Source organism: Salmo salar, chromosome ssa23 (genome assembly GCF_905237065.1).
Source record: "Salmo salar chromosome ssa23, Ssal_v3.1, whole genome shotgun sequence".
Classification (NCBI taxonomy): domain Eukaryota; kingdom Metazoa; phylum Chordata; class Actinopteri; order Salmoniformes; family Salmonidae; genus Salmo; species Salmo salar.
In genome coordinates, this window is record NC_059464.1 from 37,195,763 (window position 1) to 37,266,990 (window position 71,228).

At 43.5% G+C, this 71,228-nt stretch overlaps 5 protein-coding genes across 9 annotated transcripts in view; 3 read left to right on the forward strand and 2 right to left on the reverse strand.

Moving 5' to 3' along the window:
- Nucleotides 1–5,790: 5,790 nt before the first annotated feature.
- Nucleotides 5,791–32,642, reverse strand: deaf1 (DEAF1 transcription factor). Of its 4 annotated transcripts, none has more exons than XM_014169956.2 (13): nucleotides 32,039–32,642; nucleotides 31,036–31,124; nucleotides 28,583–28,709; nucleotides 27,782–27,928; nucleotides 27,237–27,376; nucleotides 27,013–27,078; nucleotides 26,724–26,768; nucleotides 24,873–25,002; nucleotides 23,710–23,841; nucleotides 7,962–8,236; nucleotides 7,653–7,751; nucleotides 6,908–6,997; nucleotides 5,791–6,556 (listed from the first exon to the last, which is right to left on the reverse strand). In XM_014169956.2, the coding sequence occupies exons 1-13, from the start codon at nucleotides 32,244–32,246 to the stop codon at nucleotides 6,452–6,454; spliced, it is 1,653 nt and encodes a 550-aa protein (XP_014025431.1). In that variant the 5' UTR covers nucleotides 32,247–32,642; the 3' UTR covers nucleotides 5,791–6,451. The 4 variants fall into 4 exon arrangements, with proteins under 4 accessions (XP_014025431.1, XP_014025433.1, XP_014025430.1 ...); XM_014169958.2 differs by having other exon boundaries at nucleotides 23,719–23,841; nucleotides 32,039–32,639; XM_014169955.2 differs by having other exon boundaries at nucleotides 23,710–23,847; nucleotides 32,039–32,639.
- A 6,585-nt stretch (nucleotides 32,643–39,227) lies between these two features.
- On the reverse strand, nucleotides 39,228–42,023 carry bet1l (Bet1 golgi vesicular membrane trafficking protein-like). Its single transcript, XM_014169962.2, has 4 exons — nucleotides 41,616–42,023; nucleotides 41,259–41,344; nucleotides 41,045–41,101; nucleotides 39,228–40,911 (listed from the first exon to the last, which is right to left on the reverse strand). The coding sequence occupies exons 1-4, from the start codon at nucleotides 41,740–41,742 to the stop codon at nucleotides 40,744–40,746; spliced, it is 438 nt and encodes a 145-aa protein (XP_014025437.1). The 5' UTR covers nucleotides 41,743–42,023; the 3' UTR covers nucleotides 39,228–40,743.
- ticam1 (TIR domain containing adaptor molecule 1) lies at nucleotides 41,647–46,088 on the forward strand. Of its 2 annotated transcripts, none has more exons than XM_014169961.2 (2): nucleotides 41,647–41,736; nucleotides 43,498–46,088. In XM_014169961.2, exon 2 carries the CDS (start codon nucleotides 43,644–43,646, stop codon nucleotides 45,615–45,617), a length of 1,974 nt encoding a protein of 657 aa, XP_014025436.2. In that variant the 5' UTR covers nucleotides 41,647–41,736; nucleotides 43,498–43,643; the 3' UTR covers nucleotides 45,618–46,088. The 2 variants fall into 2 exon arrangements, with proteins under 2 accessions (XP_014025436.2, XP_014025434.2); XM_014169959.2 differs by lacking the exon at nucleotides 41,647–41,736 and adding an exon at nucleotides 42,568–43,008.
- A 3,351-nt stretch (nucleotides 46,089–49,439) lies between these two features.
- Nucleotides 49,440–58,375, forward strand: LOC106584546 (uncharacterized). The gene is made up of 4 exons (XM_014169964.2): nucleotides 49,440–50,278; nucleotides 50,606–50,658; nucleotides 50,793–50,881; nucleotides 53,586–58,375. Exons 1-4 carry the CDS (start codon nucleotides 49,491–49,493, stop codon nucleotides 56,544–56,546), a joined length of 3,891 nt encoding a protein of 1,296 aa, XP_014025439.2. The 5' UTR covers nucleotides 49,440–49,490; the 3' UTR covers nucleotides 56,547–58,375.
- Nucleotides 58,376–66,888: 8,513 nt separating this feature from the next.
- Nucleotides 66,889–71,228, forward strand: part of LOC106584547 (gastrula zinc finger protein XlCGF57.1-like) — an 8,705-nt gene continuing 4,365 nt past the window's right edge. The window contains exon 1 of the mRNA XM_014169965.2: nucleotides 66,889–67,271. Coding sequence (XP_014025440.2) covers nucleotides 67,082–67,271 — 190 coding nt within the window. The 5' untranslated portion in view covers nucleotides 66,889–67,081. The remainder of the gene's footprint in view (nucleotides 67,272–71,228) is intronic.

The window sequence follows — 71,228 nt, forward strand, 5'->3', positions numbered from 1 at the left end:
CTCCCGACCTCCCCATGATCCAAAGTAACTACTGGAGTGGGGTGAGTGTTTATGTCAGCAATAACGAGAAATGTGGAGGCGAAGCTACTCTTGAAATAAAGGATAACATCAAATGACAGCTGGGATACTCAACCCTGCTTAGCAAGCACAGACAAGTTGATGTCCAGGTCCAAAGCGCATCTTCACAACCCTGGGCTCTCAAAGACCAAACTTCAGAGGGAAGTTTCTGTCTCTCTTTGTTCATTTTTCAATGTCATTGTGTGGCTTGTATGAGAGACTGAGGTGTCTCAGATGTTTTTTTTCTTCATATTGGCCTTTCCAGCTGGGTTTATCCAGACTACAGGCACTAATAACTGGGATAAATGCTCAAAGTCACTCTATATGGTGACAAATTCTTTAAAAAACATCCTGAGGCACTTTTCCTGAAAGGGTTACAAATTCACACAGGGTCCAAACCCAAACAAACAAGTCTAGACAAAGGAGTTAGAAGTGAGCCACCTAACTATAATGAGATAAATGAATAGTGCATCCTCCTACACATAGACTCCCTCCACTGAAACCTCTTTTCATGGAACTCGGTCACAGAATGACAAAGGAAACTGTAGCATCAGCAGCAGCACATTTTGGACCGCCTCACCCTGGTAGAAGTGTCCCTGTTCTCCTGGGCTTAAATCTTTCCTCAGGTGCCCCTGGCCTGGACCACAAATAGACCACAAATCTCACAACAGGTGCTAGCCTACAGGGTGCACACTGATTTGAAAGCAGTCAGTACCACAGGGATTCATAGCATACACACATAGTAATATGAAATGTCATGTCTCAACAGGTTCTATCAGTCAAAAGCAGTGCTTTGGGGGAATAGGGTACCATTTGGGATGCAGGCCTTGTCATCCACTGAGGTAGCAAGGTGCCTACTCCCCACTGACACTTCCCCAGCTCCCCTACTGGCAACCCAAATAGAAAAGCTCAAATTGCAGCAGTAAAGATGAACACATTGGGAGAATACGTGAGTGACTCACTGCAATGTTGTTGCTTATAACCTGGGGTACAGGATAGGTGTACATCATATGGGAGCTTGGCTCCAATTTCATTAATGATTAACATACTACATAAAAATCCCTCAGCCATAGTAATAAAAGGCACTACCTGCTCTGTTCCGTTAAGAATAACTACAAGTAGCAGGCAAAGTGATCCCATGTTTTCTCCCTCCTATTTTTATTGTCTATGGCGCTCCTGGCCCAGGCAATTCGATAGAATTGAGAGATATTGGTGTAATTTCTACAGATTACATCATTTTACTATACACTGACGGTATCTTACATTGTCTAGATAAAGTATCTCAATTCCTCCCAAAAGCTTTGAAGATCATAGACAAATGCAGCGCCATCTCAAGTTCTGAAATAGATCTAACCAAAGATGCCCTACTGCCTCTCAGGCCCCCGATGGAGGTTCTCTCTTCTTATGGAATCCCAATCGTTTCCCATTTGAAATATTCGGGAATAGATATATTTCCTTCTTTAGATAAAACCATTGCCAAAAACTTTAACAGAACGCTCAACTCAGTTCCATACGACCTCAGCAGAGCCGGAAGAATATCTATTGTCAAAATGAATATACTGCCACGGCTGAATTTCTGTAGTTCAACGCTTCCCTTGTCTCCCCCTTCTGGCTATTGGGATAAAATCCATAGCGTGGTTTCAAAATGTACACCAAGTGTTCAAAACATTAGGAACACCTTCCTAATATTGAGTTGCACCCCCTTTTGCCCTCAGAACAGTCTCAATTTGTCAGGGCATGGACTCCACAAGGTGTCGAAATGCTTTCCACAGTTGCGTCAAGTTGGCTGGATGTCCTTTGGGTGGTGGACCATTCTTGATACACACAGAAACTGTTGAGTGTGAAAAACACAGCAACGTTGCAGTTCTTGACACATTCAAACCGGTACGCCTGGCACCTACTACCAAAGGCACTTAAATATTTTGTCTCCTCCTCTTCATCTACACTGATTGCAGTTTATTTAACAGGTGACATCAATAAGGGATCATGGCTTTCACCCGGTCAGTCTTATGGAAAGAGCAGGTATTCCTACTGTTTCGTACACTCAGTGTATATGGCAAGGTAAGCGAGTCCAGATAAAACGAACAAACTTGCAAAGAGGGAAAGATAGGTAGGAGCACCAAACTTTATATTGTATTTCTGGGAATCAAAACGGCATGCCCATACTCCAATATTTCACAATAATGCCTTGCGATACATATGTAGAGTGGACTTTTGTATCCCCCCATGGCTCAAATGTGGAATCCATACCCTTGCCGATGTCATGGACAGTCATTGTTTGAGAACATTCCAAGATCTGAAAAACACATAACCAGGCAACTCCTTTTTTTAAAATATTTACTTAGGTCAGCTATACTGGCTTAGGGAGTGCCTTGGAAAACCCAACTACTGAACCATCCAATGATGGGATTTATAACTCAATGATCTGGGCTCCCACCAGGACTGATCTCTATAATATGTAAACAACTTTTGGAAAGCTCATATTCTGAGCTAGCCATTAAAAAAAAAGTATGGTCCACAGATCTGAACAACCCTTTAACTGGAACAGAATATGGAAAAATATGACCTTGGCATCCCGTAATAGACCCCTTTCGGTGTTTGCAAACATTGCCGCACGAGGGTGATGCGCGCAAGTTGGTGGCAGAACAAGGGGGAGTTCTTAGTGCGCCAGCCTATATTTACATATGGCTTATGAGTGCATTTCACACTACTTTTGGATTAAGGCTCATATGAATGTCCTGTTTAATATAAATGTTTGTCATCACAAATCAACTGCATCATACAAAAAAAAAGAAAAACACTAGTAAAATGTCTCTTTGGCTAGCTTTTGCTACAGCCTATGTCAATGAGCGTTTAGCATTCTAGCTAACAACTGCTGCATCCAAAATAGTTATTTTGCAAAGATCACAACCAAATATAAATCTTAGCAACTGTTCAAGCAAGAATCAGAATATCATTGTAAGTGTATGAGAACCCCCAAAAAAGTGATTTTGTTTAGAAGTAATAAAAATGTAAATCTAGGCTGTTGAATGGGCGCAGATGGCGATGACTTTCTTACTGCCGCCAAGAGTCGCGCGCATCTGTAAAAATCGTTGAGCGTGGACGTTCCAACATTAGCACAAGAACTGTTTGTTGGGAGCTTCATGAAATGGGTTTCCATGGCCGAGCAGCCACATACAAGCCTAAGATCACCATGCGCAATGACAAGCATCGACAGGAGTAGTGTAATGCTTGCTGCCATTGGCCTCTGGAGCAGTGGAAACTTGTTCTCTGGAGTGATTAATCACGCTTCACCATCAGCCAGTCCAATAGACAAATATTGGCCTTTTTTCCATGGTTTGGGCTAGGCCCCTTAATTCTAGTGAAGGGAAATCTTATCACTACAGCATACAATGACATTCTAGACGATTCTGTGCTTCTAACTTTGTGGCAACAGTTTGGGGAAGGCCCTTTCCTGTTTCGGCATGACAATGTTCCCGTGCACAAAGTGAGGTCCATACAGAAATGGTTTGTCAAGATCGGTGTGGAAGAACTCGACAGGCCTGTACAGAGCCCTGACCTCTACTCCATCGAACACCTTTGGGATGAATTGGAACGCTGACTGCGTTCCAACCCTAAACGTCCAACATCAGTGTCCAACCTCACTAATGCTCTTGTGGCTGAATGGATGCATGTCCCCGCAGCAATGTTCCAACATCTAGAGGACAGCCTTCCCAGAAGAGTGGAGGCTGTTATAGCAGCAAAGGGGGACCAACTCCATATTAATGATTTCGATGAGCAGTTGTCCACATAGTTTATACACTACATCACACAAAGTAAGTGTGTAAATTGACATTAATATTTTACCTGTAACCCCCACCCACCCACCCACACACCCAACCCAAAATATTTTTTTTTCTTTTAAGGATAGGTGTTGATCAGAGGCATACAAGAGAATCATTACATGACAGAGGGAATTCATAGGAGCTCCCAGACCTACAAAATTGACAAATAACCCCAAACCAGAGCCTCATCTTGAAAGACTAATACAAGGCTCCAAATAACAATGCCAAACGACCCAATAGTAGTAGTGTCTTTCAGGGTTATTTCCTCTGGTCAGGTTTCTCATAAGCCATTTTGATTTATAGTCCTAGCTTGGGTGCTTGAGGTGTGCAACACTCCACGAAAAAAATGTAAATCTACCTTGAGAAAAGCATTAGGGGTTAGAGGGGAGGGACAGAAGGGAAACATTGTAGAGGGCTTACACATCCTCCATGGAGGTGGAGAGGGATAGAGGTGGAGTAGAGGGTATTTGTCTCACCACATCCATATGGGCCCATCTGCAATTTCCTCCCCCTTTCTCCTCCACCTCTCCCTTCACCCTCTCCCCTTCCTTGCAGCGGAAGTCCTTACCAAATGGGACAAACGCAACAGAGTGGCTCTCAGTCCAAGGCATCAGATTAGAACCACTGTTCATTTCCTTCCACTCTCCCTCCCTGTGCCTTGGACTCAGGCTCAGCACAGCGGTGGTTGGGCAGCCACGGTGCGGTACAGTACAGCAGCAGTAATTTCATGCCTGATACGGAGAGTGACGCGCGAGTTTGACAGATGCAGGGGATTACAATACCAGACAAGACAAGGCTGTCTGCTCAGTGTTGGAGAGCTGAGGCTGAGGTCATTGTGCAGTGCTCCATTGCATAAGGAACATTTTTCTTCCATTAGTCATTCTATTTGGTTAGTTCTCTAATCTAACTAAACGAGGAACAGAAGGGGAGAGTGAGAGAACTCATTGGTGACAACAGCATGTGTCGAGGTGACCTCACAAGAGAACATGACTGATCTCTGTATCTGAAACAGATGTACCTGTCAAAGTAATATACTGGATAACATTAACCTTTCATTCCCAAAAACCTGGTTGTTGGGCTTACTGTGATTACTGCCTCCAGAGGCCACAGGAAGTCAGGAGGACTCCAGAAAGTTGGGCCGGCCATTTGTGGGTCTCAAAAGTCTTCCAATACCCGAACAGCAGTCTCAAGTCATCAATGTAATGGACCCTCTTTTGGACGGGTAGCTGTTGCTCAAATTGACCCTCATTTTTCATACCAGTTCTCCGGTGAGTAGTGATGTTGCTGGTCTTCACAGAAAGATAGCGGGTCGTACTGTATGCAGCACAGCACACACATCCTCCCCTCCTCGTCACCTGACAGCTTTAATCCATTGGATTAATCCACATCAGTGCAGCTGTGTGGCAGTTGACAGCTATCACTGAGAAAAGCTCAGATAATCTCACTAATGTCCACCATCCATTAAATAATAACCATGGCAGTAACACACTTAAAGATGATGTCCACAGAGACAGTGGGTCGGTGGATGCCAGTTGCCTATGTGTCAGACAACTCTTGCCCTGCATGACCTCCTGACTCAGGGCAAAGTTCATTCACTATCTCAAGCCAATATCCTTGTGGAAATGTAAAAATGAAAAATGTGTTGAAAATGCATTGACTGTATTGCAATGTAATCAAAACATATTTTCACCCAGTCAAACCCAAAGCAAGCTGGTTTGAAATGCATTTTCAGTTTGCAGGTTTGTTGCAAGTTACATAGAAAATCTGTTAAAATGACAAGCCGTGTGAAATTCTCAGTAGAGTCATTACATATCAATGTGACTTTGCAGAATTATTTAGTTCATTACATCCCGTATCTCTCCCAGCAGGCAGTCACTGGGAACAAGCAAGAGGACAATCGACAAGGTCATTGATTTGTCATTGTGTATTTTATATAAAACCTACTGTTGTTTACCAGCCTGTCCTGCTCCATTCAACGTAGGACAGAGCCAATGTAATACATAAAACATGTTAAATAAAATAAATGTATTGTTAGAGCAAGTCTTTTTTCGGCAACAGGCATTCTGTGTTTTTAAACCCTGGTAGTGGACTACATTTGAAAAGTACAGTCATTCAATAATCGTCTGGTTTCCAGGATACATCTACAAATCTAACTAGACACCAGTGTCTGTTGAGGGAAGCAAACACTACTCTTCAAATACTTGATCATCTGAAGCACACAGGCCTCTGAGCTGCATTTGTTAGAGGAAACACAATGACAGAGTTCCCGGGGTGTAATGTAGTGTTTTCAGGAGTCAAAATCTTCACATTTATTTCTTCAGACAGGAGACAATGTAATAGCATACTGCAAAACCTCTGTTTGGTGTAAAAGAAATCCAAGCTATCATCAAATGCATGCTCTAGGGACATGACAAAGTCTAGCAACTATCTTTGATGTATTCAAAAGAGCAGCACCAGCACTTAAGTTCCAGCTGGCTGAGTTCTGAATGAGAGGCCATGCTCAAGTCTCCAAGGTATTGAAAGGAGGACTTTGCTGTTTTTACAGAATCTGTTTTCAGTGTTTATACCTGCTAGACCTTGACTTTGTCCATGTCTATGGTTGACATGGGCACCTCCTCCTGGACAGCCACAGCCCCACTGGTCTGGCAGCAGTTGTGCTGGTGCTCCTTCCAGTCCTGCAATAAGAATAAGGCAGACTAAAGGAGTGAGACAAGTGGTCAGTGGTGGGTGAGTTGAAGGGGCGATTCAATCTCGACACAATTTCAGGAAGTAATGTTTTGCCCTCATTGTGCCCGTCTTTGGTTCCTAAGAGTAGGCTGTTTGATTGAATCACACCCCCACCACTGACAAGGGATCAGTAGTGGGGAGGGTGGTGGGCTGTGATCCAATCAACAGACTTGATGACATGTTCATAGGTCCTAAGAGACCTTTTATGCCCTGCAGAACGCTTAGTGAAATGAAGCCGAGCGGACACGACCCCTGACAACTTAGTTCAGTGACACGGTCTGTAGAGGGTTAAGTCTTACCTTTCTCTGACAGAAGGTGGAACAGTAGTTGACCTTGTGGCATCCCGTGCATTGGCTCATGGCCTCCCGTCCACAGTTCACGCACATTTGCTGTGGGAGAGAAAGTCACAGAATGGAATTACAATCTAAAAAAGGGATAGAATTGATTTGAAAATGAACTGGAAATCAGATAACGCAGGTCATACTTAGCATGATAGAAGAGGTTTGATTTGTTGTTACTCAGCCACATAGTGCGCTACCACACCACGCACATACACAAGTTCCCCTGAGACATTCCCTCTGACATATAACCTGCATAGCCCACTTGTGATTCCTTACAACCAAACCCCGACAAACACCACAACAACCCACAAATTGCTTCTCCAGGGGAACCAAGAGGCACAAAATGTCACCACTGGCTTTTTTGTTGATATGATACCAGGGTTCCATTTCCCCCATTCTATCTAACAAACGCTCTCATGTGGGAGAAGTCATGTGGCTTCAAGGTTGTTTGTTTCTCTCGTATCTATATTGTTTATGTGTGTGAAGTAGCAGGCGTGATATTTCATCCAGCTCTGACAGTTTTATCCTCCAGGGGGAGACCCGGATAAAAAAAAGAGGCTTTTTCTCTTTAATGGACTGAATGGAACACAGCCAAGAGAAAAAGAAAGAGAGAGAGAGTGTGAGAGATAGAGATAGAGGGGGAGAGAGAAAAGAGAGAGAGGGAAAATGAGAGAGAAAGAGAGCGAGGGGTCTCTCCATGTACCTTGATGATGATCTCAGTGATTTCTGAGCCTCTCTTCCCCTCTGGGTCGTCTGGGTGCTGGAATGATATCTGACTCTGGAAGGGCTGGGTGAGAGTACACTGCAGGAGGGAAGACCGCAAATAGAAGTCAAACTAAAATGCATTAAAAAAAAAACCAACAACACCTCAAGACACCCAGCATTGCCTCTTGGTCATGTTCAATAGGCACAAAACAGAAGAAAATGCTACAGTGCGAAAACTTTTCACTACATTGTGCCCTAATGACCATGACCCTGGACTAACCACTAGGGTCTCCTCCTGTCCCCTCACCTCCTTCCTGCTGCCGTGGATCTTGTCCTGGCTGAACGCATCCTGGCCTGCCTGGCAGTGGCAGGCCTGCTTGGCCTGGTCGATCAGTGCCTTGAGCTGCTGCACCGTGCTCAGCAGGCTGTTGGCCGTCTCCTCCAGGTAAAGCCATGTCCTCTGGCCCTCCCTGACCCCAGACACCTCCAGCCCCCCGTTCACCAGCCCCGGGGAGGGGGATGAGGATGGAGACTCCACCTTGGCCTGGGGGGCCATGGCCAGTGCCGGGAGCGCTGTCAACACTGTAGGGAGGGAGGGAGGGGTTAGAGTGTACGTTTGGAATGGAAAAGTTTAATGAGAGTATTCATTAATCATTTCTTAATTATTTGAGGCAAGGAATGTAGAATATGGATTATGAACCAATATACTTTCAATAAGGGCATTGGTATGCATACAATGTTTGATGGAAAAACAATCAATACATTGTTTGACAGAAAACAAATATATGCATTTCAATACAGTGGGGGAAAAAAGTATTTGATCCCCTGCTGATTTTGTATGTTTGCCCACTGACAAAGAAATGATCAGTCTATAATTTTAATGGAAGGTTTATTTGAACAGTGAGAGACAGAATAACAACAACAAAAAATCCAGAAAAACGCATGTCAGAAATGTTATAAATTGATTTGCATTTTAATGAGGGAAATAAGTATTTGACCCCCTCTCAATCAGAAAGATTTCTGGCTCCCAGGTGTCTTTTATACAGGTAACAAGCTGAGATTAGGAGCACACTCTTAAAGGGAGTGCTCCTAATCTCAGCTTGTTACCTGTATAAAAGACACCTGTCCACAGAAGCAATCAATCAATCAGATTCCAAACTCTCCACCATGGCCAAGACCAAAGAGCTCTCCAAGGATGTCAGGGACAAGATTGTAGACCTAAACAAGGCTGGAATGGGCTACAAGACCATCGCCAAGCAGCTTGGTGAGAAGGTGACAACATTTGGTGCGATTATTCGCAAATGGAAGAAACACAAAAGAACTATCAATCTCCCTCGGCCTGGGGCTCCATGCAAGATCTCACCTCGTGGAGTTGCAATGATCATGAGAACGGTGAGAAATCAGCCCAGAACTACACGGAAGGATCTTGTCAATGATCTCAAGGCAGCTGGGACCATAAACACCAAGAAAACAATTGGTAACACACTACGCCGTGAAGGACTGAAATCCTACAGCGCCCCGAAAGGTCCCCCTGCTCAAGAATACATATACATACCCGTCTGAAGTTTGCCAATGAACATCTGAATGATCCAGAGGACAACTGGGTGAAAGTGTTGTCGTCAGATGAGACCAAAATGGAGCTCTTTGGCCTCAACTCAACTTGCCGTGTTTGGAAGCGGAGGAATGCTGCCTATGACCCCAAGAACACCATCTCCACCGTCAAACATGGAGGTGGAAGCATTATGCTTTGGGGGTGTTTTTCTGCTAAGGGGACAGGACAACTTCACCGCATCATTTGACGGGGCCATGTACTGTCAAATCTTGAGTGAGAACCTCCTTCCCTCAGCCAGGGCATTGAAAATGGGTCGTGGATGGGTATTCCAGCATGACAATGACCCAAAACACATGGCCAAGGCAACAAAGGAGTGGCTCAAGAAGAAGCACATTAGGGTCCTGGAGTGGCCTAGCCAGCCTCCAGACCTTAATCCCATAGAAAATCTGTGGAGGGAGCTGAAGGTTCGAGTTGCCAAACGTCAGCCTTAAAACCTTAATGACTTGGAGAAGATCTGCATAGAGGAGTGGGACAAAATCCCTCCTGAGATGTGTGCAAACCTGGTGGCCAACTACAGGAAACGTCTGACCTCTGTGATTGCCAACAAGGGTTTTGCCACCAAGTACTAAGTCATGTTTTGCAGAGGGGTCAAATATTTATTTCCCTCATTAAAATGCAAATCATTTTATAACATTTGATCGGTTTTTCTGGATTTTTTTGTTGTTATTCTGCCTCTCACTGTTCATATAAACCTACCATTAAAATTAGACTGATCATTTCTTTGTAAGTGGGCAAACGTACAAAATTAGCAGGGGATCAAATACTTTTTTCCCCCACTGTATGTGTATTTATTGATAATAGCGATTGATAAGAACGTTAGGCCCGTCCAATTAATATGTAAGCCAGATATAAATCAGGGCAAAAACTACTTTCTGAAATCATGTCAACCCCAACAATAGCTGCCCTTCCTCAAACCTTGATCGCCCCACACCTAGTAACTCCTGATGTGACTCCTTATTTTATGCTTCCAAAATAAGACTGGAAAAGGGGGGGAAACGTGGGTGGAACGAGGGAGAAAATTAGGCCAGATAAGCCTGCCTGCCCCACCCATTGTCCAAGCATCATGGAGGAGGAGAGATACGTCTGTGGCAGTGGCGGTCAGTGTCTTTTAAGATGAGGACAAAAAAAATATTCATGAGCATGTCCTTATTTCTATTAAATCATATTGGATGACTGTCATTCATATTCCATTCACCCAGTTCAATGTAACAGCGACAGGTTTAGACTACTTCATGATACTCAAATTTTCCCTATACTCATCATGAGGTTGCTACAACCTAGCATATGAATGAACATTTACAACGTAGGTGCAGACAGGTCGAGAGACAAGTACAACAGTTGCAAAGTTTCTATTGGATAAATTCAGGTATGTTTATCCCCGTTTTGTTCCCTTTGCTTCCATTTAAGAAAAGTTTTTCAACAGAATTGGCAGAATGAATACACCCCTGTTCACACTAAAACACAGTTCACTTTCATAGCAGCCACGTTGTATTCCTTCTCGCGTCTATGCGCTTTCCTCCTCTCACCACTTCCCTTCGCTTTTGGACTTAAGTACACAACACATCAGCTGTATGTGACCTGGCAAAAAAAACCTTTCCAAGAAAACCGCTAACAACAACCTACATCGTTCTCACCATATTAGCTAAAGTAACATCATAGTTAGCATAGCTAATAGAACTAACGCTGTGCAACTCGGGGCTACCAAGTACTTGAGGCATCACTACAGACATCCTGGTTTGAATCCAGGCTGTTTCACATCCAGACGTGATTGGGAGTCCCATAGGGCAGCGCACAATTGGCCCAGCATCATCCGGGTTTGGCCGGTGTAGGCCGTCAATGTAAATAAGAATTTGTTCTTAACTGACTTACCTAATTAAATAAAGGTTCAATAAAAAAACGTGTTAGTAAACCCAATAGAATCAGGCAGTAACATTACAGTGTACAGTAAGAGTTACACCGGCGGCAATACATTTGTAAAACCAAAAGCTTACCTTGACTGTTCCAGTGTTGTGTTGGAAAAATATAGCCAGCTAGCTAACATAGCATCCCTCTCTTTGAGCAGGATGTTTCAGTAGGCTAAACAAGCTAGCTGCATTTACTAGCTAAGTAAGTGACCCTGAAAAAAAAAGACACTCTCTCTTGTGTCTCTTTCATTTTGGAATAAATGTACCTGTTAACTTAAACTATTGTCTCTCTCTTTGAGTCAACTACTGACCACATTTTATGCACTGCAGTGCTATCTAGCTGTAGCTTATGCTTTTAGTACTAGATTAATTATCTGATCTTTTGATTGGGTGGACAACATGTCAGTTCATGCTGCAAGAGCTCTGATAGGTTGGAGGTCGTCCTCCAGAAGTTGTCATAATTTCTGTGTAAGTCTATGGAAGGTGGTGAGAACCATGAGCCTCCTAGGTTTTGAATTGAAGTCAATGTACCCAGTCAATGTACCCAGCTACCCTACAGAGTGCTGTTGAGGCTACTGTAGACCTTCTTTGCAAAATAACATGTTTAATCAAGTATTGGTGACACATGATTATATTTAGTTTAATCTTAAAAGGATAACTTTGTTTTACTATTTTTATGAAATTCACTGAGGATAGTCCTCCCCTTCCTCCTCTGAGGAGCCTCCACTAATCTGTGGCTGTGGCAGAAGGGAAAGGTTTAATAATCATAGGGCTCCACCAAGCAGCACACCGTCTGATAAATAAAATCACTAGTGGGCTTTCATCTTCCTCCAAAATGTACCAGAGAGCACAGCAGAACAGACAAAGAGCAACAGTCTAAAGAAAGAAGCCCCATCTACTCCGGAGGGAGATGGAAGGAGAGAGAGCGACAAGCGTCACAACATACATCACAGGAGCCCTAACACACACACACACACACACACACAGCATGAGGCTCAAGACACACAAACCCTGCATGCAGTTATACGCTCCCCATCCAACCTGAAAGAACGAGAGGATCTGCAGAGAGGAATGAGAGAAACTCCCTAAATACAGGTGTGCCAAGCTTGTAGCGTCATACCCAAGAAGATTCAAGGCTGTAATCCCTGTCAAAGGTGCTTCAACAAAGTACTGAGTAAAGGGTCTGAATACTTATGTAAATGTGATATCAGTTATATATATATATACATACATACACACACACACATTTGCAAAATTTCTAAAACCCTGTTGTTGCTTTGTCATTTTGGAGTATTGTGTGTAGATTGATGGGGGGAAACAACTATTTAATCCATTTTACAATAAGGCTGTGGAAAAAGTCAAGGGGTCTGAATTCTTTCCGAATGTACTTTATGTGTCACTATGCAGTGTAGTCTCCCAGGCCCTGCCGCTGAAAAACATCCCCACAGCATGATGCTGCCACTACCATGCTTCACCGTAGGAATGGTGCCAGGTTTCCGCCAGACGTGACGCTTGGCATTCAGGCCAAAGAGTTCAATCTTGGTTTCATCAGACACGATAATCTTGTTTCTCATGGTCCGAGAGTCTTTCAGGTGCCTTTTTCCAAACTCCAAGCGGGCAGTCATGTGCCTTTTACTGAGGAGTGGCTTCCATTTGGCCACTCTACATTAAAGGCCTGATTGGTGGAGTGCTGCAGAGATGGTTGACCTTCTGGAAGGTTCTCCCATCTCCACAGAGGAACTCTGGAGCTCTGTCAGAGTGACCTTCAGGTTCTAGGTCACCTCCCTGACCAAGGCCCTTCTCCTCTGATTGCTCAGTTTGGCCTGGCGGCCAGCTCAAGGAAGAGTCTTGGTGGTTCCAAACTTCATCCATTTAAGAACAACTGTGTTCTTGGAGATCGTCAATGCTGCTGACATTTTTTGGTACCCTTCCCCAGATCTGTGCCTCAACACAATCCTGTCTCTGAGATCTACGGACAATTCCTTCAACCTCATGGCTTGGTTTTTGCTCTGACATGCACTGTCAACTGTTGGACCTTATATAGACAGGTGTGTGCCTTTCCAAATTATGTCCAATCAATTGAATTTATTACAGGTGGACTCCAAGTTGTAGAAACATCTCAAGGATGATCAATGGAAACAGGATGCACCGGAGCTCAATTTCGAGTCTCATAGCAAAGGGTCTGAATACTTCTGTAAATAAGGTATCCGTTTTTCCTTTTTATAAACGTGCAAACATTAAAAAAAAACAGTTTTCGCTTTGTCATGAGGTATTGTGTTGATTGATGAGGAAAACATTTAATTTAAACCATTTTAGAATAAGGCTTTAATGTAAAAAAATGTGGAAAAAGTCAAAGGGTCTGAATACTTGCCAAATGCACTCTATATACAATGCATGGGGTGGAAAAGAGGACATTCATTTGAGCAAGGAAATATAATCAACAATGACCAGTCCCATCATGTCACATCACTCAGGTGTGATGCAAGCTTGTGATTGTTCATTCAAAACAAAGTTTTCCCCCCTTCAGACAGCTAACATCTTCCACCTATCAAACAAGGTGTGTGTGTGTGTGTGTGTGTGTGTGTGTGTGTGTGTGTGTGTGTGTGTGTGTGTGTGTGTGTGAGAGTGGAGGCTCCTCAGAGGAGGAAGGGGAGGACCATCCTCCTCAGTGAATTTCATTTATTTTTCAAATCGAAACATTTAAAAAGTTATCATTTTTAGATAAAAAAACTCTACTATATTCACATCAACAAATAATTAAAACAAATTGTTTAGCCATGAAGGTCTACAGTAGACTCAGCAGCACTCTGTTGAGTAGCACCATGTTGTTGCTGGAGGACAGCTAGCTTCTGTTCTCCTCTGACTACATTGACTTCAATACAAAACCTAGGAGGCTCAGTTTTCAACCCTTTCCATAGACTTACACAGTAATTATGACTACTTCCAGAGGACATCCTCCAATCTATCAGAGCTCATGCAGCATGAACTGACATGTACCTAGTACTGAAAGCATATGCTACAGCTAACAAATTAATTTCTTCAAAAATGAAGGTAGAGCAAGAGAGAGCGAGATATTTTGTAATTTTTTCTCTTCTCACTAAGGTAGCAAATGCAGCTAGTTAATTTAGCCTACTCAAACACCCGGCTCAAACAGAGAGATGCTATGTTAGCTAGCTGGCTATGAATATCAAAACACTGGAACGTATTCAAGTCAAGGTAAGCTTTTGGTTTAACTAAATTATTGCCACCGGGGCCGGTGTAACTGTTAAACTGCTTACTGACTGTACTGCATGAGTGTAACAGGTTTACTAACGTGTTAGTTCTATTATCTATGTTGACTATGACGTTACTTTAGCTAATATGGTGACAACGATGTAGGCTGTGTGTAGCAGTTATGATATGAAGGTATGGATTGGAAAGATTTTTTGGCTTGGTCACAAAAAGCTGATGTGTTGTGCAGGAAAAGGTGAGAGGAGGAGAGCGCGTAGATGCGAGAAGGAATACAACGAGCTGTTTGTATGTTTCTATGAAAGTGAACTGCTTGCGTATGTTTAGGGGTGTTTTCATTCCACCGACTCTGTTGAAAAACGTTTCTTATTAAGGGGAAGCGAACGGAACAAAACGGGTATAAACATACCTGAATTTGTTCAATAGAAACTCTTGCAACTGTTGGACTAATGATTACACCCTAGATCAGCTAGATGCAGGCAAGAGTGTGCAAGGTGGTATTGAATGTGTCACTGTCTGTCCATGTGTCACTGTCACATCAAATTTTTATCTTGACCTGTGTGCACCTACTGTTTTCATTTATAGGCTAGGTTGTAGCAACCTCATGATGAGTATAGGGAAAATTCAAGTAGCCTTAACATGTCACTGTTACATTGAACTGGGTGAATGGAAAATGAATGACAGTAATCCAATATGTTGTAATAGAAATAACACCATGCTCATATTACATTTTTTTAAATGTATATAAAAATAAATAAATCGACCTCATCTTAAAAGGCACCGAAAGCCACTGTTGTGTGTGGACGTGCATGCGTGTGTGCATGTGTGTGTACGCTTGAGTAAAAGAGATCTGCAGGGAGTACATCAATGCACTCGCACACAGCATGACTACAGAAAAAAGGCTATATTTGCAAACAGACTGATTGTATGCAGTTTCCAGAGCACTGAGACAATGACTCCGGCTGTGTTGATGGACAGCCTGTTTGTGTTGTGGCATCGTAATACAGAATTATATAAGGATGCTGAGAGAAAGAGCGAGAGAGAGAGCGCAAACAAGAGAGCGAGAGCTTGAGAGCAAGTGAGATAAATATAGGAAATTGAGTTATAAAAAGATGGGGATGAGATGAGAGAAATAAATATATGGAAGAGAAAGAAAGTGAAGGAAACAGAGAGAGAAATATGTGGAAGTCAGAGAAAAAGATACAGAATGAGAGCAAAGAGAAAGCGAGACAGACCGAGAGAGTGAGAGGAAGAGAAGGAGAGAGAAAGTGTGAGAGGAAGAGGAGAGAGAAAGTGTGAGAGAGTGAGTGTGCGAGAATTCAAGAGCTAAAGAGGGACTGCTAGAGAGAGACTCCTGAGAAGAGTGACACCTGTGATCTCCACCTGTAAAGCCTTGATTAGAGGATCAATGTCCTGGAGGTGAACAACGCCGCATAGCCTCCACTGCCGAGGGAATAAAAGTCCAAAACACTCCTCTCTCCTAGGAGAGGAGAGAAATAACTCCCTCAAATAGTTCCTCATTGTTCACTTGAAAAGACAGTGAGCTGCATCAGGGGTTGAGAAGAGGACTCTAGAACAGAGAGTACAGTGCCATCCTAACTAGGTGGCCAGAGAGAACAACAAAGAAAACAAAAAGACAGCATGCCAGGCAGACAGAGAGCACGTCAGTCTATACCAGGGTTCTCCAACCCTGTTCCTGGAGAGCTACCTGTAGGTTTTCATTCCAACCCTAATCTAGTGCACCTGATTCTAATAATTAGCAGGTTAGTCAGGTTAGTTACAGCTGGGGTTGGCTTGAAAACCTACTGGAGGGTATCTCTTCAGGAACAGAGTTGGAGAGCCCTAGTATATCCACTAAACAAAGACAGCAGGCAGGCAGAGAGAGTGCTTCGGTCTATACACTTTTGGCTTCTCACAGTACTGAACGAAGGTGTACTATTGCTGAGCTTTTTGAGGTCGGTTCGGTTTCGCTTATTAAAAAATAATATGTTTTCAATTTCGATATTTTCTTTTTTTACATTAAATGCATAATGAAATTACAATTATTTTAGAGCTTTTTAATTGAAATTGCCAAAACATAATATTCCATCATCTCCGTCAGGTCCACATTGGGTAGACAAAGGAAAAATAGTAAATTACGATGAAATAATAATATTTCCGTCCTGTACTTTTATTTTATTTGAGGACTTTATTATTTTTCATTCCTTAAAGTCATCTTCTCATCCAGGCAGTAACAGTCAGCCAGCCAGACCATCTAACGTTATCTGTCTTTAGTCATCCTATTCAGCGAGGCTAGCCTGCTGCAGAGCTGCCTGACGTGTTGTGTACATTCCTCTCTCATGCGATCTGTGTAAGTGTATAAAATAACAGATGCAATGGATTATGGTCATTGTAGTTAAATATCATGTTTCTGTGCTGAACTAGGTTGAATATTTGCTTAATGGAAACTATAACTCCCTTCAGCCCAGTGTCCCACATAGTTCCTGACTTGATTTCTGTCTTGAATTATTTAAAATTCTTTCTACAGAAACAGTGCGTTGGGCTCAAAAACAAAAAAAGTAAAATGAAATTCAAGTAATTGAAGCGACAGGCAATTAGTTCAAATCAAACCTTATTAGTCACATGTGACGAATACAACAGGTGTAGACCTTACAGTGAAATGCTTACTTACGAGCACCTAACCAACAATGCAGTTTCCAAAAAAAGATGGATAAGAATAAGAGATAAAACAAGTAATTAAAGAGCAGCAGTAAAATAACAATAGCGAGACTATATACAGGGGGGGTACTGATACAGAGTCAATGTGTGGGGGCACCGATTAGTTGAGGTAGTATGTACATGTAGGTAGAGTTACTAAAGTGACTATGCACAGATGGCAACAGAGTAGCAGTGGTGTAAAGAGGGGGGGGGCAATGAAAATAGTCTGTGTAGCCATTTGACGAGATGTTCAGGAATCTTATGGCTTGGGGGTAAAAGCTGTTGAGAAGCCTCTTGGACCTAGACTTGGCGCTCTGGTACCGCTTGCTGTGCGGTAGCAGAGGGAACAGTCTGACTAGGGTGGCTGGAGTCTGACAATTTTTAGGGCCTTCCTCTGACACCGCCTGGTATAGAGGTCCTGGATGGCAGGAAGCTTGGCCCCAGTGATGTACTGGGCCGTTCGCACTACCCTCTGTAGTGCCTTGCGGTCGGAAGCCGAGCAGTTGCGATACCAGGCAGTGATGCAACCAGTCAGGATGCTCTCGATGGTGCAGCTGTAGAACCTTCTGAGGACCCATGCCAAATCTTTTCAGTCCTCTGAGGGGGAATAGGTTTTGTCGTACCCTCTTCACGACTGTCTTGGTGTGCTTGGACCATGTTAGTTTATTGGTGATGATGGTGTTGATTTGAGCAATGACCAGCCTTTTAAAGCACTTCATGGCTACAGACGTGAGTTCTACGGGTCGGTAGTCATTTAGGCCAGTTACCTTAGTGTTGGGCACAGGCACTATGGTGGTCTGTTTGAAACATAGTTGGTATTACAGACTCGGACAGGGAAAGGTTGAAACTGTCAGTGAAGACACTTGCCAGTTGGTCAGCGCATGCTCGCAGTACATGTCCTGGTAATCCGTCTGGCCCTGCGGCCTTGTGAATGTTGACCTGTTTTTAAGGTCTTACATTGACTGTGGAGAGCGTGATCACACAGTCTTCCGGAACAGCTTGTGCTCTCATGCATGTTTCAGTGTTATTTGCCTCGAAGCGAGCATAGAAGTAGTTTAGCTCGTCTGGTAGGCTCGTGTCACTAGGCAGCTCTCGGCTGTGCTTCCCTTTCTAGTCTGTAATGGTTTTCAAGCCCTGCCACATCCGACGAGCGTCAGAGCCGGTGTAGTACGATTCGATCTTAGACCTGTATTGACGGTTTGCCTGTTTGATGGTTCGCCGGAGGGCATAGCAGGATTTCTTATAAGCTTCCGGGTTAGAGTCGCGCTCCTTGAAAGCGGCAGCTCTAGCCTTTAGCTCAGTGTAGATGTTGCCTGCAATCCATGGCTTCTGGTTGTACGGTCACTGTGGGGACGACGTCATTGATGCACTTTTTGATGAAGCCAATGACTGATATGGTGTACTCCTCAATGCTATTGGAGGAATCCCGGAACATATCCCAGTCGGTGCTTGCAAAACAGTCCTGTAGCTTAGCATCTGACCACTTTTTATTGATCTCGTCACTGGTGATTCCGGTTTTAATTTTTGCTTGTAAGCAGGAATCAGGAGGATAGAATTATGGTGAGATGTGCCAAATGGAGGACGAGGGAGAGCTTTGTATGCATCTCTGTGTGTGAAGTAAAGGTGGTCCAGAGTTTTTTTTTCCTTCTGGTTGAACATTTAACATGCTGATAGAAATTTGGTCAAACGGATTTAAGTTTCCCTGCATTAAAGTCCCTGGCTCCGAGGAGCGCCGCCTCTGGGTGAGCGTTTTCTTGTTTGCTTATGGCGGAATACAGCTCATTAAATGCTGTCTTAAAACTACAGACGAAGGCTGGCACTATGTAAATTGCTACGAAAAATACAGATGAAAACTCTAAGTAGATAGTGTGATCTACAGCTTATCATGAGATACTCTTCCTCGGGCGAGCAATAGCTCGAGGCTTCCTTAGATATCGTGCACCAGATGTTATTTACAAAAATGCATAGTCCGCCGCCCCTTGTCTTACCAGACGCCGCTGTTCTATCCTGCCGGTACAGCGTATAACCAGCCAGCTGTATGTTGATAGTGTCGTCGTTCAGCCACGACTCCTTTGAAGCATAAGATATTACAGTTTTGAATGTCCTGTTGGTAGTTTAATCTTCCGCGTAGGTATTTTATTCTCCAAAGATTGCACGTTTGCTAGCAGAATGGAAGGAAGTGGAGGTTTATTCGATCACCTACGAATTCTCAGAAGGCAGCCCGCCCTCTGGCCCCTTTTTCTCTGCCTCTTCACGCAAATCCCAGGGATCTGGGCCTGTTCCCTAGAAAGCAGAAAATCATTCGCACGGGCTCGTTAAAGGAAAAAAAGGATTCTGCCAGTCCATGATGAGTACTTGTTTAATAACCGGGGGGAAAACACAAACACTAAATCCCAGAAACAGCCTGGTGCATGAGGTAGACTATCACTCTCAGCCTCCACGCCACTCCACCAACCATGGTGAGGGGCTACCTTTCACTTCACTAGGCGGCTCCTAAAATAACCAGGCATCCATCTTTGCCGGGGGCTTAATTGTGTGAAGGTTTCCAGGTGAGCCAGGGAGAGCGAGCGAGCGATGGGAACAGCGAGAGCGCGAGCGAGCGAATGGAACAGAGAGCGAGCGAGCGAGCGATGGGAACAGAGCGAGCGAGCGAGCGATGGGAACAGAGCGAGCGAGCGAGCGATGGGAACAGAGAGCGAGCGAAAAGCGAGCGGCGGCGATAGGGAACAGAGAGCGAGCGGCGAACAGAGAGCGAGCGGCGAGCGATGGGAACAGAGAGCGAGCGAGCGAGCGATGGGAACAGAAAGCGGCGTGCGGCGATAAGAGACGAAAGCGGCGTGCGGCGATGGGAACAGAGAGCGGCGTGCGGCGATAGAGCTGAAAGCGGCGTGCGGCGATGGGAACAGAGAGCGAGCGGCGAGCGATGGGAACAGAGAGCGAGCGTGCGAGCGATGGGAACAGAGAGCGAGCGAGCGAGCGATGGGAACAGAGAGCGAGCGAGCGAGCGATGGGAACAGAGAGCGAGCGAGCGAGCGATGGGAACAGAGAGCGAGCGATGGGAACAGAGAGCGAGCGAGCGAGCGATGGGAACAGAGAGCGAGCGATGAGGTGTGTGTGTGTATGCATTTGTCTTTGTAGAGAGAAAGGGGATCATGACAGTACGTCAGAGCAACACTCTAAATTAGGATGGGGCGTCGGTCAGAGGCAGCTTCTGCTGACAACCGTCATCCTCGGGCGACCAGGATCTGCACGATGCAGGGAGGAAGAAATGCTTCTGGAGGACGTGTGAGCAGGTAGGAGAGGGAGAAGAGTGTTAAGAAACTGGGACTACAACTAAAGGCTACACCAAAGTACTTTTAAATATCTTTCCATACAGGTCTCCTCTCCTTCTGGCCAATGATCTCATTCTGAAAGTACAGCATAGGGGGTAGCGATATGACCTATTTAGGACATTTCCCTACTGTATAAGTACCCTACCAAAGAAGGAACAAAGGACAGGAGGGATGTTTGAGAGACTTGGGACATGGACTCAACACAGCACAGCAGGATCACCATCAAAAATCTGTACAATAATATCAAAACAGAGAAACGTCATCTTCCACCATCCTCATAGAGCAGCATGTAGTTTAGTGGCTGCCAGGCAGCTATCAAGGACATAACAGCATTACCATTCAAGGCTTCGCACTAGTCGCTTTACAAGAGGGCCTACTCTCTCTCTGCCATCCTGAAGAACCACCACCGACACAGAGTTCATTACTAAATAACTAGAGAAGTTCATTACTGGCCAGGAAAGTGAATTAATGGCTAGCCAACCAACCCACGCTAGTCAGGTCCGTGCTTTGCTCTGCCCGCCAACCAGATGGCTAATTAAGCCCAGAGATCGGCATTAACCTTAACATTAGCAGCAGTCACACAGAGGATGCGGCTCACACCATTACGGCTGGCTGAGTAGGGGTATTCTGCTGGATACCTGTGTGGCTCACAGGGGGGGTGGTTGAGTGGGTGGGTCAGTCCCTCTTCTTACTGATACCTGTCTGGCTCACAGGGAGGGTGGATGAGTGGGTGGGTCAGTCCCTCTTCTTACTGATACCTGTCTGGCTCACAGGGAGGGTGGATGAGTGGGTGGGTCAGTCCCTCTTCTTACTGATACCTGTCTGGCTCACAGGGAGGGTGGATGAGTGGGTGGGTCAGTCCCTCTTCTTACTGATACCTGTCTGGCTCACAGGGAGGGTGTTTGAGTGGGTGGGTCAGTCCCTCTTCTTACTGATACCTGTCTGGCTCACAGGGAGGGTGGTTGAGTGGGTGGGTCAGTCCCTCTTCTTACTGATACCTGTCTGGCTCACAGGGAGGGTGGTTGAGTGGGTGGGTCAGTCCCTCTTCTTAATGTAGAGCGACTGAGCAGCAAACGCCAGTCATTCTGGACAAAATTGGTTAAAATCCAGTATAGACCATGGAGAGCAAACTGCAATTCTTTGAGAGGAAAGAACAATGCAAGCTAGAAAGAAACAAAGGGATGCAAATAAATAGGAGAATATCAATGGGGGAGAGGAAATAAGGGGGGAGCGAAATAGTTAAACGTTAAAATGGTAATTGTGGCCATTTTTCACAAGGGGAGCAGAGCGTGTCGGTCGGACGGGTATCCCTGACAGAGACGCTTAGTTAATAAGGAGGCGTCCCCCGGTCGGACGGGTATCCCTGACAGAGACGCTTAGTTAATAAGGAGACGTCCCCCGGTCGGACGGGTATCCCTGACAGAGACGCTTAGTTAATAAGGAGACGTCCCCCGGTCGGACGGGTATCCCTGACAGAGACGCTTAGTTAATAAGGAGACGTCCCCCGGTCGGACGGGTATCCCTGACAGAGACGCTTAGTTAATAAGGAGGCGTCCCCGGTCGGACGGGTATCCCTGACAGAGACGCTTAGTTAATAAGGAGGCGTCCCCGGTCGGACGGGTATCCCTGACAGAGACGCTTAGTTAATAAGGAGACGTCCCCGGTCGGACGGGTATCCCTGACAGAGACGCTTAGTTAATAAGGAGACGTCCCCCGGTCGGACGGGTATCCCTGACAGAGACGCTTAGTTAATAAGGAGGCGTCCCCCGGTCGGACGGGTATCCCTGACAGAGACGCTTAGTTAATAAGGAGACGTCCCCCGGTCGGACGGGTATCCCTGACAGAGACGCTTAGTTAATAAGGAGACGTCCCCCGGTCGGACGGGTATCCCTGACAGAGACGCTTAGTTAATAAGGAGGCGTCCCCCGGGAGCTCGTTAGCTAGACAGAGGAACGGAGCGCATGTCACACACACTCAAACCAATCAGGACACAGACACGGCCCGGGCATCCCTGGGTTCTGATAGGATGATTAATAGGGGGTGCATCCAGACTGCTGTCTGCCGGGCACAGACAGGCAGCAGGTAATTGGGGCAGCCAGAGCCCAGTCTAGTAAGGATTCCACCACTCACTACCAACCACAGGTCACATGACCCTGTCCCCCCTCACTCTGTCAGACACACAGAGCAGAGGACTCAAGGACAATTGTCCAGTTTTCTTAGGGCAATATGTTAAATGTGCACGCTGGAAACCAGGTAAATACATCTATAGAGTCCACTTTGCTTGTGGAAATAGCTAGCTATGCATTTTGGATCCAGCTGTTAATTCAAAACCACTTTGTTTAATCCGAGTGACTCTGTGATATATCCTCTCAACTGAAGACCTTCAAGAAATGGATGCCTGACTATGGTTGAGGGCTAACCTACTGTAGGTACCTTCTGTGTGACGGTGGTGTGGTAACCTACTGTAGGTACCTTCTGTGTGACGGTGGTGTGGTAACCTACTGTAGGTACCTTCTGTGTGACGGTGGTGTGGTAACCTACTGTAGGTACCTTCTGTGTGACGGTGGTGTGGTAACCTACTGTAGGTACCTTCTGTGTGACGGTGGTGTGGTAACCTACTGTAGGTACCTTCTGTGTGACGGTGGTGTGGTAACCTACTGTAGGTACCTTCTGTGTGACGGTGGTGTGGTAACCTACTGTAGGTACCTTCTGTGTGACGGTGGTGTGGTAACCTACTGTAGGTACCTTCTGTGTGACGGTGGTGTGGTAACCTACTGTAGGTACCTTCTGTGTGACGGTGGTGTGGTAACCTACTGTAGGTACCTTCTGTGTGACGGTGGTGTGGTAACCTACTGTAGGTACCTTCTGTGTGACGGTGGTGTGGTAACCTACTGTAGGTACCTTCTGTGTGACGGTGGTGTGGTAACCTACTGTAGGTACCTTCTGTGTGACGGTGGTGTGGTAACCTACTGTAGGTACCTTCTGTGTGACGGTGGTGTGGTAACCTACTGTAGGTACCTTCTGTGTGACGGTGGTGTGGTAACCTACTGTAGGTACCTTCTGTGTGACGGTGGTGTGGTAACCTACTGTAGGTACCTTCTGTGTGACGGTGGTGTGGTAACCTACTGTAGGTACCTTCTGTGTGACGGTGGTGTGGTAACCTACTGTAGGTACCTTCTGTGTGACGGTGGTGTGGTAACCTACTGTAGGTACCTTCTGTGTGACGGTGGTGTGGTAACCTACTGTAGGTACCTTCTGTGTGATGGTGTTGTGGTAACCTACTGTAGGTACCTTCTGTGCTGGTGAAGACCTCGCCATGTGCCGTGCCCTCGGAGAGAAGGGCTGTGGCGTCCCCGGGAGACGTCCGGTCGAAGGTCAGGGTCCCTGACGTGGTGATCTGGCCTGATGGAGACACTGTGACTGGATTACAGAAAGACAAAGACAACACACTGATTGATTTCAGAATAAAAACATTTGAGTGCTTTATCAATGCTTTATATTGTCCCCAACTACATGGTCAGTGGGACTTGGAAACAACTTTTTATAAGACAAGATACTTCGTGTTAATATATATATATATATATATATATTAGTCCAACTTTTTCAGGGGGTACCCCATTTTTTCGCAAGACCTAGTTTTTGGCCAGAAATTCTGGAAACCCCACCCCAAATCTAATGCCAGCCTTAAAGTCTATAGATTTTGATTTTTACGTCAACAAATAACATTCCATTCATTGCATTTCAACCAATAAATGCATATACTCAATAGAAATCTATTTTCCAAATGATCTTTCTCAAAAATGTTTGTATATTGTCTTCTAAAATAATCTGCACTCTCAATTCCCCCACCACCCCGACTTTGAATACTACTTTGCTAGCTACTAGCAGAGAACCTCTATGGGGGGGTTTACAAAACGGTGCCAACAGCTACCCTGTGGTCCCATTTTGACAACGGAATCACAGATGATGACTGAGCAAGATTTACTTTGTCTTCTGTCCTGTGCTTTGACTTGTCTGTAACACATATTTAAAGACTTCCCTCTGAATGACGGGATCCATGTATGTCATTCAAGAGGTTAAGGGGAGGACGTCGGAACGTCTGTCTGTGGTATCTGAAGAGTATGTGCGTTTAAAGTTGTATTAGTCATATGTACAGGTTAAACATGGTATACACCAATGAAATGCTTACTTATTCCTTCTCGACAATGCAACAATAAGAAATAGTAAAATGCAAGAAAACAAACAAAGTAAATGGCTCAGTGGAATATAATTGACATTTTAACATAAGTACAATACACAATATTTACACATGTTTTGGGGCAGGGCGGGTGGGTAAGTTTTTAAATTGTGCAGTATTTCCCCTCATCTTTCTCCCTCTGTCCTATTAGACTCATTTAGCTGAGTATTTGTGTGTGTGTGTGTGTGTGTGTGTGTGTGTAACTCACATGTTGCCCCCGGTGCCAGTGTGATGTTCTTGGGCGGTGGGAGGGGGAGGTCCTTCTTCTCTGGAGTGGTCGGCTGCTCGTTCTCCTTCTTGCGTCTCTTGTAAGGAACAAACAGTCTGACCGGGCCAGTCTAGACCAGAAGGAAAGGGGGAAGTATAGTCACAGACAACAGGGGAAACCAAAGTCTGAAGCATCCGTTTAGAACTTCCACTCACCACCAAGTATGGCGATGAGAGGAAGTCTAGTGGCGGAAAGTAGGAGAAGATGGAGCCAGATGAAACCTTGCCGACATTCTGCTAATTTTCTCATCGATTAAACATTCAATCTCAATACAGTTTTCTGTTACCAAAATTAGAATCTGTTACAAACAGAGTGAACTAACTTTTATAGACTTCACCCTTTGCCAATAGTTTCAAGAAATTGCGTAGTTTAGGAGTGCAAGGGCGAATTGAGTTATAGAGTACCACAGTATGTGTCATAATATCCATAAAACCTAGCGGTCAAACAAGGAAATGGTTCCAATCGTTTTTCAACAATTACATTTATCCCATAGGGGATTTTAGATACACTTAAAATAAGGTCTGTGTTTCATGTAGGCTTACCCTGGAGTTTCATTTTGATAATCGTGTACATCTCTCTGAACAAGGTGACTTAAATCAATATATTCACCTGTATTTACCCCCCCAAAATGAAAAGCTATTTAGCTGCTAATGTGGCTATCATAAAGAACTACAAATGCCATGAGCTGGATGAGACTGCTGAATCGAGGCAAAGGTAAGAATCTCTGGATTAACCATCGAATGTTAGCTAAATGTAGTAATAAATACATTTAAATAAATGTACAATTCTGTGAACTGTCTTGTGCAACTTTTAAATTGACACAATACCTGTTAGCAAAGGTGTCAGCTAGAGATGATGTGCAGGAACTTGCAGGGATTTGTAGTCTTACATGATGTCTACTTTGACGCTAATTAGCATTTTCGGATCTGAGCATCAAAAGAGATTAATATATTGATAAAAGTCAACTTGTCCGAGAGAGATTTAAATGGTTATCAAAACGTCATGCCAGGGTAAGCCTACACAAAACACAGCCCATATTTTCAGTGTTTCTAAAATTCCCTATGGGAAAAATGAATGGTGGACAAACGATTGGAACCACTTCCCCGTTTCACTGCTAGGTTTTATGGGTATTATGATACTTCCACTGTAGGGCTCTATTGCACACGAGCACTTCAGAGTGGGCGTTCCCTAACAGAAATATGCAAATACATGCTAAAACACACCAATAGAATCTTGCTAGCTCGTGCTTGGCTCTGCCCACCTCCTTGCTTGTTCTGCCCACTGCTTAATTTGCTCCCATTGGAAAAGACACCAATGACAAATGTTGGGTTAGTTGCCAGTATCTTTGGTATAGTGATTGGTCAGCAATAGTCGTGGTGGAAATAATATGTGATCAGTTTTTCCCACACCTTCGTGAACTGTTGGTCAGCTTGATTAGTTTCAGTAAAAATAACTAAAAAACAGTTAACAGTTCTATAACAGTAACGCTTACAGGCAGCTGAATGTTCTGTTTCATGTGATCAACAAAGTTATGAAAGATTGCCTTTGATGCAGATGGCAAAAGCAGCTATGAAACAAAATATATGTTGTGCTGTAGGAAACAATTTCTCCCCTTATCTTGCAAACAATAAAGCAGTCCCCCGGAGTCTATCCTTTATGTCTGCCAGCCCAGGGACCCGCTATAGTCAGGATCAGAGGAAGAACTATCAAACACTTAGCAGAGACACAAGATTGGCTCATTGTTGTTTACATTATGGCTGGAAATGCATGTCATAAATAAATGGTACATACCATATTAATGTTCTCCCCTGCGTAAGATGGACTATCCTTGGTACACTAGGGGAAAATATAAGACAAAGAGAATGTGATTGGACAAAACGGAATATGAGAATTTCACAACCAGGCCTTTAGAAGTGATGACCAATATCTACATGTCATGCAAACCGCACAGAGAGCCTGTACTGCGCAGTTCTGTTTGTTACACCTATACCCTTGTGGCGTCCTATCCCTTGAGCTACCGGCTTGTTCAAAAGACATTCATTCACCGACATCTTTGTCTCTGTAAAGTCAATTAACTCACCAACGAGAGGTCGTCACAGCAGGCCGCACAAGTACAGGACGCGGCATGGGGGTTGAGGATGCGCTCCTGAGAAACCATTCATATGGCTGGTTACTAAACAATTATATATAAAATTCCTTCATATATATATATATATATAATTGTATTCCGACCGCAGGTGGCACAGTTCCATCAGAGCCTGTCACGGCTGACAGACTGTGGGCTGAGTGGACTGGCTCGCTCACCTGGATTAGGCACTGCAGGGGACGGCCTGCATAGCGGATGCTTCTCTTCCAGTCCTTGCTGCTCGCCCGGCCAGACATGCCCTCAAACTCAGTGGGCGTGTACCAGTGGTTGCTGTGCTTGATGCAGCGTCCCTTTCCGCCTGGTTGCCAGTCGATTGGACAGGCAGCAGAGACAAGACAACATGGCCGCAATTATTTACATGGAGATGGACATGTATAGTTAATTATTAAGACTATCCTAGCCCCTTCATTCACCATAACCCATGTATTCTCAAGTTGAGGGAAGAAAATCTGTCATCTGTAAAAATATGACTTCTTTCAGAGAACTTTTAGCAGCTGGATTTGTTAAAACAATCAACTCCAGAGAACCACCCCTGTTCCCTATACCACTCCTCAACTTTATCAACACCGTCACACATGTATTTCTCCAGTCTTGATACTTCCATTACAGGTCATCAGGGTGGCTGCGGTTTCCAGCCAGGGCTGAGGAAAGCTGTCCTCATCTTCAAACCAAGAGCTCCACCTTGTGGCCCAACTAGCCCTACCTGAGCCCAGTCTGTTCTTGTACAACATGCCGCTGGTGTTCCTGCAGCGCACTGGCAGCTCGTTGTTGTACACAGACGGATCCCAGTTGTACTTGGAGCCATCTTTCTCCTGCCCTGGATTCATTGGGGTGGAGGGAGTCTGGGGGGCTGGGGACAACACACAACACTGAAGTTACAGAGACACCCGAAATGTATTTCAGATAGCCTGACGACTCACTAAATTCTTCCGCTGCTCTGTCGTTCACTACATACTTTAGTCTGAGACTGCCATCATTGAAGTCGTTTGTAGTGACGGGGGGCAGGAGGGGCGTTGTACAAAACAAAGTCAACAGCAATCGGATCGTCTCTAACCAATCAGAGTACTAAAGCCAATGACACATTTTCAAACCGGCATTTTACCAACGTGTTTTATGACTCTGGCCCAACCCATTCGTTTCTGGACCAATCAGACGGCCCTGAATGTGTTTGCATTCAGTGAAGGGTTGGGAAGGTACTCAGACTCATTGGGGAGAAGAAAGTAACGTCCTTGAGCGTGGCGTAGCATTTGGCCAGGACAAGGAGTATTTCAGAGGCCATATACAGATTTAGACATAATTTCATTTATCCTGTCTTGGCTAGGCATCTCCGGAATAAAAGCACACAGGTCAAAGCAGATGCTGCTATCTATTGGCTACAAGTCCATTACAAAAACTTTCCAGCACAGTAATGATTGATGAAGGTAGGAATTTTATACAATACTTTCTATGAAAAGTATCGTACAAAATACAGGTCAAGAGCGCATTGAGATTCCCTGGTGCATACCAGAGGACATGGCGGCTGCAGCGTTCTTCAATCCTGTTGCGTCCACTATTCCTTCAGTGTGAACCACTATCAGAGTGGCCTTCTGGGGATTGAGACCGTCGCCAATCTGTAGGGTGGTCCTGCCAGTCTGTCATGTGATGGAGGAGCAGAGAGAAACATTACATTGCACAGTCTGTGCTGCTGGGTAGGTGATGTGACATATGGGTCTAGTTTTCCATGGTCTGTTTCTTTTCAGATTAGTTGTTGGAAAATCGAATACAAATGTGGTCCTATAGTCTAGACGATATACGCCTAGTGAGTGGTCCTAGAGTCTAGACTACGTACGCCTATTGAGTGGTCCTATAGTCTAGACTATGTACGCCTAGTGAGTGGTCCTAGAGTCTAGACGATATACGCCTAGTGAGTGGTCCTAGAGTCTAGACTACGTACGCCTAGTGAGTGGTCCTAGATTCTAGACGATATACCCCTAGTGAGTGGTCCTAAGGTCTAGACGATATACGCCTAGTGAGTGGTCCTATAGTCTAGACGATATACGCCTAGTGAGTGGTCCTAGAGTCTAGACGATATACGCCTAGTGAGTGGTCCTGGAGTCTAGACTACGTACGCCTAGTGAGTGGTCCTATAGTCTAGACGATATACGCCTAGTGAGTGGTCCTGGAGTCTAGACGATAGACGCCTAGTGAGTGGTCCTAGAGTCTAGACGATATACGCCTAGTGAGTGGTCCTATAGTCTAGACTACGTACGCCTAGTGAGTGGTCCTATAGTCTAGACGATGTACGCCTAGTGAGTGGTCCTAGAGTCTAGACGATATACGCCTAGTGAGTGGTCCTAGAGTCTAGACGATATACGCCTAGTGAGCGGTCCTAGAGTCTAGACGATATACGCCTAGTGAGTGGTCCTAGAGTCTAGACTACGTACGCCTAGTGAGTGGTCCTAGAGTCTAGACGATATACGCCTAGTGAGTGGTCCTAGAGTCTAGACGATATACGCCTAGTGAGTGGTCCTATAGTCTAGACTACGTACGCCTAGTGAGTGGTCCTAGAGTCTAGACGATGTACGCCTAGTGAGTGGTCCTAGAGTCTAGACGATATACGCCTAGTGAGTGGTCCTATAGTCTAGACGATACGTACGCCTAGTGAGTGGTCCATAGTCTAGACGATGTACGCCTAGTGAGTGGTCCTAGAGTCTAGACGATAGTACGCCTAGTGAGCGGTCCTATAGTCTAGACTACGTACGCCTAGTGAGTGGTCCTAGAGTCTAGACTACGTACGCCTAGTGAGTGGTCCTATAGTCTAGACGATATACGCCTAGTGAGTGGTCCTAGAGTCTAGACGATATACGCCTAGTGAGTGGTCCTATAGTCTAGACTACGTACGCCTAGTGAGTGGTCCTAGAGTCTAGACGATGTACGCCTAGTGAGTGGTCCTATAGTCTAGACGATATACGCCTAGTGAGTGGTCCTATAGTCTAGACGATATACGCCTAGTGAGTGGTCCTAGTCTAGACGATATACGCCTAGTGAGTGGTCCTAGAGTCTAGACTACGTACGCCTAGTGAGTGGTCCTATAGTCTAGACTACGTACGCCTAGTGAGTGGTCCTATAGTCTACACGATATACGCCTAGTGAGTGGTCCTATAGTCTAGACGATATACGCCTAGTGAGTGGTCCTATAGTCTAGACTACGTACGCCTAGTGAGTGGTCCTAGAGTCTAGACGATATACGCCTAGTGAGTGGTCCTATAGTCTAGACGATATACGCCTAGTGAGTGGTCCTACAGTCTAGACGATATACGCCTAGTGAGTGGTCCTAGAGTCTAGACGATATACGCCTAGTGAGTGGTCCTAGAGTCTAGACGATATACGCCTAGTGAGTGGTCCTATAGTCTAGACTACGTACGCCTAGTGAGTGGTCCTATAGTCTAGACTACGTACGCCTAGTGAGTGGTCCTATAGTCTACACGATATACGCCTAGTGAGTGGTCCTATAGTCTAGACGATATACGCCTAGTGAGTGGTCCTATAGTCTAGACTACGTACGCCTAGTGAGTGGTCCTATAGTCTAGACGATATACGCCTAGTGAGTGGTCCTAGAGTCTAGACGATATACGCCTAGTGAGTGGTCCTAGAGTCTAGACGATATACGCCTAGTGAGTGGTGAAGACGAATTAAAGGAATGGAACTGTTAAATACTCATGTTGGGCTCTAGTGTGGCAGCTGTCAACATCAACATTTTAGTCATTTAGAAAACGCTCTTATCCAGAGTGACTTACTGGTCCCCCGTAGTGAATGCACACATTTTTGTACTGGTCCCCCGTGGGAATCGAACCCAAAACCTTTGCGTTGCAAGTGTCATGCTCTACCAACTGAGCTACGCAGAAACAATACAAATCCACTAGTAGGCCTAGACCACAAGATATTCAGATCCAAAATGACCACCATGCGAGAACTTACAAGAACATGCTCTGGTATGGAGGCTGAGGTGGCAGTGAACACATTGTCCTCGGCTGCTTGGACATCCCCCACAGTGACTGTTGTGACTTCTGTTGTGAGAGATCACAGGTTGAAATAGTCAAGTGCACTCTACCTACATGACTGGCTTGTCTCTATTTGTAGTAGATCTCACTATATGAATCAAATTAGTTTTGATGTATTTATTTAAGGTGGCCATGATGGTATGAGGGCCAGATTGGGAATTTAGCCAGGACCCCAGGGTTAACACCCCTATTCTCACGATAAGTGCCATCGGATCTTTAGTGACCACAGAGTCAGGACACCCATTTAACATCCCACCCGAAAGACTGCACCTTATAAAGGGCAATCACTGCCCTGCAGCATTGGGATATTTCTTTTTAGGGACCAAAGGAAAGTGTCTCCTACTGGCCCTCCAAAACCACTTCCAGCAGTATCTGGTCTCCCATCCAGGGCTACCAGGACCCTCCCTACTTAGCTTCAGAGGTAAGCCAGCAGTGGGATGCAGGGTGGTGTGCTGATAGTTGATTTGATAGGGAAACAAAAACAAGGACTGTGCCCAAATATTTGAATACCAAATATTATGTATAAAACTGGCAACATGGGCGTCTTGCAATATTACCTGTATTTTACCTAACGTTAAATACAAATATCTCCGGAAAATAACATGTTTGGAGGTACATGTAAGGGGCTATGATGATAATCAAATGTATAAGTTAGCTAGTTCATGCGTTTCAAAATGGGTAACAGTACTATAGCTAATGCAGCTGAATTAGGTTAGGCTGGTTGATTTAGCTAGCTAGCTAACCTGTTTGTGTTTGCCTATGAGTCTAGTATTGTAACTAGCAGTACTAGCACAGATGAAAGGAAGTTAGGTAGGAAACATAATATGTGGTACTTGCTAACGAGCTAAAACAGGTGTAGTTGGCATTTAGCTAGCTTGACGAGTATCAGTAACGTTAGCTGGCTGCATCCTCAAACTTGCCTGCAAAAGCTGTCTCGGCATCGTCAGAGTTCGGCAAAGACTCGGTTCCAATCTCGATGTTCCCCGGTTCTCCCATTACTGTCATCGTGGTGACTTCGGCCTCCGACTCAGTATCCGAATCCACCCCCTCCTCCACCGGCTCTCCGGCAGCGTCTATGGACTCCTCGTCCAACGCTAGTCCCTTCGTTGCCGAGTCCGTCTCGTCCATTTTCCTATGTCTAACGATTTACGCCGAATTTGACCGAGAAATAATCGGAGAATATGGCACCGACCCGATTATATTGTGCTGTGCATAAACCGCTCATGCACTGGAATAAAAAATAATTTGTGGCGTCGATTAAATTATTATTTCAAACCGAATGTATTAAAACCGTGAGAAATGGCGTCTTACGTTCGTTCTCTTTACGCTTTTCGATGAAGTCTCACAGGAAGGAGATGCAGCGGAAATTACCGAAACAAAACGACGTCACACGAATCGACGCTCAAGCCTCGTTTCATTTTTGCACCACTAGGTGGCAATATACACATGAGAATAAAAAATAAAAAACGTTTATTTAACCTTTATTTAACCAGGTAGGCTAGTTGAGAACAAGTTCTCATTTGCAACGGCGACCTGGCCAAGATAAAGCATAGCAGTTCGACATATACAACAACACAGAGTTACACATGGAATAAACAAACATACAGTCAATAATGCAGTAGAAAAAAGGAAAACAAAAGGTCTATATACAGTGAGTGCAAATGAGGTAAGATAAGGGAGTTAAGGCAATAAATAGGCCATGGTGGCGAAGTAATTACAATATAGCAATTACACACTGGAATGGTAGATGTGCAGAAGATGAATGTGCAAGTAGAGATACTGGGGTGCAAAGGAGCAAGATAAATAAATACAGTATGGGGATGAGGTAGTTGGATGGGCTGTTTTCAGATTGGCTATGTACAGGTGCAGTGATCTGTGAGCTGCTCTGACAGCTGGTGCTTAAAGCTAGTGAGGGAGATATGAGTCTCCAGCTTCAGTGATTTTTACAGTTCGTTCCAGTCATTGGCAGCAGAGAACTGGAAGGAAAGGCGGCCAAAGGATGAATTGGCTTTGGGGGGGACCAGTAAGATATACCTGCTGGAGTGCGTGCTACGAGTGGGTGCTGCTATGGTGACCAGTGAGCTGAGATAAGGCGGGGCTTTACCTAGCAGAGACTTGTAGATGACCTGGAGCCAGTGGGTTTGGCTACGAGAGTGAAGCGAGGGCCAGCCAACGAAAGCGTACAGGTCGCAGTGGTGGGTAGTATATGGGGCTTTGGTGACAAAACGGATGGCACTGTGATAGACTGCATCCAATTTGTTGATTGGCACAGCATCGTCCGGGTTAGGGGAGGGTTTGGCCAGGGTAGGCCGTCATTGTTGAATCAAAATTTGTTCTTAACTGGCTTGCCTAATTAAATAAAGGTGAAATAAATAAAATATTTAAAAAATTATTGTGCGCCGCCCTATGTTATGTCTAATAATGAACAATTGTTCATCATTAGACCAACAGTAGATTAAGTCCATGAGCCAGGCGCAGGGTTTCCCAAACTAAGTCCCGGTGCCCACCCTGAGTGCATGTTTTGTTTTTTGCCCTAGCGCTACACAGCTGATTCAAATAACCAACTCATCATCAAGCTTAGATTATTTTAATCAACTGTTTAGTGCTAGGGCAAAAACCAAAACATGCACTCAGGGTGGGGCCCCAGGACCGAGTTTGGGAAACCCTGAGCCAGGGGGGTGGTCGGTCAGCTTCACTTGGGCCAACGATGTCTCATAGTGACTTTTTTCAAGGTCTATGACGTCCTTAGAGTTGTAAAATGTGTGATAGCAGTGCATCAATACTAGCTTTCTGTGTTTTATCACTCACTCTTTCATCCCTCCATCCCATTAATTTATACTGAACAAAAATATAAACGCAACAATTTCAACATTTTTTAAATTCTTTTTTTTAACCCTTTTTTGTGGTATCCAATTGGTAGTTACAGTCCTATCCCATTACTGCAACTCCAGTACGGACTCGGGAGAGGTGAAGGTCGAGAGCCGTGCGTCCTCCGAAACACAACACAGCCAAGCCGCACTGCTTCTTGACAATGCCCGCTTAACCCGGAAGCCAGCCCCACCAATGTGTCAGAGGAAGCACCATACACCTGGCGACTGTGTCAGCATGCACTGCACCCAGGCCCAGCCATAGGAGTCGCTAGTGCGCGATGGGACAGGAGCATCCCTGCCGGCCAAACCCTCCCCTAACATGGACGATGCTGGGCCAATTGTGTGCCGCCCCATGGGTCTCCCATCCGCGGCAGAGCCTGGAATCGAACCAGGTTCTCTAGTGGCACAGCTAGCATTGCGATGCAGTGCCTTAGACCACTGTGCCACAATTTCAAAGTTACAGTTCATATCAGGAAATCAGTCAATTGGATTAAATAAATTAAACCCTAATCTATGAATTTCACATGACAGGGAATACAGATATGCCTCTGTTGGTCACAGATACCTTAAAAAGGTATAGGCGTGGATCAGAAAAGCAGTCAGTATCTGGTGTGACCACCATTTGCCTCATGCAGCGCAACATCTCCTTCGCATAGAGTTGATCAAGCTGTTGATTGTGACCTCTGGAATGTTGTCCCACTCCTCTTCAATTGTTGTGCGAAGTTTCTGGATATTGGCGGAACTGGAACACGCTGTCGTACAGGTCAATCCAGAGCATCCCAAACGTGCTCAAAGGGTGACATATCTGGTGAGTTTGCAGGCCATGGAAGAACTGGGACATTTTCAGCTTCCAGGAATTGTGTACAGATCCTTGTGACATGGGGCCGTGCGTTATTATGCTGAAACATGATGAATGGCACAACAATGAGCATCGGGATCTCGTCATGGTATCTCTGTGCATTCAAATTGCCATCAATAAAGTGCAATTGTGTTCATTGTCCATAGCTTATGCCTGCCCATATCATAACCCCACCGCCACCATGAGGCACTGTGTTTACAATGTTAACATCAGCAAACCGCTCGCCCACATGATGCCACACACGTAGTCTGCGGTTGCGAGGCCGGTTGGACATAGTGCCAAATTCTCGAAAACGACGTTGGAAGCGGCTTATGGTAGAGAAATGAACATAAAATACTCTGGCAACAGATCTGGTGGAGAACTCCGCAGTCAGCATTCCAATTGCACGCTCCCTAAAAACGTGAGACATCTGTGGCATTGTGTTGTGTGACAAAACTGCACATTTTAGTGGCCTTTTATTGTCCCCAGCACAAGGTGCACCTGTGTAATGATTATGCTGTTTAATCAACTTCTTAATATGCCACACCTGTCAGGTGGATGGATTATCTTGGCAAAGGATAAATGCTCACTAACAGGGATGTAAACACATTTGTGCACCAATTTTGAGATAAATAAGCTTTCTGTGCATATGGAACATTTCTGGGAATTTTTATTTCAGCTCATGAAAAAATGGACCCAACATTGTACACTTACACCCTTTAATCATATTTGAAAGCTTAGATTCACAAGGTGGTGACGGTAGGTAGCAACACATCTACCACGCTGATCCTCAACACTGGAGCTCCCCAGGGGTGCGTACTCAGTCCCCTCCTGTACTCCCTGTTCACCCACGACTGCATGGCCAGACATGACTCCAACACCATCATTAAGTTTGCAGACGACACAACAGTGGTAGGCCTGATCACCGACAACAACGAGACAGCCTATAGGGAGGAGGTCAGAGATCTGACCGAGTGGTGCCAGAATAACAACCTATCATTCAAAGTAACCAAGACTAAGGAGATGATTGTGGACTACAGGAAAAGGAGGACCGAGCACGCCCCCATTCACATCGACGGGGCTGTAGTGGAGCAGGTTGAGAGCTTCAAGTTCCTTGGTGTCCACATCAACAATAAACTAGAATGGTCCAAACACACCAAGACAGTCGTGAAGAGGGCACGACAAAGCCTATTCCCCCTCAGGAAACTAAAAAGATTTGGCATGGGTCCTGAGATCCTCAAAAGGTTCTACAGCTGCAACATCGAGAGTATCCTGACTGGTTGCATCACTGCCTGGTACGGCAATTGCTCGGCCTCTGACCGCAAGGCACTACCTGGGGTAGTGCGTACAGCCCAGTACATCACTGGGGTTAAGCTGCCTGCCATCCAGGACCTCTACACCAGGTGGTGTTAGAGGAAGGCCCTAAAAATTGTCAGACCCCAGCCACCCCAGTCATAGACTGTTCTCTCTACTACCGCATGGCAAGAGTACCGGAGTGCCAAGTCTAGGACAAAAAGGCTTCTCAACAGTTTTTACCCCCAAGCCATAAGACTCTTGAACAGGTAATCAAATGGCTACCCGGACTATTTGCATTGTGTGCCCCCCCCCCCCCAACCCCTCTTTTTACGCCGCTGCTACTCTCTGTTTATAATATATGCATAGTCACTTTAACTATTCATTCATGTACATACTACCTCAATTGGGCCGACCAGCCAGTGCTCCCGCACATTGGCTAACCGGGCTATCTGCATTGTGTCCCGCCACCCACCACCCGCCAACCCCTCTTTTACACTACTGCTACTCTCTGTTCATCATATATGCATAGTCACTTTAACCATATCTACTTGTACATACTACCTCAATCAGCCTGACTAACCGGTGTATGTATGTAGCCTCGCTACTTTTATAGCCTCGCTACTGTATATAGCCTGTCTTTTTACTGTTGTTTTATTTCTTTACTTACCTATTGTTCACCTAATACCTTTTTTGCAATATTGGTTAAAGCCTGTAAGTAAGCATTTCAGTGTAGAGGTCTAGAACGGCTGTATTCGGCGCACGTGACAAATAAACTTTGATTTGAATTATCCATCAGACACATTTTGGAATTTTCAGATCAGCAGAACCTCTGTTACATATCAGAATTACCTGTAGGCCTATAAATGGCTTTAAAAAGGAAATCATGGCACATTTTAAACTTTGTTAGACAAGTGGTTCTGAAAGGCAATGTAATTACTTTTCAAATGGTTTAAAAATAGCCCATAAGTGCCAATGAATGTTGGAAGCTTAGCCATAGAATTCCATGTAATGGGACAGCTATGTTTTGAAATTCTAACTTTAATAAGTGGCAACAAATTGCACACACACAGCTAAGCATGGGTATTAAAAAAGATTTGCAGATACAGGGCCATCAGAGAATCCCCACATTAACCCCACAAAGGCTTTTTCCAATATTTTGCCACCAAACAACTCAATGGGCTCTTATTGGACAATTCCGCATGGCCATACCTGTATAAAATATAATTGTAGTATGCCCAAAAATATCTTTCAAATGTTCACAGTGATGTAGAATATAAAACCACATGAGCCAGGAGTGCCAGATTATTTATTTTCATAAACTGGTTGGTTCGAGCCCTCAATGCTGATTGGCTGACAGAAATGGTATATCAGATCGTATACAATGGGTATGACCAAACATTTATTTTTACTGCTCTAATCCCGTTGGTAACCTGTTTATAATAGTAATAAGGCATCTCAGGGGTTTGTAGTATATGGCCAATATACCACGGCTAAGGGCTTTGCTGGTGACACTGTCAGTGATTTATTTAGAATTCAAGGCACACTTAACCAGCATGACTACTACAGCATTCTGCAGCGATACGCCATCCAATCTGGTTTGCGCTTAGTGGGACTATAATTTGTTTTTCAACAGGACAATGACCCAACACACCTCCAGGCTATGTAAGAGCTATTTGACCAAGGAGAGTGCTGTAGCAAATGACATGGCCTCCACAATCACCCAAACTCAACCCAATTGAGATGGTTTGGGATGAGTTGGACCGCAGCGTGAAGAAAAAGCAGCCAACAAGTGCTCAGCATATGTAGGAACTCCTTCAAGACTGTTAGAAAAGCATGCCACGTGAAGCTGGTTGAGAGAATGCCAAGAGTGTGCAAAGCTGTCAAAGGGTGGCTACTTTGAAGAATATAAAATATATATAAAACACTTTTTGGGTTACTACATGATTCCATGTGTTATTTCATAGTTTTGAGGACTTATAGTAAAAATAAAGAAAAACCCTTGAATGAGTAGGTGTTTCCAAACTTTTGACTGGTACTGTATAGTATGTAAAATTATTGATAGAAATGTGGTAAAAATCTTCCAAAAACGCTGATTTCTGAAGACGTTATGATCAATAATTGCAGTATTTTTAATATTCAATCATGTTAAATGGATATGTACAGTACATGTGAATAGTCCGGATGTGAGCTCATTAAAATGAAATACGACGTTATCCTAGTAGCTGTTTTCATTATGAGGACTTTAGGCTGTTCCGTACATTCCATTACAGTAGGTTTCCATCCAATTTGCAACAGATTTTCATGCAAATATTCAAAAATCTGCATAAAACAATATGCTCATTTTACCACCAGAGATGTTTGGCGCAGCGGTCGAAGGCACTACATCTCAGTGCAAGAGGCGTCACTACAGTCCCTAGATCGAATCAAGGCTGAATCACATCAGTGATTGGGAGTCCCATAGGGCGGCGCAGAATTGGCCCAGCGTTGGCCAGGGTAGGCCGTTATTAACTGACTTGCCTAGTTAAATAAAAATAAATGTTTCTATCAAACTGACTTTTTGGGGGAAAAAAGTTAGAATCTATAAATATAGCTGCCCTATTACATGGACTTCTATGGCTAAGCTTCCAACATGGGCGATTTTTAAACAATAGTTGGAGCTGGTGCTTTCAAAGTTAGTTATATATCATTTGAAAGGTACTTTTATGACTTTTCTGAACCACTTGTCAAACAAATGTTAAAATGTATCAGTGTTTCCTTATTCAAGCCATTAACACAGGTAATTCTGATATGTACCCTGGAGGACAAAGTTTGTGTGTCCGGATCATTTCCAAAAATGTGTGTCTGATGGATAGTTGTGAATCTAAGCGTTCCAATGATACATAATTAAAACCAACACCTCTGTATATTTAACCAGTGTGAAATGGCAAGCTAGTTAGCAATGTGTGCTAGTAGCGTTTCAATCGGTGACGTTACTCGCTCTGAAACCTAGTTATTTCCCTTGCTCTGCAACGGTTGTGGCTTTTGTGGAGCGATAGGTAACGATGATTTGAGGGTCCCTGGTTCAAGCACAGGTTGAGGGCGAGGAGAGGGACGGAAGCAAAACTGTTACATATACTGAGTGTTTATTGTAGGGTAAAATCCCTAAGGGAAAAAATAATGGGACGGAGGGATGAGAGTGATACACAGAAACCTACCATTGCTGCACTGGTATCACACATTTCCCACCTCTAGGGACATAAATCACTAAAGACGTCGACGGCCCAAATTTGGTGGTCTGGCTCATGGACTAATTGGATCACTCAGATCTGGATAGTGCTAGATTGAGCAAATTATTACTTACAGATTTTCACAAAATCTCATTTAATATCCTTAAAATCTAAATTAAAATGTCTTGCTATCGCTGTAAAATCAACCATCTACCATCTGTAAACTAGTTGACTCCTGATAAGTGAAATGGTTCCATTGGTTCAGGACTGCATTAACTACACAAACCAATGGAACAGATATTCAGAGCAAGAAAAATTGAATTGGGACCTGTGGAGTTTTCACTTATCCGGAGTCGACTGTAGTATCAAAATGTTTATTACACATCCATTACAAGGATTTATACAACTCACTGGAAAAAAAGGATCATGTTATGTAGTTGTTTTGGAAATGCAAGAACGGTTAATTACATGCCAGGTGCTGAAAATATGTATATTATTACTCACACGGTTGTAGAAATTGGTCCAATGCTAAAGCACTAAATCTGAAACCCAGAACAGTTACTTGGTTTGTAAATTAGATAAGTCTGTTCTTGTTTTTCTGAAGCATAATTGAAAGTCATTGGGTATTGACAACTGAATATCACAGAATAAGAGATTGTTCAAGTTTAGGCAATGTCTTAGAGATTCTACAGTACTTTTGTATACTTTTTAGCCCGTAGTTCTGAAAGTAGCGCTCACGGAAAATTGCGTACTACGTCACAGTTTCCAGAAAAAAGTTGCTTTCAAACTAGGGATTTCATGGCTAATTGAGGTAAGACAGAAATTCTGCTCATAGATTATGCATGTGTGAACTACACATTGACACATCCAGCCCAAAGTCGGGAGGTCTTAAATACTTACTAATTCGCCAAAGTACCGGAGCATGTCTTCAAACTACTATTACAAAACACAAGAATAAGCCAAAACCGAGGACAATCTCTTATTGTACCTATGGTCAGTACTGCCTGTCTTGGCTCAGTAATGTGAAAAGGGCACTGGGGCATTCTTTGACATACTGCCAATAATCTCTAGGGCTATTTATCAATGTAAATAAAGGACTATCCTGCTTTCAACTGCATCCTGGTAAGGATGAGTTGGGTTTTTTTTGGGGGGGGGATTAACATTCAGTTTTACATGACTGTGGTCTTAATGTATATACAATGACAGTTCTCATATAACTGAGAAATTATATACACATCTGCACATACTGTATTTCTCATTTCAAGCAGAAGACATTATTATATGGAGAGGAGGAGATGGGTGAGTGATTTTCTATCCAAAACCTTCACAATAAAAGTTTATATTTTGTCTTTCTTGGTATAACTGAGAGGAAAGTAGCCAGCCACACTATAAAGTTCCATTCTTGTTAAAGCTCTTCAGTTCTGGACCCTGTAGATGAGATAGTAGAGCAGGAAGAAGACAAAGACCAGTCCTACTGAGACATAGCAGAGGATTTTGCGATTGTCTCTTCCAGATCGCACCATGCCAGAGAACCTCTTCACACTGCCAGTCAACAGTCCTGTAGCACTCAGAAAATTGGAATCCTAAAAACAGAAAAGGAAGAGAGTGGATTGATGAATTTGCTACATACGTCAGGAAACTAATTTGATGCAGAACTAGACAGCCACTTGCTACAAACAGCTACATTCATATTACCCTGCCCCACTCAAGACTTACCATACCATCCAAATATGAATTTTGGTCTTCAGCTTCTTTGTCAATGTCGTAGGCAAGCTTTAAAAATAACAGGAAATTATTTTATTTACTTTTTTAATTAAGTTAATATTAGCAGCTAACTTTTACAATAATACTTGCTATGCCTGCTACTTTATTTGCAAGCTGTTGGTGGCATACCGCCGGTAAATTAGATGTAACTTGTGGTCATACATACCGATTTCAATCTGGAAACTTTGGACGCCAAATTGTCAGCCAGAAGCTTGTTTTCCGCGTCCAACATATCGTCAACAGCACCTTGTCCTATCATGACAAGCACAGAGAGTGAATAATATGATATATACATACGTGCAAGATATCATGTTAAAAAAATAACGTACTGCTTACAAACTTAATAGATAACTACGACCAGTGACAGCTAACGTTAGCTCGACAATCTACACTTCACACTGGGTTAGACACATAAAAAGCAATCTACATACAATTCTTTCAAAACGATTAGTCCGTAAAAATGTTAGATTAAGAACATAGGTCAACAATGTTCATTATGAAGACGTGTCACTTATCAAATTACCTCGATTCCAGTCCGCCATCTTGGCTGTTGACGTACCAGCAAATTTACGGAAGCCGGTTGAAACCACTGCGCTGTTAGGATGCAATGACTGTGGGGGAAAGATTATGGATGTACTGACAAGGTACATGTCTTTTCGCTCTAACAATGGAAATATTTGTCCACAAGGTAGCCCAGCTATCTAGTTCCCGCCTTTCTTTGGATTGGTGGATACATTTCATTCTTGTAGTCTCTTTTTGAATATTTGATTAGGGTTTTGGACGACAACCGCATGCATTCAATGAAGCGAGATGCTATGCTAATAGCCTCATGGTATGAATATACATAGCCATCTCGAGACAACTCCGATATGAAGTGTTTTTTCTCGAAGTTGCTGGGATGTCACGTGTCCTATATTTTTATTTAACTAGGCAAGTCAGTTAGGAATAAATTATTATTTACAATGACAGCCTATCCCGGCCAAACCCTAATGACACTGGGCCAATTGTGCGCTGCCCTATGGGACTCCCAATCACGGCCGGTTGTGATACAGCCTGGAATCGAACCAGGGTCTGTAGAGACGCCTCTAGCACGGAGATGCAGTGCCTAAAACCGCTGAGCCCCAAAATATCAATATTATATCAGTACACTCGTAACAACTTAAGTATTACGAAACATATATTTGTTGACCAAATATCTCACGGCCGGTGTAGGCCGTCATTGTAATTAATAATTTGTTCTTAACTGACTTGCCTAGTTAGTCAAATAAAATTACAAAAACTCCTTGCTTGGTGGGCGAAAAAACGCAATTTGCTGGAGGGGGGCAGATTTTCCGCAGAGTTGGGCCTCTCTTTTCCTCTTCCTGCTGTAGGTTGGTTGAGACCAGGGGTGTATTCATTACGGAAACCGTTTACCGTTCAAGAACCAAACGGAAGCAAACGAAGACAACTGAACAAAACGGGGAGGGACCTACCTGCATTTGTCCAATATAAATTGTCCGTTTGCGTTTTCCGCTTGGAGTAAACCGTTTCTGTAGCAAAAATTGCAACAGACGAAACGTTTTGCAAAGGAATCAGCCTAACGAATAGCAAGCTACGCCCCAGAAATAAAAATCGTTTATTTGGTTCGCGGCGTGTAGAGACAGAATGTGATCTCGATACTTCGAACGAGGCTAAATTCTGAATGCTGTCGTGCAAAGATGGGATGCAAATTTTGTCAAATTGACGTCTAAAGTAATTTTTTGTTTTGCATTTTAGTTCACCCTAACCATAACCTAATTTGATAAGTCAATTTTGACAAAAGCTGTATATTTTCTAGACAAAACCACAGAACGTAATACAATTCCGGGAATGTAAACGCGATTTATATGTCATAATATGTGACCTGGTGGATTTGTTGTTAACTCTTTTCCTTATCGGTAAGTGATGTTTACACACTTTACCGTCAGTTTTACCCGTTTTAATGAATGACTAGTCGCAAGGTTTACTACTACTTCAGCATGGATTATATGATGGTGGTGTAGGCCTATAATTAGGCCACTTTCGTGATTTTTCGATCGCTGACATTGCAATTTCTTACAGGACTAAATTGATGTACCCAGGTATGCGGCCTAGTAGTAGTAGGCCTACCTTTACAGCACCACCTAGGATTAGGCAAAATTCAAATAATAAGCAGTGTTGCTGCTTTGTCTTATTTAGTGTGAGTAGAATGAATATTGATGCTCTTGGGGACTTTCATAATATATACATTCTAAATAAACCTATTCTAAATAAACCTATTGCAAAAGCATTGCAGAAGTATCTAGTTACAATGCACAATGTTTTTGTCATTTGATTTATCAGTATTTGTATGATGTATTTTGAAATGTTTCCAGTTTACTCACAATGATTGTCTCTCTACATTTCAGTTTACCTGTCAGTGCTTATGTGGAATAAAGTTGATGAATCAAAGATATGATGCCTTCTACACACCATAAGGGATGAAGTAACTGGCAAAACAATGTTGATCTGATTTCAAATACATTAGTTAAGGATATCATATCATCAGAAAGAGATGTTAGAGATGGACAGGGAAGCTCATGCAGAAGATGAGCCCAGACGAGGGACTGGGTTAGTGGATGCCTTTAAGATCCTCTCTAAGGTCCCATACGAGAGACAGCTAAGCCTGACTTTCAAGTTGGGTGATAGCCTGGCCGAGGAGCTGGTACATGCCATGTCTCTCATCTGCCTGGGGAAGAGGTCAGAGGCACTGAACAAGCTCCAGGCTTTGGGGGACAACAACATCATTGCTAAACATCTGGCTGAAAAGATGAGAATGTGTGGAGTCAAGTTGGAGGCCTTAACAGTGAGTATTGGTCCTTTCCAAGAGTGTACCGTGGGCACCTTAGCAGACCTAGCGAGGATTTTCAAGGTGTTGGCTGAGGAGAGGTTGTGTGACTCATCTCTGAGGGATTTGGCTTACCAGACAGTTCTAGCCACATACAAGAACAGTAGTGAAGAGAGTTCCGAATCAGAATACATACAGATGCAGCTGAGAGAAGAAGCCAACAGGGTCTGTGGGCCTCAGATTGAGGACACAGTTGGTGGGATGTGTTTCCCTAAGGACTCCTCATCAGGTCTTTGCTCCATCCCGCCACTGGACCAAGGGAGCACAGCTTTACGAAAATCAGGCTTTCCCAATCAGACAGGAAGTGGTCACAGTCCGCCGTCCTCCCTACGGGACGACACCTCCATATGTTCCTACCCTTCTCACTTGGAGATCAGTGTATCCGAAACAGTTGGCTTTAAAACGAGCAACATCCCATCGCAGCCTCCTCCAATGAATTTGGAGCCTGTACAATCACCTGTTCCACATTATGGTACAAATACAGGAGAGGAAGGTGCATTTAAATACTTTTCCAGGGTTACGTCTCGGGATATACCACCCACACAAAATGTGCCTAAGCCTGTTAAAGGAAAAATGGACAGAGTTACAAGTGTTGCAGTGTCTTGTGAACACAGAACGGGGTCAGAGGAGGTGAGAGTTTCACCCCTTTCTCCTGTCAATTTCACTCCAGCTCACACTAAGTTCAATAACCCTGAGAGTCCAAACGCACATTCCAAACCATGTCCAAAAAATAACCTTGTGCCTCCCTCAAACACCAATAGGCCAACTTTTCATCCAACTACCACTGAACCAGTGTCAGCAAGTTTTCCATTGAAAACCCCAAATCAGAAGATGGAGGAGGAGGAAGTGTTTTTCTCCTTTGTCATCCTGCACGCAGCAGAGGATGTGGATATGGCTGAGAAGTTAAAAGAGGAACTAGAGTCTATAGTTGGTGGTGAAGGAGCAACCTTCTCTCAGAACTTTGCCATCCCAGGCAGGAACACCCTCATGTGTGTGGAGGATGCCATCAACAATTCCGCCTTCACTATCCTGATGCTTACTCGCAACTTCAACACCCGTCTGCTGGAGGTAGAAACCAGTTCTGTGCTCATGAATGCCATTGAGAATCTGCACAAGTACAACACTGTCATCCCTTTTCTGCCACAGGAGAACCGTATGCCCCGAGAGAACATGCCCAAAGTTCTGAGGATCTTTATTCCGTTAGAGGAAGGTAATGCCTTTGAGAAAAAGGCAAAAAGGGCCATGGCTCCAGCAAATATTGCTAAACAGAGGAGATTGTGGTTGAGCGAGCAGGCAGTGAGGGCGCAGGTTAGGAGACAGGAGAGACTACGACAAGAGGAAAGGTTTCAAATGGATTTAATTCGTGGTCAGGAGACAGAAAGAATGCAGAGATATTTGTTGCAACAACAACGTTCCAATCAACCCTCGACTCCCGCAATGCCTCACTTTACTGCTCCATTTTTAGGAAGTACACCTATAAATGTGTCCAATATGTCAGTGACACCACCGCAACATGAGTGGAGTCACCCAGCAGGAAACATCCACATCCAGAATGCTCGCTATGTCATGTTTGGGAATGACTCTAAAATGACTGTCGGACAAGGAGGGGACAGCAGTGGGGATGAAGAGGACAGGTTCTAAATTGAATATGATGTAATAAAGAAGAGGGTTAAATGTGGTCTTGTGAAAGCTAGTTATTCTGGAGTAATCATTTAGGAGTATATTACACTTTTGGAACAGAAATCCTGTTTATTTTCTTCTTGATGGCCATTTTGTGTATTGGTGGTGTTTTTGCATTGACTATGATCATAGTTCAATGTTACATTAGTTGATTGCTTAAACAAATCATTTCTGATGTCCTGTACCATTTAAGTGAAAGTCCTCATTTTGAATCAACTGTCATCGCTTGCAAAAGCTATCATTTTAAATCTGGAGACAATGGTGCAGTCTCAGGTACACCGAGAATGAAGGGATTGGTGCAAACTGGTGAATAGGAAATAAGATAAGTTTGTTGTGGTTTAATTTAATTGTTTCTCTTTTAAAATTCTATCAGTGTTTTTTTTCCCATTGTGTTCAATCACTTCTGATATGCAATAAATACATAAGGCTCCAGTTCTTCTTTTTACCTGAACCTATTTGTTGATACTGTGTTTAACTTAACAAGGCCAACTATGTTTGGATCAACAATGGAGCAGCATAAAGGAATTCAAGCATGATGACATTTTATTCAATCAATAGTCTAGAGGTGCATAACATTTTATATAAAATACAAACAAAGCTTTAGATAAATGCAGAGTTTGTAGAAATGTCAGTGAATGTGCATGTGTAAAACATGTAGTGTATGGGATAGCAAAATAAACAAGAAGTTCAATGTAGTCAGTCATGATACAATGTAGTCAGACATGTATCTGTATTTCCCCCCCATATCTGGTTTTCTGATTGTAATATCCTTTACAACAGGTTGGTAAAATACTGGCTAAGGGAATATAATGTTCTTGAAGACTGGGGACCTCCATTGGCAGCCCGGCAGGGAGTAGAGCGTGTGCAGTCTCAGTAACACACTGTTACATGACTCCTTTTCCCTGGTCATGCACACATGATTTGGGCCATGTATGTCCCAGCTATGTAGTCTCCATGTGGGTTTCATGGGCCAATCATAGCACCATCTCTCTGGTCGTATAGGTCTGTCATAAGAGTCCAGGAACCTCTCGATTGGGTATTAAGGTCCCAGAGATCCCACTCCACCTCCATGGAGCCTCTGTGAGTAATAGAAAGGCAAAGTCCAGTCCACAGACCCAGTAGTGTCATAATAACCTCTAGGTTCCTGTGGAGGGTACAGTGGCTTCATCCAGCTCCAGGATCCATGCAGCCCACTTCTACCCCCACAGTGCCTCTCCCGATGGCTACAGCCTAGCTCTGTCCAGGACCAGCCCAGAGAGCCAGCCATACTGTAGCTGTCCTCCAGCTCCCTCTGGTGCCTGCTCCTCCTGGCCTTCCTGTGCTGCCTGAAGTCCCCCAGCAGGAAGTTTCCCAGGTGGGCTGGGTGGATGCCCCAATGGTGGCCCTTCCCGTCCTCGCAGCGGCCCACCTTGATTTATAGTTTAATACAATTTTGACTATATTTTTTAAAAAAATACATTGGCTATACAGCCAATACCTACTTTATTAAAAAAACTATCAAGGATAAAACAATTACTTATTTCCAATTATGGTCCTTTTATACAGAACAAAAATACAAATGCAACATGTCAAGTTTTGGTCCCATGTTTCATGAACTGAAATAAAAGATCCCAGAAATGTTCTGTATGCACAAACATATTATTTATGTCAAATTTTGTGCACAAATTTGCTTACATCCGTTAGTGAGCATTTTTTCTTCGCCATGATAATCCATCCACCTGACAGGTGTGGCATATCAAGATACTGATTAAACAGCATGATCAATACACAGGTCCCCTTGTGCTGGGGACAATAAAAGGCCACTCTAAAATGTACTGTTTTGTCACACAACACAATGCCACAGATGTCTCAAGTTTTGTGGGAGAATGCAATTGGCATGCTGAATGCAGGAACGTCCACCAGAGCTGTTTCCAGAGAATTGAATGTTAATTTCTCTACCATAAGTCGCCTCCGTCATTTTAGAGAAATGTGCAGTACGTCCAACCGGCCTCAGAACCACAGAACATGTGTAACCAGGCCAGCCCAGGACCTAGACATGTGCCTTCTTCACCTACGGGATTGTCTGAGACCAGCCACCCGGACAGCTGATGAAACAGGAGTATTTCTATCTGTAATAATGCCCGTTTGTTGGGAAATACTAATTCTGATTGGCTGAGCCTGGCTCCCCAATGGGTGGGCCTGGCTCCCAAGTGGGTTGGCCTATGCCCTCCCATGCCCACCCATGGCTGCGCCCCCACCCAGTCATGAACGCCATAGATTAGGACCTAATGAATGTATTTCAATTGACAGATTTCCTTATATGAACTGAAATTGTTGCATGTTGCATTTATATTTTTGTTCAGTATACTTTACCTTCACAAAGCACTCGTTCAAGGACAGGTTGTGCCTCACGCTGTTCCTCCAGCCCTGGCCCTGACCCCCCAACCCCCGGGCCCTGAAATAGGGGAACCGCTCCTCCATGGCCCTGTAGATAGAGGCTAGGTTGAGCTTCAGAGAGGAGGAGGAGAGGATGACTTTGGCGATCAGGGCGACGTAGGAGAGCGTGGGCTTTGTAGAGGGATCTGGATCTCCATGTATTGTGTCCTCTCCCTCACGAGTTTTGTTGCTGTCTGAGGGCTCAGACTGAATGTCACCCGGCAGACTGGCTGTTTCTGTGGGGATGTCCTCGCAAACAGTGCTGAGGTCTGTCTTGAGGACCTCACTCTTTACTGGAACAGTGTCAGGGACTCTGACTGACCCTGACCACAGCTTTTTCATCTCTGGCTCCTTGGAAATTACTCCACCTACCTTTACCTCTCTTAACATCCCTTCTACTGGCTGTACTTCTAACTTCTCTTTCTCTGTGTCCATATCTGTTTGTTTGTCGTGAATTTCAGTTGTCAGCTTTGCAGTACAAGAGTGTCTTCAGAGAGCATTCCTACATGCTGTCTGGTATTAGTAGAAAGGCATTTCTGCTTTTGGCTACCTGTGTTTCTTGTGATGGTTTGATCGGTTTGAGTCTTTTATAGCTACTTTCTTCTTAACCACATTCAGTCCCTGCATGATTTGGGTTGGGCATGCCACATTCTCACAGATAAAAGGTACACTCTGATGAAACATTCATCATCAAAAAGGAAACTGTACATAGTGAATTCTGATAAGATGCTATGTGGTCATTGTTTGCCATTTTGAGTTGCACAATGGGGTTAACCCTTAAATAATGTTATTTCTGATAAGGCAAAGTATGTTATGTTCTGCAGAGTGCAGAGTTTTGGACATTATGATAGAAAAAAAAGGCTTTTAATATTTGAAACATTTTGGGGCGTGTTGGCAGTTAACCTGAAGTGTCTATAAGGAGTATCATCTTCAAATCAAACATGTTTTATCCAGTATTTATTACACAATTAACCCTTCAACCCTTATTAGGAGAAGTTGAAGAAGATTACTTTCCACATAGTTTGTTGTCTTCTATCATAGAAAACGTTGTTTGGTTCGAATATAGTCTTTTGTGACAGCGCGCAGATGAGATCTGGTTCTCGGTCCCGAGATTAGTTGGAATGAAATGGGGAAGTTAGTTGAAATCAACCTATAATTCCAATGGATTACTATGTATATCATTGTTGCAAAGTAGTGTCTCAAAGAAAAGGCATTGAGATGATATGTTCTCAGTATCTCCTGAGCCCACACTGCATAGTTGAAGTCCCTTCTGACCTATTTATAGTGCTGGCCCTTGCTACAATGTCATCTGTAACTCGAATCCATCTGTTTAGTCACAGCATGTTGAATGTCAGTTGCCAGAGAAAAGCAGAGAACTCGGCTCTGCGATTCCCCTTCACTCTGTCACTAGACAGCCCAATGGAGCCTGCTGCAGTCGAACCAATACCCACCACGGTCAGCAGCCTCCTGGGTGTCCCAGGGCTCATCACCTGGGATGGGGATGAGGCGAACGACGCGGAGGTGATCGGTGGCATCAGGCCCAAGTCCTCTCCTCTCCCACGGAGAAGGAGCGCCAATGACTTAAAGGACTGTGAGCTCGAACTCACCCCATCCAGCTCTCGGAGAGTGTCCTTTGCGGACGCCCTCGGCCTAAACCTGGTGAAAGTGAAAGAGTTTGACTCGTGGGACATAACAATTCCGCTGAACTTCAATGCCATGGAGGGAGAGAAAGAGGTAGAGGAATACTACTTGTCCTCGTTATACACTCCTTCACCATCCCAAGAAGCCATGGCCCTGAGAGTTCAGGAGCAGAAGCTAGAGCTGGAGAGTATTGAGTTACTCCACCAGACTACAATACTAAGGGGGGTGGTACGTGTTCTCAATGTCTCCTTTGATAAGATGGTGTACATCCGCACCTCTCTGGATGCCTGGGCCACGCACTTTGACCTGCTGGCAGAGTACATACCAGGGTCCAGTGATGGAGACACTGACTGCTTCTCATTCAAGCTCACCCTGGTGCCCCCCTTTGGGGAAAAGGGGACCAGAGTGGATTTCTGTCTCCGGTACGAGACCCCGGTTGGGACTTTCTGGGCCAACAATAGTGACCAGAACTATGTGATGTTTTGTCACCAGAAAATCAAGGAGCCTAAAGAGAAACCACAAAAAGACACAAGCGGGCGCAGGAAAAGCATCCTGAAAGCCATCAGGTGAGGATGGTCAGATTAATCAAAACAGGTTTGTTTTGAGTGTCGATTGATGGAATGATTGAATGCTAGTACTTTCTTATCAAATGAATAGAGGGGTTATGTGTGGTCCAGTCTAGTGGTCCAGTAAAGTGACAGCTACACCATGCTTTCATATTGATATTGCCTCACCTTAACATACACCCTTTTTTCATCCCAAAAATCTATATATTTTTACTTCCTAAAGATAAACCAACTGACAGTTTATTATAAAATGATGATATTACAGTAAATGTTGGACAATTGTTGTTGGGGTCTTTTTGCCCGAGCTTTCATTTAATTTATTTACAGTCATGAGTTTCCCTGTGATGAAAACTGGTCGTCAACCAATGCTGAATCTTCAGGTAATCATTCACTGTACTAAATCATTAAAAAGTCAAATGACTCAGACGTACAGCGGATAAAATCAATTAGATGAAGTCATTAACTAAAACCAATTAGAATATATCCTTAACTAATGTCAATCATTCCTCTTTAGACGTACACAACTGTGGAGGAAAGATGGCTAGTGTGAACACTTCTGAGTCTCAGTCAGGAGCACTCCAAGATGATCGTCAGAACTTAATGGTGAGTAATACCTGTGGCATTTGGATTTCTGAACATCTAATGATGTGTCATTTATCTAGTGTTTTTTTAGTGATACATAGATCTACAGAACTTTTACTTAACTTTTTCAAATGGGCCTTTGCAGGGCTTGAAAATGAGACTGGGTCTCGATGAGACTCCTTATTAAAATAAAGGTCTGATTAAAACACACACAATATATATATATATATATACACACACACACAGACACACACACACACACATACACACAGTACCAGTCAAACATTTGGACACACCTACTCATTCAAGGGTTTTTCTTTATTTTTACTATTTCTACATTGTAGAATAATAGTGAAGACAATACTATGAAATAACACACATGGAATCATGTAGTAACCAAAAAAGTGTTAATCAAATCAAAATATATTTGAGATTTGAGATTCTTCAAAGTTGCCACCCTTTGCCTTGATGACAGCTTTGCACACTCTTGGCATTCTCTCAACCAGCTTCATGAGGTAGTCACCTGAAATGCAATTCAATTAACAGGTGTGCCTTGTTAAAAGTTAATTTGTGGAATTTATTTCCTTCTTAATACGTTTGAGCCAATCAGTTGTGTTGTGACAAGGTATGAGTGGTATAGAGAAGATAGCCCTATTTGGTAAAAGACCAAGTCCATATTATGGCAAAACAGCTCAAATAAGCAAATAGAAACGACAGTCCATTACTTTAAGACATGAAGGTCAGTCAATCCAGAAAATTTCATGAACTTTGAAAGTTTATTCAAGTGCAGTCACAAAAACCATCAAGCGCTATGATCAAACTGTCTCTCGTGAGGACCGCCACAGGAAAGGAAGACCCAGAGGACTTCTGCAGAGGTCTGCTGCAGAGGATAAGTTCATTAGAGTTACCAGTCTCAGAAATTGCAGCCCAAATAAATGCTTCACAGAGTTCAAGTAACAGACACATCTCAACATCAACTGTTCAGAGGAGACTGCGTGAATCATGCCTTCATGGTCGTACTGCTGCAAAGAAACCACTACTAAAGGACACCAATAATAAGAAGAGACTTGCTCGGGCCAAGAAACATGAGCAATGGATCATAGACCGGTGGAAATCTGTCCTTTGGTCTGATGAGTCCAAATGTGAGATTTTTGGTTCCAAATGCCGTGTCTTTGTGAGACGCAGAGTAGGTGAACAGATGATCTCCGCATGTGTGGTTCCCACCGTGAAGCATGGAGGAGGTGGTGTGAGGGTGCTTTGCTGGTGACAATGTTGGTAATTTATTTAGAATTCAAGGTGTCTCCAGACTCCACGGCGTCTCCAGACTCTGTCACGTGCTCAGTGTGAACCTGCTTTCATCTGTGAAGAGCACCGGGCGCCAGTGGCGAATTTGCCAATCTTGGTGTTCTCTGGCAAATGCCAAACGTCCTGCACAGTGTTGGGCTGTAAGCACAACCCCCACCTGTGGACGTCGGGCCCTCATACCACCCTCATGGAGTCTGTTTCTGACCGTTTGAGCAGACACATGCACATTTGTGGCCTGCTGGAGGTCATTTTGCAGGGCTCTGGCAGTGCTCCTCCTGCTCCTCCTTGCACAAAGGCGAAGGTAGCGGTCCTGCTGCTGGGTTGTTGCCCTCCTATGGCCTCCTCCACGTCTCCTGATGTACTGGCCTGTCTCCTGGTAGCGCCTCCATGCTCTGGACACTACGCTGACAGACACAGCAAACCTTCTTGCCACAGCTCGCATTGATGTGCCATCCTGGATGAGCTGCACTACCTGAGCCATTTGTGTGGGTTGTAGACTCCGTTTCCTGCTACCACTAGAGTGAAAGCACCGCCAGCATTCAAAAGTGACCAAAACATCAGCCAGGAAGCATAGGAACTGAGAAGTGGTCTGTGGTCACCACCTGCAGAACCACTCCTTTATTGGGGGTGTCTTGCTAATTGCCTATAATTTCCACCTGTTGTCTATTCCATTTGCACAACAGCATGTGAAATTTATTGTCAATCAGTGTTGCTTGCTAAGTGGACAGTTTGATTTCACAGAAGTGTGATTGACTTGGAGTTACATTGTGTTGTTTAAGTGTTCCCTTTATTTTTTTGAGCAGTGTATATAAATAAAAAAGAATAGTGATTTTCTTGTTATTGTGGCCTTCAAGGAGGGTTTAATTTAGTTTAATTAAGGGTTTAAACAGGGTTTAATTTAGTTGCTATTTACTGTATATTTAAAAAGTATGGTAAAATGCTATGGTTAGGTTTAAACATTTTGGGGTGACCTCTGAAACAAGATAGTGTGAACCCTGTTGCTCTTTCTCAATATGTCATGTGATCGCTGCCATCTGAGCACTTAGGGTCATTTCTTTAACATTCTGTCCTAGTTGCATCTTTATGACACTTGAGGACATTTTGCTTTACAGGAGCTAAGAGGGGTTTTACATGGTCACATGAGTGACTGAGCTATACATTGCATTGGTAACACGCTCTCTTTTAAATGTATATTAGTCCCTTGTGAGTCGTGACAAACAAACACATTATAATGTTACTGGCCAGAGGCCAGTGCTCATGTGAGATTTTGTTCGGGGGCCAAGATTAAATGTATATAAATATGTTTTGGCTTAATCTGAACGTGCCTCTCTAGATATCATCCTCACCAAACAAGCCTAACCATTGAGGAGGCATTGTGTGGGAAAGATGAACTGAATCTATCCTTCTTGTTGTTTGACAGATTGAGAGCAGCCGGAACTCCAGCAGAAGAAACCGGCGAAAGGCAGCACGATTGGCGAAGGTGCGGGACTACTTCACCCAGAGAGAGGATGAGACCCAAGAGAAAGAGAAGGGAGCAGTGGAACCATCACAGATCCCACAGGAAAGCACATTTCCACAGGAAAAGCTTTCAAAAAGGCCTGAGGTACAACCACTGCCACCACAGGGCAGGAAAGGGTTTGGGCTGCAGGCAACAGATTCTCTGTCTACGTGCAAAATGTCTCCTGGTATCCCAGACAGCACGTCTTGGCAGGAGTCAGTGAAACCTGAGAAAATAGACCCAACATTCCGATCAGCCCCAGCAGAGCTGAGAGGGAAACAGGCCTCACTGATCCCCAGCAGCGAGTCAGATTCAACTGATCAACCTGCTGCTGTGAGCCAAAATGGTGATACGTCTGTTTCCAGTGTGGAGGGAAGTGCTCTGATGCAGATGGAAATGGAGAAGGGTGGATCTGCCATCAGCACAGACATAACACATTCAGATAACATTGTCAGGTTGAAGAACAGCACAGCAGTCCCAGTCCCAGGCAGCCAGACCAATAGCTTTATGTTTGGTAATGTTGTGGCCCCACCATACTGTCAGGGGTTTGGTAGAGTGGAGAGTGGGAGTCCGAGCTTCACCCATAGAGGGAATCGAACAAGTGATCAATTGCATGAAGGGGATTCAACAGCCTGCACAGCCCAGAGTTATCCATCCACAGAGGAAGTAGAAACTCACTCCTGTGTTTCAGCTGATACTCGTGGAACACCTGAAGACAAGCCTGTAGATCAACAGGGGTCTCTTAAATCAAACCCAGAACACTTCAGCTCTGGATTAAGTACAGAAAAAGAGTCTGAACCTAAACTTCTGTCAGAAGAGGCAGGAGGTCTTCTCAGGACTCACACTGCCCTGAACACTGCTGCTGCTCTCAGGGCACAAATCCTCAATGTGAGCTCAGGCGTCCAGGGGTCTGAGGAGAACATTCTGCCTCCTCAGACCCAGATGCACCAGGACAGCAAGCTTTCACAAACACAAACCCCATTACCAAACACAACACCTTCACAAACTCCAGTAGACACAGCACTTTCACAAACACAAACTCTGATAGACGCAACACAAGGCAGTTTCCAACAGTCACAAACTGAAATGGGGTCAAAGCATGTCTCTGCTGAGATGACTCTGCGGGGGGCCAGTTGTGGATATGAGAGATCTGATGAGTCACATGAAATGGAGAACCCTCTCTCAGCCAACACAGATGAATGGTCAACAAGCCCATTCACAGAAATAGTAGACACACCTATAGCCATGCTAGAGCCTGTGGATGCTGACCCAAAAGATTTCACTTCAATGACAGAGACAGAGGAAAAGATCACCACTGAGCACCAAAACTTTGCTGTGCCCTGTACGGACACACTGGAGGAAGAAACCAGTGGGACAGCGTTGAAAGATGATTCCATTGTCATTAAGGAATGGACATCATTGGAGAAATTAATGATGAGAAAACAAACAGATAAAGTGAAGGATGAACTATCATTTGAAGTGTCAAACACTTTATGCAATGAAGACAAACGGCATTCTATTGACAACGAGGATTATGATGATGTAGATGGAGAGATGTCAAACTATGTGAGGTATGATTATGATAAAGACACTGACAAGGGCTCAAAGTTCAAAGAAGAAGATATTCATAAGGAAGTTGAACTGGTAATGATGAACAATAAGAAGTATTTAGTTCTTACAAAGAAGGAGATAGACGCAAGTGATAGACAACCATTTCTAAAGAAAAATCAAATAGTAAAAGACTGGGAGGGGACTGTGGAAGAGGAAGAGGAGGACATGGTGGGGGAATATGTGGAGGAGTACGAATGGGAAATAGAAGAAGAGGAGATAGTTGTGGAAGAGGAGATGGTGGTTGGGACAAAGGAGTTGGAGGAGATAGGAGAGGTGGAGGAAACAGAGGAGGAAGTGGAGAAGGAGAAAGAAGAAATTATGATACGGGAAAAGATAGAAGGAATGGTGAAGGAAGGAGAGGAGGTGGTGAAGAGAGAGGGGGAAATGGAGAAAGAAATGGAGGAGGTGGTAGTTGAAGAAGAGATGGAGGATTTAGAGGAGGAGGATGTTAAGTGGATAGAGTGGGAGGAAGAGGAGATTGTAGAGGAAGAGGAGGAGGAGATTGTAGAGGAAGAGGAGATTGTAGAGGAAGAGAAGGAGGAGGAGATTGTAGAGGAAGAAACTGCAGATGTAGAAGTAAAGGAAATTGTAGTAGATGATCAAAATGAGTTGGTAGACGAGTTTAGCATGAACATGGACAATATGAATGAGGGTGAGGGTGGTAAGAGCACAAATGTGAAGGTCACAGAAAAATCAAGCCCAGAAGATAATACATTAATGACGAACGAAGTGTCAAATCCTTGCCACAAAGAAGCTATCAATGACGTAAGGCTGGACACCAAGCATCCTGGAGGTGAAGAAATGGAATCTATCAATGGAGAAGGGGAGTCCTACATTCAATCGGATACATCTGCCAGTGGGAAAGAGGGTGAAGGGGAGGGCGAGGAGGACCATGCTTCCACAGTGTCTCTGTCAGAGGATGAGATGGAGCTGTACATGCACAGTCTAAGGGCAATGCAGAAGCTACGAAACAAGGACTTAGCCTTGAGTCTTGGGAAACGGCCCTGCATAAGCAGAAGAGGCAGCAAACCGTCCATGACGTCCATCAGTGAGTCTGTGGATGAGGAGCACCTGAGCAACCAGGAAGATCAGCCAGACACAGAGACAGTGGAGCATCAGCCTACAAGTACACTGCCCCTAGTGGAGGGAGGGCAGGATAGCACCAGGAGCAATATAATGTGGTGGAGAGAATCATTTTCTTGGCATAATCCCTCAAAAACACTGTTATACACCATCCTGTTTGTAGTGTTCTTTTTTGCTGCATACCATTAGGACTTTCTGGTCTGTTTTAGTCTGGTTTGTCAGGGGGAGAAACAGCCAATTAAAATAAATAATACAATAGGTTGAGAGATGTGAAAATATATTTCAGTGTCTACAAAGTGCACAACAATTAAGTTTCATTATTTGTCATTATGCCTCATCTCTAAATATAGCCTCTAAATACATGTTAAACAAAATAGTTTAAGAAGCACATGCAGTGGCTGATAGGGAAAACAGATCTGGCAGTAAGAATAGGCTATAGATAGTCTTGACCATTTGGGACCCCTTGGCAATTTCGCTCAGGACAGGTTATAGCCAAGACTTAATATTTTGTTTTGTCTCATTTATTGATATGGCTTTAGCCTCTGCGTGATGGGATTGTGCAACGTAAATGGTTTTAATAAGCCTACATACAGAGTGGAATTCACTAATACAACAGTCAAAATGCCTAATATAAGGCCTACACTCTGTGCTCCCAAATACTGGAAAAAGTGTGATTCATTAGTTTACATGATCACTACAGTAGCTCCACGCGGCTATACAAATCTATTATGCAATAATATGGCCATTAAATAACACACAACAGCATGGCATATTCAGATAGTGGAATAAGCCTAAATCACACTAACTTTCTATTTTGCAGCTCAGGCGGTTTTTCTAGACAAGGCTCTTCTGTGTCTTTATCGTATCATTCTCACACAAGTCATTTTCTGAAGCCCAAGCCTATATTATGCCATCTACTGATATAACGTCATTATCGAATTGCGTTCTAAAACAAGCTCTAGACTTTTATTTTGGAAATTAAACCGGGTGCTGCAAAGCATCTCTGGCGTCTGGGCTAGAGTTGCTTGATTGACTAGTTAGCTTCGAATAGCTACGTTTGGTTCATGTCCTTTGCAGATGCCACATTCCTGACAAAGGTTTGTACAGATAAAAAAAGATCTGTAACCGAGTAAAGGGTGACGTAATGTAAGAATTGATAGAATTAATTGTCGTAACATAGGGTTTACACATTTACAGATCTAATTTAACAGTTACGTTCCATGTGAAAATATATTTCAATGTCTAACGTGCTCGACAATTAAGTTTCATTATTTGTCATTATGCCTCATCTGAGACTACATGTAGATGACACAAATTACACATTTTTGGTAGAATGATTTGTGGGTAAAAAGTAGAATATAAATGTTGACACAAAAAACAGACTTTGAATTCAGTATATTCCTCGTTCTATCCAGATTTGATCAAAATAAATGTATATTTTTTTACATTCTTATTAAAGTTATATTAACAGGTGAGTATTTTTTTATAACTAGCTTATGAGGGTCAGTTAGTTTAAGGCAGATCCTTCAATAGAGCACACAATATACACAATATTATTTATCCAATATAATGTTTTGTGACGTTTCTACATATGGGCCATACTACAGTTGCATCTTTTACAGTACGCTGTTTGAGCACAAATTAGTTCAAAGCCCTGTGTTCAAATAACTGTTCTTGTCTATTAATGTTCAGTATTGTGTCATGTCATGTTTTACGTGGACTCCAGGAAGAGTAATGGGGTATCCTAATAAAATACAGAATACCCAGTTACAAGGCTGCGGACCATTGCTTGGTGTGATTACTGTTAACAACTTTTATTGCATTTATTTTATTTGGTGTAAATGAAGCTGATTTTAGATGTATTTTGTACCAATGCCTCCAGATTTATAATAGCCATGTACAGTATGTTAAATATGGTTAACAAAAATAGTCTATGAATCTCTTTTTCTGATAATATACTATAGTCAAACTGTCATTTCCTACAATCTTTCAACAAATAAAGCAAAAATAAAACCTAACAGACTATAATTGACCACCATGCATACGTACAGTACACTTGAGGCATTTAGAACACATCTGAACATTTCCCACAATGTGACTCATACTGTACGCAGAACTGTTGTGATGAAGCAGGGGCAGACTGGGACCATAAATTGGCCCAGGTATTTCTGACACACTGTCCCACCAGGGTCACATGGGCTGGTCCACTAAACTATTTTAAGCCGGTGCATGTGAAATGGGACAGCAGCCCCTTAGCCAAATAATGATAATTCTGCACCAGTGGAGGCTGTCAAGGACTACCTACTGGGTGTAACCGATGTGAAATGGCTAGTTAGTTAGCAGTGGTGCGCGCTAATAGTGTTTCAATCAGTGACGTCACTCGCTCTGAGACCTGAAGTGGTTGTTCCCCTTGCGTTGCAAGGGCCGTGGCGTTTGTGGAGCGATGGGTAACGATGCTTCGTGGGGTGTCAGTTGTTGATGTGTGCAAGGGTCCCTGGTTCGAGCCCAGGTTGGGGTGAAGAGAGGGACGGAACCTACACTGTTACATGGGCACAAACTGGTTGAATCAACGTTGTTTCCACATGATTTCAATTAAATTACGTTGGACCACTGTGGAATATACTTTGAATTGACATCTGTGCCCAGTGGGTAGTGAGTGGCGTTGTATTTAAGCAGAAGTTTAAGTCTCTAATATCCCAGTAGTGATTTACGCTCATCCAGGCTTTTTAAGGCTTTGTAATGACATCTTTCCTGTACTCTAGTACCTTCTTTAAATACTGTATTGGGCCTACTAAAATCTGTCAATCTGCCATTGAGCAAGGCAAGCAAACCCTAATTGCTCCAGGGTCACCGTCAATAACGGCTGATTCCTGGCCGTGGCCCCACTCTCCAAGGGTGTCTCCGGGGGAGTGGGATATGCAAAAATCACATTTCATTTCACACCACACACACTTGTACAGGTTACACACTTGTACGTGTGTGAAAAATGACAAATATAACCTTTGACCTGTATAGGCCCCCAACTCCCCTGTAAATATACAGATTGGTATGTTTAAACATTTGAGAAGTTATGAAAGGGGTGTATACCTCACAGTAAGATTACAACGCTATCATGTGTCAATGTTGATGAATGGTTGATAGGGAAAACAGAGTCTTAAAACCATAGTCCACTCCTTACTCCCATCAGCTTTAGACAGTTTGAATCTCAAGACAATGCTGTGTATATTTGTTTTTCTGGTGTGTTAATATGTCTGTCTTGGCTGTGGTCGGATAAGATATAGACTCATGTGCCTGGTTCTTATTTCTGTTGAAATGTCTGTCCTTCCCTTTAACAATATGAATAAATTGACAGCAACAAAAAATATATATTTTCACACTGTTCACCCCTTTGTGGTTTTTGATAGCATTCACATAATCAATATTTTGTCACTGAACAAACAGTAACATACACTGACTGTACAAAACATGCTCTTTCCATGACAGACTGACCAGATGAATCCAGGTGAAAGCTATGATCCCTTATTGACTTCACTTGTTAAATCCACTTCAAATCAGTGTAGATGAAGGGGAGTAGACAGGTTAAAGAAAAGTGTTTAAGCCTTGAGACATGGATTGTGTATGTGTGCCATTCAGAGGGTGAATGGGCCAGACAAAATATTTAAGTGCCTTTGAACAGGGCATGGTAGTAGGTGCCAGGCACATCGGTTTGAGTGTGTCAAGAACTGCAACGCTGCTGGGTTTTTCCACTCTCAACAGTTTCCGTTGTTTATCAAGAATGGTCCACCACCCAAAGGACATCCAGCCAACTTAACACAACTGTGGGGATGTTTTCACATATAGTCCTCTTTAAAATAATTAATCTCAGTCCTCCTCCAAACCCTTCACTCAATGCACTCTGGGTAAAAGTACAGGACAAGCCCTTCCATCAGATTGTGTTATCGGACAGTTAGATATATCTATGTACATTTTGGAAGCTAATAGATTGCATTTAGGTAAAAGATTAGACATAATAATTGTAATCAGAAGATAGTATTAACATGTAAATATTATTGGTAACAGATTAAATACCAGTAGAATAAATGCTGATTAAATAATGCTGTAGGCCTAATTGAAAATGTTACACCCAATGTAGGCTACTGCCCCTTTAAGAGCTAGAATGGATTTTATACCCTATGTTGTGATTTTCATCAAATATGTTGTCTTCTCACACTATTCACCCACACAATCGAATAAACAGTTTATGAAGCTCTCAGCATATAGATCAACATATTGCAAATAAATAATCTGAACATCAAGTCAGTATAAAACTTCACACATATTTTGGAATGCCTGTACATTGACAAATCGCTAATCAATTTCCAAAAACAGCAGACGTTTTTGTCTGCGAACCTGCGCATCATCATCTTCTCTCCAATATGAAGGGGATTTAGGGCAGGGGAAACAGCGTTGCAGTAGTCTAGTGTGTGGTGAGGGGAAAATAACAAACGAACCTGGGGAGCTTTGTGTTCGCATTGCCCTTAAAAAGGGAACCGGACCACAGAATTCAAGCAAACCGAACTCTGACCACCTCTCGAGAAGAGAACCGCACTGAATTTAAAAGATTTGGCTGAAAGGGACCAAGTGTGAAAACTATGGAGCCAGATAGCTACCAAATACATGGCATCTGCAAAGGACATGAACCAAACGTAGCTATTCGAAGCTAACTAGTCAATCAAGCAACTCTAGCCCAGACGTCAGAGATGCTTTGCAGCTCCCGGTACCTCTCTAGGGTAGGGGGCAGTATTTTCACATCCGGATAAAAAACGTACCCGATTTAATCTGGTTATTACTACTGCCCAGAAACTAGAATATGCATATAATTGTTTGATTTGGATAGAAAACACCCTAAAGTTTCTAAAACTGTTTGAATGGTGTCTGTGAGTATAACAGAACACATATGGCAGGCCAAAACCTGAGAAGATTCTGTACAGGAAGTGCCCTCTCTGACCATTTCTTGGCCTTCTACACTCTCTTTATCGAAAACAGAGGATCTCTGCTGTAACGTGACACTTTCTAAGGCTCCCATAGGCTCTCAGAAGGCGCCAGAACGTTGAATGATGACTTTGCAGCCCCTGGCTGAAAAACAGTAGCGCATTTGGATAGTGGTCGATCTGAGAACAATGAGACGGGTGCGCGCGTGCACGTGAAGAGGCCATTTTACATTTTCAGTCTTTGAACGAAAAAGACATCTCCCGGTCGGAATATTATCGCTATTTTACAAGAAAAATCGCATAAAAATTGATTTTAAACAGCGTTTGACATGCTTCGAAGTACGGTAATGGAATATTTAGATTTTTTTTGTCACGATACGCGTCACTGTTCGGATAGTGTCTTGAACGCAAGAACAAAACAGAGGATATTTGAACATAACTATGGATTATTTTGAATCAAAACAACATTTGTGGATGAAGTAGAAGTCCTGGGAGTGCATTCTCACGAAGAACAGCAAAGGTAATCCAATTTTTCTTATAGTAATTCTGAGTTTAGTGAACACCAAACTTGGTGGGTGTCAAATTAGCTAGCTCGTGATGGCGAGCTATCTACTCAGAATATTGCAAAATGTGCTTTTGCCGAAAAGCTATTTTACAATCTGACACCGCGATTGCATAAAGGAGTTCTGTATCTATAATTCTTAAAATAATTGTTATGTTTTTTGTGAACGTTTATCGTGAGTAATTTAGTAAATTCACCGGAAGTTTTCGGTATGTTTGCTAGTTCTGAACGTCACATGCTAATGTAAAAAGCTGTTTTTTGATATAAATATGAACTTGATTGAACAAAACATGCATGTATTGTATAACATAATGTCCTAGGAGTGTCATCAAATCATCAAGATCATCAAAGGTTAGTGCTGCATTTAGCTGTGGTTTTGGTTTTTGTGACATTATATGCTAGCTTGAAAAATGGTTGTGATTATTTCTGGCTGGGTACTCTCCTGACAATCTAATGTTTTGCTTTCGTTGTAAAGCCTTTTTGAAATCGGACAATGTGGTTAGATTAACGAGAGTCTTGTCTTTAAAATGGTGTAAAATAGTCATATGTTTGAGAAATTAGAAGTAATAGGTATTTGAATATCGCGCCACTCGATTCCACTGGCTGTTGACTAGGTGGGACGATTTCGTCCCACATACCCTAGAGAGGTTAATTTCCAAAATAAAAGTCTAGAGCTTGTTTTAGAATGCAATTCGATAATGACGTTATATCAGTAGATGGCATAATATAGGCTTGGGCCTTCAGCAAATGACTTGTGTGAGAATGATACTATAAAGACACAGAAGAGCCTTGTCTAGAAAAACCGCCTGAGCTGCAAAATAGAAAGTTAATGTGATTTAGGCTTGTTCCACTATCTGAATATGCCATGCTGTTGTGTGTTATTTAATGGCCATATTATTGCATAATACATTTGTATAGCCGCGTGGGGCTACTGTAGTGATCATGTAAACTAATGAATCACACTTTTTCCAGTATTTGGGAGCACAGACTGTAGGCCTTATATTAGGCATTTTGACTGTTGTATTAGTGAATTCCACTCTGTATGTAGGCTTATTAAAACCAGGTTAGTTAACACAGTGTCCAAAGAAGGGCCAGAGGTATACAGAATGGTGTCGTCTGCGTAGAGGTGGATCAGAGAATCACCAGCAGCAAGAGCGACATCATTGATGTATACAGAGATGAGAATCAGCGAATTGCTGTGGGGGGTGGAGGGCTGTTGATCGGGGTAGGGGTAGCCAGGTGGAAAGCATGGCCAGCCGTAGAAAAATGCATATTGAAATTCTCAATTATAGTGTATTTATCGGTGGTGACAGTGTTTCCTAGCCTCAGTGCAATAGGCAGCTGGGAGGAGGTGCTCTTGTTCTCCATGGACTTTAGTGTCCCAGAATTTTTTTGAGTTTGTGCAACAGGATGCAAATTTCTGCTTGAAAAATCTAGCCTTAGCTTTTCTAACTGCCTGTGTATATTTGTTCCTAACTTCCCTGAAAGTTGCATATCACGGGGCTATTCGATGCTAATGCAGAACACCACAGGATGTTTTTGTGCTGGTCAGGGGCAGACAGGTCTGGAGTGAACCAAGGGCTATATCTGTTCCTGGTTCTACATTTTTTAAATGGAGCATGCTTATTTAAGATGGTGAGGAAGGCACTTTTAAAGAATAACCAGGCATTCTCTACTGACCAGATTGGGTCAATATCATTCCAGGATACCCGGGTCGATTAGAAAGGCCTGCTCGCTGAAGTGTTTTAGGGAGCGTTTGACAGTGATGAGGGGTCGTCGTTTGACCGCAGACACATTATGGATGCAGGCAATGAGGCAGTGATCGCTGAGATCTTGATTGAAAACAGCAGAGGTGTATTTGGAGGGCAAGTTGGTTAGGATGATATCTATGAGGGTGCCCGTGTTTATGGATTTGGGGTTGTACCTGCTGGGTTCATTGATACATTTGTGTGAGATTGAGGACATCAAGCTTAGATTGTAGGATGGCCAGAGTGTTAAGCATGTCCCAGTTTAGGTCGAGAATATGCTTAGGCAAGATTTTGAGTGATGAAATACATTTCAAAATATTCTATAACAAAAATATTTTGGATGGCAAAGACTCCAGTGGTCATACATAATTAAAAGATTCACAAAAAATCTATTATTCTTCTATGTTTCATTATTCTTGGTATATACTACTGGTTATGATTACAGACAGAGCCCAGTGAACGGGATGGTTCAATATTAAATTAGTAACATTTTGATAAGGTGCGTGCATTGGGATATCCACGTCTCCCAGAGATATGCCCATGCTGTAGAGATACACCTAGCGGACTGAAACTTTACTGTTGTAGGCATAACACAGCTAGTGCTGTCTAGACTTGCGCTGGCAAAGAAATCCATACATTAGCTACCTAAATGTGAAGTAAACTCAACTGAGGAGTAATAGAGAATGGAGACTTTTAACTTGAAAACATGCAGGATACCTCTTTCTGGTTTCCCTGACTTTTTTTATATTGTGTTCTGATTGTTCGCATTGCACTCCTCACAGGCCGTTTGGTGTACATTTTTTGGTGAGATGAAACTGCCAAAACTCTGAAGGTTATTATTGTACGTCAGAATTGCAACACAAGATTTGTTCAAGCCTAAAATGTTAGACCATAATCGTAACATGGTGTTTGTATGTTCACAGATGAAATTTCCCGTTTATGTTTCATGCATGGGTTTTCTTACGATCCTAGCAATTTATGTATGGGTTTTCTTACGAACCTAGCAATACGTATGTTCAAACTTTTGGTAGCTATCTGGCTCCACAGAAAACACCCTGGGAAGCATTGGAATCAACATGGGCCAGCATCCCTGTAGAGTCCATGCCCCGATGTATTGAGGCTGTTCTGAGGGCAGAAGGGGTACAACTCAACATTAGGAATGGGTTCCTAATGTTTTGTACACTCAGTGTTTTTCCCAGATACATATTTTTTGAGTTTTACTTTTCTACAACTGACTGTTTTAGTCCTTATGGTTCTATATAAATAGGCCTATATCCCACATTACACCCCACAATCTAGCAACTGTATTACGTATGTCAGAGGGGTGTGTCAGGTCTGTCCCTATTCACTATATAGTGTACTACTTTTGACCAGAGCCATATGTCGGCCATCCAGGAACAGTTTGGTGACGAACAATGCCTTTTCCAGCATGATGGAGCACCTTGCCGTAAGGCAAAAGTGCTATCTAAGGGGAACAAAACATTGATATTTTGGGTCTGTGGCCAGGAAACTCCCCAGACCTTAATCCCATTGAGAACTTGGGGTCAATCCTCAAGAGGCAGGTGGACAAACAAAAAAACCCACAAATTCTGACAAACTCCAAGCATTGATTATGCAAGAATGGGCTGCCATCAGTCAGGATGTGGCCCAGAAGTTAATTGACAGCATGCCAGGGCAGATTGCAGAGGTCTTGAAGAAGGGTCAACACTGCAACACCGTCAACTTCATGTAATTGTCAATAAAAGCCTTTGACACTTTAAACACATGAAATGCTTGTAATTATACTTCAGTATTCCATTGTAACATCTGACAAAAATACCTAAAGACAATGAAGCAGCAAACTTTGTGGAAATTAATGTGTCATTCTCAGACCTTTTGGCCACGACTGTACATATACAAATTGGAGAGGTTGGAGCAGGGGGGCTGCCACACTGGGCGCCCTGTGGAACAGTTGTCGTTCCTTGCTCAAGGGCACAACGGCAAGCAATGGCATCTACTATGATTTGATACGAGCAACCCTTCGTTTGCCAGCTCTCCACCAGATTTTTCCCACCAGACCCGGAATTGTTAGATATTACTGCCCTATCAGAACTAGAAGCATTTTGATACACTTGCATTAACATCTGCTAACCATGTGCTGCTGGCTCACCTCTAACAACTAGGCTACTGCCTTCCCTTTTTTCACCTGAGGTACCACAGAACAATGAAACAGATATTTCAACAGATGTATGAATATCCGCTTGGTGTTTCCCCTCACTACCAAATATAGTAGTGAGAGGAAGCCCAGTGGCCGGCAGTGGGAAAAGACGGAAGGAGATGGATTTTGGCTGAACTTCTCATTTGATCTCAGTACAGTTTTCTGTTCCCAAAACTACAATCGGTTATGAACAGAGTAAACTACTTTTTGTAGACTTTAACCTTTGCCACAGTTGTAAAACGAATGGTGTTGTTTAGAAGGGGTGCAAAGGCGAATTGCGTTATTGCACACGTGAACTTCACAGAGCAGGCAGAAATATGCAGATGTATGCTAGAACGGGCTAATAGGATCTCGCTAGCTCGTGCATGGCTCTGCCCACTATGAGTAATTTGTTCCCATTGGAAACGACAGGCTGTGGTCTGTATTGGCTAAGTTATACAAATATTTGGAGGTACTAACAGGCAACCAGTTCCGGCTACCGCCCCTCTACTGAATCTTCCATCATGACTTGGTACATTATATAAGGATTTAGTACTAGAAAACTCAAGGCGCCCACGACTGGCTCATGTGAAATACAATCCCGACATCAATAATCATCGCTTGCGATAGGGCTTTCGTAACACATGGCCTTTATCGCTCAGCAACGAGAAAGATAAAACAATATATTAACTTAATGTATCTGTTTTGAGTGTCATGATCAAGGGCTACTAAAGGCTAGCCCTACTATAGACTACTACAAAGTGATACATCCACATTTACACATATTTTAGATATATTACCAAGCTACATTGTATAAAGCTATCACCACTAAAGCCAAAATCAAGATTATTTTCATTTTAGACATTCATAACATGCAACTGAATGTGGGCGTCTTCTTCGACGAGGTATATTGATGGCGATTGACATCCAATATTTGTTGCATTACCGCCACCAGCCACACTGGAGTATAAATGCATTATACTTTGTAACACTACACCCATCTGTTCCAACACCAGGCCAACATACAGATGGTGCTGCTCAATGACGTGTATAATATGCACAAGAAGGCGTTTGTTTAATTTCATGCTCTCGGATTGGTCATCGTTTGTGTCCAGGGAAAGCAATCGGGGCCCGAGTTGTTGGGTTGTGGACACGTCCTCTCTGAAGTGATTCGTCGTGCGCTTGCCGCCTCCCGCGTGGCCTGAAAAGAAATAAACTTCAAGCTAGTTTACCAAGCATTCCATAATTTAGCTAGGATTCTCGGAGAAATGTCTAAAATAGAGTTGTTGGGATTGATTTTCAACAAGGGATTTAGAGCGGCTCCTGAGTTGTTTAGAGCCGTTGAAAAAACGATAACAAAGTACCAGGGAAAATATTCCCTATCGAAAGAGGAGAACGCCCGTCTACAGAAGCTGCTTGATATCCTCCTGAAACCGGAGATAAAGTTACATAGAACAGGTTTGTTACGCGTTGCATCAACGTTTTTTTCTAAACATTTAATTTGGCAATGTTGTTGGTGTGGTCAACCTGGTGAAAGTTGATTGCATTTGTTTTGGAACCGGGCCATTCCATGACCTATATGAAGCGATCCGCTTTCAAAATAAACGTCCCTCATTGAAAGTTATTTTTTTAATTTAACTAGGCAAGTCAAATCGTGAAATCGTGGACTATAAAGGCTAAACAAAGGTTGGAATGTTGGACGAATTCAACAAAATACAATAATTAGTTAATAGAAAATAAATAAATCAGTTAATTGCACTGTGGATGTATTAGACTTTAGAATTTTATTGGGAGCATACTTATATTTCACTATACAGCCTGACCCATTTTATGGATCCACAATCCATAGGTATACTACTCAGCGACACCTACAGAACATAACTGTTTAGTGTTTAAACAAATAAACAGAAAAACGTCCTCACTGTGATCTGCGTTTTATTTTCAGCAAACTTAACGTGTAAATATTTGTATGAACATGAGATTCAACAACTGAGACAAACTGAACAAGTTCCACAGACACGTGACTAACAGAAATTGAATATTGTGTCCTTGAACAAGGGGGGGGGGGGCAAAATCAAAAGTCAGTCAGTATCTGGTGAGACCACCAGCTGCATTAAGTACTGCAGTGCATCTCCTCCTCATGGACTGCACCAGATTTGCCAGTTCTTGCTGTGAGATGTTACCCCACTCTTCCACCAAGGCACCTGCAAGTTCCCAGACATTTCTGGGGGGGGGGGGGGAATGGCCCTCACCCTCCGATCCAAGGGAGGAGGTCTTCCCTGTAACGCACAGCGTTGAGATTGTCTGCTATGACAACAAGCTCAGTCCAATGATGCTGTGACACACCGTCCCAGACCATGACTGTCCCTCCACCTCCAAATCGATCCCGCTCCAGAGTACAGGCCTCGGTGTAACGCTCATTCCTTCGACGATAAACACGAATCTGACCATCACCCCTGGTGAGACAAAAACCGTGACACGTCAGTGAAGAGCACTTTCTGCCAGTCCTGTCTGGTCCAGCGACGGTGGGTTTGTGCCCATAGGTGACGTTGTTGCCGGTGATGTCTGGTGAGGACCTGCCTTACAACAGGCCTACAACCCTCAGTCCAGCCTATTGCAGACAGTCTGAGCACTGATGGAGGGATTGTGCATTCCTGGTGTAACTCGGGCAGTTGTTGTTGCCATCCTGTACCTGTCCCGCAGGTGTGATGGTCGGATGTACCGATCCTGTGCAGGTGTTCTTACACGGGGTCTGCCACTGCGAGGACGATCAGCTGTCCGTCCTGTCTCCCTGTAGCGGTCTCTTAGGCGTCTCACGGTACGGACATTGCAATTTATTGCCCTGGCCGCATCTGCAGTCCTTTTGCCTCCTTGCAGCATGCCTAAGGCACGTTCACGCAGATGAGCAGGGACCCTGGGCATCTTTCTTTTGGTGTTTTTCAGAGTCAGTAGAAAGGCCTCTTTAGTGTCCTAAGTTTTCATAACTGTGACCTTAATTGCCTACTGTCTGTAAGCTGTTAGTGTCTTTTCGACCGTTCCACAGGTGCATGTTCATTAATTGTTTATGGTTCATTGAACAAGCATGGGAAACAATGTTTAAACCCTTTACAATGAAGATCTGTGAAGTTACTTGGATTTGTACGAATTATCTTTGAGACAGGGTCCTGAAAATGGGACTGTTCTTTTTTTGCTGAGTTTATTAGCATCATAGCTCATATTGTAGGACTTTGAAACCACTGAAATTAGCCACATTTAAGCTTACCTGTCAACCTACTATGAGTATTAGACATTTACATTGCACAGCCTTACGTATAGATTCATTGATCCACAATATTCCAAACATGTGTAGTATTATTTAGTCAATATGACATGATTCCAATATTTGTATAAATGTATCACTTTCAATTAGTAACTTTTTAATTTGAAGGCGAACCACAAATTCCACTATTTTGGCTTATCCTTATTGTGGCTAGCTTCACATAGGTCAGGGCGTGAGCCAGGTGCCCTGTTCAAAGCAAAGGGCCAGGGTCTTGGTCTAGAATCACGGTTTCAACTGCTCATACAGATTTACTTCGGTACTGCAGTTTAACTGACCCCGTCCTAGAAAGACAATTTCCATAGACGGCCATATAGAGGTCAAAATTGAAAATTACTAATAAGACAGTCATCATTGTACACTAATCATCCATTGAATTATTCTAATAATTGTCGCTCAAGCTGTTTTTTTTTTTTTCTTTCCCCCACTCAGACATTAACATTTTATATTCATCCAAAGTCTACCATATTTTTGGATGATGCTCAGTTCACATATAAACCATAGAGAATGAGAGAGGACTCTTCTGGCCAAACGGCTATATTAGTATGGGCAGCGCCATTGTAGGCTTCCACCATTTTAATGTCATCAACTGGGTAGGACTTCCAACTTCATTGGCTGATCCCTCCTTGTGACCCTGTTGGAGGGATCAGCCAATTATGAAGAAGAAAATAGTCTCAATGGCGCTACCCATGCTGTCACAGACGCTATAATGGCACAGGTACAAAGATGAGTCCTCTATCTCTATGGTATAAACCGAACGCATGGGTAGCGCCATATAGAAGTCCATGAATCGGCTATGCGAACGTGAGTAGATTACCTTGAATAGGGAGAAGCTATACGGACCCGCCAGGTGCCCAAATTGAAGAGGTATGTTGAGTCGATTGCAGACGAATGGATTCAGTTCAGTCAGTCCTTGAAAAATAGAGTTAGGGTTGTAGAGAATTGAAGGACCATGAATGTAATGAGAAATCTTATGTGCAGTATAGCCCCTCCCCCTTAAACGATGGTCAGACATCTTGTTCTCATTATACTGCAGTATATACACACAATACCTGTTCTCATTATACCGCAGTATATACACAGTACGTGTTCTCATTATACCGCAGTATATACAGTACCTGTTCTCATTATACCTCAGTGGTTAAGGCCATGTTGAAGTCGGCTCAAAACAAATGTTATGCAGTTCAGAGTAATGAGTAGGATTCTGTGTTTTCACATGCGAAACTGATTACTTTGAATAAAAATTACTGTTGTGTGTGTATATATATATATATATATATACACACAACAGTAATTTGTGTTGACAACATAACCGAGCAGCACAGGTTACTGTTCCATTTGAGAAGGTCACTCCTCCGTCTCCGCTTTTGCGTGTTCACATCACAGGCCATAGACCGGTGCCCCGCGGCTCAGCATAATCCAATCCACCCAATATCTATCTGCATACTGCAGTTACTACAATGAACACCCCACAAGAAACATCCATTAGCATTGTGTCATTACATGCTCCGCCCCTTGCCATTTGAAGCTGCTTGTAAGTACTGTTGGTGACAATTATCCACGCTATGTGGAAAGTTTAGCTTCACACAAAAAGACATTAAAGGCCGGGCGCTAGTTAAAAGGTTATGTTTCGATGTGCGAGCAAGAAATAACCTGTAATATTGGTCACCATTTGGATGTCACAGTGGCAATCAGCTAACGTTACTGCCTTCGGGAATGACGACGAGCCTGTGCACACCTGTGTTGAATCGAGGTGGCTGCCGACCTGAGGTGCTTCCCACTGGGCAGCTGTATCAAATCAAACTTTGTCACATGCGCCGAATACAACAAGTGTAGAATTTACCGTGAAATGCTTACTTACAAGCCCTTAACCAACAGTGCAGTTCAAGAAGAAAATATTTACCAAGTAGACTAAAAAAGTAACACAATAAGAATAACGAGGCTATATACAGGGGGTACCGAGTCAGTGTGCAGGGGTACAGGCTAGTTGAGGTGATCTGTATATGTAGGTGGGGGCTAAGTCATCTTTTGGTTGAAAAGGTGTAAGGCCAGAGATCACGACTCTGGTAAGAACATTTGTTTCCCACTTGTAATTACAA

Excerpts from the sequence above, each read along its gene's own strand:
- deaf1 (XM_014169955.2), bottom strand. The coding sequence starts at position 32,246 with ATGGACGAGACGGACTCGGCAACGAAGGGACTAGCGTTGGACGAGGAG. Across the intron at positions 26,769-27,012 it reads GCTGTGACGACCTCTCGTTG|TGTACCAAGGATAGTCCATC; the intron begins GTGAGTTAATTG and ends ATTTTCCCCTAG. Across the intron at positions 6,557-6,907 it reads CCACCTTCTGTCAGAGAAAG|GACTGGAAGGAGCACCAGCA; the intron begins GTAAGACTTAAC and ends TTCTTATTGCAG.
- bet1l (XM_014169962.2), bottom strand. The coding sequence starts at position 41,742 with ATGTACCTTGTCAGTACATCCATAATCTTTCCCCCACAGTCATTGCAT. Across the intron at positions 41,345-41,615 it reads GATGGCGGACTGGAATCGAG|GACAAGGTGCTGTTGACGAT; the intron begins GTAATTTGATAA and ends TTGTCATGATAG. Across the intron at positions 41,102-41,258 it reads AAGTTTCCAGATTGAAATCG|CTTGCCTACGACATTGACAA; the intron begins GTATGTATGACC and ends TTATTTTTAAAG.
- ticam1 (XM_014169961.2), top strand. The coding sequence starts at position 43,644 with ATGTTAGAGATGGACAGGGAAGCTCATGCAGAAGATGAGCCCAGACGA.
- LOC106584546 (XM_014169964.2), top strand. The coding sequence starts at position 49,491 with ATGGAGCCTGCTGCAGTCGAACCAATACCCACCACGGTCAGCAGCCTC. Across the intron at positions 50,279-50,605 it reads AGCATCCTGAAAGCCATCAG|TCATGAGTTTCCCTGTGATG; the intron begins GTGAGGATGGTC and ends ATTTATTTACAG. Across the intron at positions 50,659-50,792 it reads AACCAATGCTGAATCTTCAG|ACGTACACAACTGTGGAGGA; the intron begins GTAATCATTCAC and ends ATTCCTCTTTAG.